The 62,239-nt window shown below is 35.6% G+C and overlaps 6 protein-coding genes and 1 long non-coding RNA gene across 14 annotated transcripts in view; 3 read left to right on the top strand and 4 right to left on the bottom strand.

Annotated features, from left to right (window-relative positions):
* LOC125213872 (actin-related protein 2/3 complex subunit 2A-like) overlaps positions 1-9,541 on the top strand; it is a 9,824-nt gene extending 283 nt beyond the window's left edge. Inside the window, exons 1-11 of one of the 3 annotated variants that reach the window (XM_048114642.1) lie at positions 129-197; positions 289-434; positions 3,166-3,232; positions 3,465-3,672; positions 6,623-6,792; positions 7,098-7,175; positions 7,700-7,832; positions 7,909-8,000; positions 8,186-8,242; positions 8,764-8,835; positions 8,923-9,541. In XM_048114642.1, coding sequence (XP_047970599.1) covers positions 373-434; positions 3,166-3,232; positions 3,465-3,672; positions 6,623-6,792; positions 7,098-7,175; positions 7,700-7,832; positions 7,909-8,000; positions 8,186-8,242; positions 8,764-8,835; positions 8,923-8,961 — 978 coding nt within the window. In that variant the 5' untranslated portion in view covers positions 129-197; positions 289-372 and the 3' untranslated portion in view covers positions 8,962-9,541. Of the gene's footprint in view, positions 1-128; positions 198-288; positions 435-3,165; positions 3,233-3,464; positions 3,673-6,622; positions 6,793-7,097; positions 7,176-7,699; positions 7,833-7,908; positions 8,001-8,185; positions 8,243-8,763; positions 8,836-8,922 lie in introns of those variants that run through there. The other 2 variants (XR_007175031.1, XM_048114641.1) reach the window with 2 other exon arrangements.
* Positions 9,542-9,581: 40 nt separating this feature from the next.
* On the bottom strand, positions 9,582-11,525 carry LOC125213871 (low affinity inorganic phosphate transporter 4-like). The gene has a single exon (XM_048114639.1). It carries the CDS (start codon positions 11,388-11,390, stop codon positions 9,798-9,800), a length of 1,593 nt encoding a protein of 530 aa, XP_047970596.1. The 5' UTR covers positions 11,391-11,525; the 3' UTR covers positions 9,582-9,797.
* Positions 11,526-26,501: 14,976 nt separating this feature from the next.
* LOC125212851 (phototropin-2-like) lies at positions 26,502-32,926 on the top strand. Of its 2 annotated transcripts, none has more exons than XM_048113126.1 (23): positions 26,502-27,122; positions 27,206-27,388; positions 27,565-27,656; positions 27,718-27,955; positions 28,052-28,268; positions 28,378-28,448; positions 28,585-28,691; positions 28,790-28,839; positions 28,920-29,024; positions 29,134-29,193; positions 29,327-29,416; positions 29,638-29,714; positions 29,911-29,995; positions 30,254-30,334; positions 30,525-30,628; positions 30,766-30,815; positions 31,104-31,210; positions 31,602-31,721; positions 31,833-31,884; positions 32,016-32,128; positions 32,206-32,346; positions 32,441-32,550; positions 32,646-32,926. In XM_048113126.1, the coding sequence occupies exons 1-22, from the start codon at positions 26,662-26,664 to the stop codon at positions 32,546-32,548; spliced, it is 2,712 nt and encodes a 903-aa protein (XP_047969083.1). In that variant the 5' UTR covers positions 26,502-26,661; the 3' UTR covers positions 32,549-32,550; positions 32,646-32,926. The 2 variants fall into 2 exon arrangements, with proteins under 2 accessions (XP_047969083.1, XP_047969084.1); XM_048113127.1 differs by having other exon boundaries at positions 28,055-28,268.
* Positions 32,927-33,008: 82 nt separating this feature from the next.
* Positions 33,009-38,190, bottom strand: LOC125212853 (ER membrane protein complex subunit 2-like). 2 transcript variants are annotated; one of them, XM_048113128.1, is made up of 9 exons: positions 37,874-38,181; positions 36,898-36,962; positions 36,464-36,512; positions 34,974-35,068; positions 34,743-34,828; positions 34,591-34,650; positions 34,394-34,475; positions 33,461-33,574; positions 33,009-33,343 (listed from the first exon to the last, which is right to left on the bottom strand). In XM_048113128.1, exons 1-9 carry the CDS (start codon positions 38,058-38,060, stop codon positions 33,173-33,175), a joined length of 909 nt encoding a protein of 302 aa, XP_047969085.1. In that variant the 5' UTR covers positions 38,061-38,181; the 3' UTR covers positions 33,009-33,172. The 2 variants fall into 2 exon arrangements, with proteins under 2 accessions (XP_047969085.1, XP_047969086.1); XM_048113129.1 differs by having other exon boundaries at positions 33,214-33,343; positions 33,422-33,574; positions 37,874-38,190.
* A 2,311-nt stretch (positions 38,191-40,501) lies between these two features.
* Positions 40,502-44,327, top strand: LOC125214102. Of its 2 annotated transcripts, XM_048114985.1 has the most exons (4): positions 40,502-40,952; positions 41,435-42,881; positions 43,010-43,231; positions 43,528-44,327. In XM_048114985.1, exons 1-3 carry the CDS (start codon positions 40,676-40,678, stop codon positions 43,197-43,199), a joined length of 1,914 nt encoding a protein of 637 aa, XP_047970942.1. In that variant the 5' UTR covers positions 40,502-40,675; the 3' UTR covers positions 43,200-43,231; positions 43,528-44,327. The 2 variants fall into 2 exon arrangements, with proteins under 2 accessions (XP_047970942.1, XP_047970940.1); XM_048114983.1 differs by having other exon boundaries at positions 43,010-44,327.
* Positions 44,328-51,696: 7,369 nt separating this feature from the next.
* Positions 51,697-52,860, bottom strand: LOC125211583. Its single transcript, XR_007174542.1, has 2 exons — positions 52,712-52,860; positions 51,697-51,961 (listed from the first exon to the last, which is right to left on the bottom strand). It is a non-coding gene; the product is annotated as an uncharacterized LOC125211583 (long non-coding RNA).
* Positions 52,861-52,981: 121 nt separating this feature from the next.
* Positions 52,982-59,005, bottom strand: LOC125214647. Of its 3 annotated transcripts, none has more exons than XM_048115761.1 (4): positions 58,744-59,005; positions 57,596-57,952; positions 55,479-57,519; positions 52,982-53,000 (listed from the first exon to the last, which is right to left on the bottom strand). In XM_048115761.1, the coding sequence occupies exons 2-3, from the start codon at positions 57,940-57,942 to the stop codon at positions 55,479-55,481; spliced, it is 2,388 nt and encodes a 795-aa protein (XP_047971718.1). In that variant the 5' UTR covers positions 57,943-57,952; positions 58,744-59,005; the 3' UTR covers positions 52,982-53,000. The 3 variants fall into 3 exon arrangements, with proteins under 3 accessions (XP_047971718.1, XP_047971717.1, XP_047971716.1); XM_048115760.1 differs by lacking the exon at positions 52,982-53,000 and adding an exon at positions 54,391-54,607; XM_048115759.1 differs by lacking the exon at positions 52,982-53,000 and adding an exon at positions 54,882-55,234.
* Between the last annotated feature and the right edge of the window lie 3,234 nt (positions 59,006-62,239).

A 62,239-nucleotide genomic window follows, 5' to 3' on the forward strand; every position in this document is an offset into this window, starting at 1 on the left:
TAACAATGATTTCTCGCCACTTTCGATCTCACTACTCGTTTCGCAATAAAGTTAGATAGCTCCACAATTGAATGCCTTCCACTCATAATTAGTTTTTCGTAGTTCAAAATTGATGATACCATAATATTTTTCGCAAAATAAAATATTCTCGCACGCTATCTATGATTCATTCAGCTCAGAGATTTGTTTAATTTCTCGTGGGATTGCGTGAATTAAAGTTTATTACGATGATTTCCTTTAGTGTTCATTTTAACATAATTTTACTTATTCGATTATTTATCATTTCAGCATAAATCTTCAAACAATTGAGATCCGTGAGTGTTTACAAACTGTCTAACCTCACAAAGGATTGAGACTAGCTGTTACAAATCAATGATACTGTTGCAGTCGCCCTGCAGATATCTCCTGCAAGTCTTGTCCACTCTGGTTCAGAAGTATGTTTTAATTCTTTCCCCATTAGTGTTAAGATCAATACTTTTGTTTTTCTCTTTTTTAATTTTATCTGTCCCATTTTTGAGTCAGCATCACATTTTATCCCCAGTTTTTAGCCAACCCCTACAATGGTTTCTCCCTTATTTCTCCCTTATTTCTCCCTAACTCAACATTTCATTTTTACATCATCACTAATTTAATTGTTTTATTTTTATATATAATAAAGCTAGCTTATTTAATTTATAAAGATAAATCAAATAAATAGTAATAAAGTTCGTTGTATTAAACACGGGTACACATTACAACGAAGAAAATTAAAAAAAAAAAAAGTACACGAATGGAAATAAAAAATCAAAAAAAAAATTCAAAGAAAAAAAATTCAAGGGCGGTGGGCGCGGTTTCTATTTGCCCACAATTCTTCGATGATATCGTGTTGTAGTGCTTGATGGGCCTCCTTCTGGTGTATGTCCATGAACGCCTGGAACCGTTCATGTTCGTTGTGCGGTACACCCTGGCGGGCGGACTCGGTTGAGACACCGTGACTCGATGATGCAACACTTGGGTCGTTGGTGACGTCGAGGACGCCTTCGTGTTCATCTTCGATGATCATGTTATGCATGATGATGCACGCATACATGATATCGGCAATATCCCCCTGGTAGAAAAAGCGCGTCGGACCCTTTACCAGTGCAAATCGCGATTGGAGCACCCCAAATGCCCTCTCCACATCCTTGCGCGCAGACTCTTGCGCTCGGGCAAAATACCTTCTTCTATCTCCGAGTGGGCATCTGATCGTCTTCAGAAACACGGGCCATTGCGGATAGATGCCGTCAGCCAGGTAGTACCCCATGTTATGCACATTGCCATTGGCCGTGAATTCGATGGAGGGGCCTAATCCGTTGATCCGCTCGTTGAAAAGGGGCGAGGAATTGAGAACATTTAGGTCGTTGTTCGACCCGGCTATACCAAAATAAGCATGCCAAATCCAAAGCCGTTGGTCGGCAACGGCTTCAAGAATGATGGTGGGATGCGTACCTTTGTAGCCGGTAGTAAACTGGCCTCGCCACGCGGTTGGCGGTTCTTCCATCACTTGGAGCGAAGGTAGTGCTCCCCAAATATCTCTCGCACGCCCCTGACAGAAATTCTTCAGGCACTCGTTGCCGGTCGTCTCGCCGCATTGCGGATACTCATCGAACATGTCGGCGGACCCTCCATATGCCAATTTGCCGGATGGCAACGGTGCATTTCTGTAGGGGCGATAGTCCGGGCTTCCTGCTGCGTCTCGGCTGGGCCGGAACTCGGGGTAACGCGCGGACAACGCATTAACAATGCGCAGGAAGAGGGAGCGGCGCATTCTCGAACCGGCGACGAAATACATCTGCCGGATAACGTGGTTCCTCCGCGAAATAATCGGCGAACAGCCGATCGTGCGCACCCGGTGTGGTTGCGAGGATGTATCGGCGCCGCCGGCCGTTGGCCGTTGGGGGGGTGGCTGCTGCATTCGAGCGATCTCGCTTTGTATGCAGCGGGAGATATAGTTGTTGATTGGGTTGTTGGCGAAACCCGCTACATCCCATCCGGTGGGAGCGGGAGGTACCTCTTCTTCGGAAGAAGAATGTGATATTTCCTCGTCGGACTGAGCACGAGACGATGAATCAGAACTCATTTAATAAAGATGGAGAGAAAAAAGATTGAAAATTTGTGTGAATGAAGTTTGTGGGTGATGAATGGAGGAAGAGGATGAAATATTTATAGGGGTGGGATAAAATAGCCGTTCGGCCAAAAAAAAAAAAAAAAAATTTTAAAAATCGCCGATTATCGCCGAGCGTCGCCCACAGTGGCCGGCGATCGCTCGGCGATAATCCGGCGATAAATCGCCACTCGGCGAAGCAACGGTAACATTATCGCCCTGCAGATATCTCCTGCAAGTCTTGTCCACTCTGGTTCAGAAGTATGTTTTAATTCTTTCCCCATTAGTGTTAAGATCAATACTTTTGTTTTTCTCTTTTTTAATTTTATCTGTCCCATTTTTGAGTTCCATCATTAGTCACCTATTCAGTTGTGGACTGGTTTATTACTTACTCTGGCACTTTATGATCGAATTTCCATATATATTTATATGTTAGTTAGTTTCCATTTTACTTGTAGCGATAGAATGCTATCTACTTCTATGATGAGATACTATTTTAGTGGTGTTGTAGGTATTGTCATATACACCCTCCGTCCCATTAAATATGAAACGTTTGCTTTTTGGCACGTGATTTTATGTATTGTCGTTTTTGTGAGTTAATAAAGAGAATAAAGTAGACAGAGGGAAAAAGTAGAGATGATGGTATTTCTGTTTTAGGAAACGTTTCATTTTTAATGAGACACACGAACAGGAAAACATATCAATGGGACAGAGGGAGTATTAATTTCTGATAAAATCTTAGACCTTTTAAAACTTATCCATTTTGGGTTACATGTGTATGTGGAACCATGGACAGTTATGCAATCTGGATCCATTTATTCTGGTTAATTTCCTACGGGTTATTTGGAACTAAACTAGCTCCCCTATTGATCGTGTGCATTATGAAGTCAATCTAATATCTTATTTACACTTCTTCACTACTTCAATGGTTGGTGATATTAATGTGCTAATGTTAATGTTGTTCTGGATTATTGTAGTACAAATTTAACTCGACTGCACTATCAAGATATTTATTTCTCGACTCTTGCTATACAATTTTTCAGTCTTGATAAAGGAGTTGAGTTAGACTGCCAGTGGGTTGAGTTTGACGATGTCCGCTACCATTTTCAGGTGATGAATATACTTAAAAGATTTTCTCTGAAAGTCATTGTCATTGTCTACACAATCTACTCATAGAAACTTTATCCATCACATTTAAGTTTTTGGATTGTTGATAACTACATTTCTTGCTTTGATAGCTATATCTCTTTATATAATGCATTATATATACCCGTAGTTTTTCCATATTTCTTTTCTTTTCTTTTCTTTTCTTATTTTATTTTATTATATTTTTTCTTTGCAGGCAAATGTAAAGAATCCAAATTTTCTCCTATTATCACTATCTTTACCCGCACCACCTCCAGAAACTGTATTTTTTGGAGGACTTCCTCAAGGAGCTATCGAAGCTATAAAAGCAGCATATGGTGTGTTCCTAGAAGTTCTTGATCCCCCAAGGGATGGTTATAATCTTACAGTGAAACTGAACCTGTCAAAGCTTCCTCCGGATGAAGGTCCAGTGAGTTTCCTTTTTTCTAAAATCATTTGTTATGAGCTTCCATATACCAGCCCTTACGTATTCGGAACCTTTTACTTGGTCTCTTCTGAGTTGTTTCCCTTGACATATACCTCTTGTTATTTCCATTTGCTTGTTTTTTCCATCTACAACTTTTTAACTTGTCTTACACTATAGTTTAAGCACTTCCCTATATGCGGCCCTTTATCTGTAGGTATTATTAAGATCACTTGTTTCTTGAAATTTGGTAGAAGCTGAAAACTTTGCTTGACTAGCTCACAATGTTGGATATGCGGCCCTTTATCTTTAGGTATTATTAAGAAGCAGTCTATACTTTTCTTGTATACTGAACTTATTAGGGTGAATACCTAAACATAAAGATTCAAGATAGTATTCCTAATATACCAACTATTACAGGACTCCCTAATAACTTAACAACTCAGAAGATAAAGGGTAAACATAAATGGATAAGCACCATCAACTTCTCAATGGTCATCTGCTTCTCCATGGTAATCGGTTGTTGCACGATCCCCATGCTTGTAGACCTTCCACGTGCGTAGATGCATATCAATTGCACCCTCCACCGGAACACCCTTGTCCTAAAGGCTGAACGAAGGAAGGAAACTGACTAAGGACATTCTTTAGATCCATCCACGACCCATCCACAACTTTTCATCATTGTCCAAACCTTACCGTTTGATGAGGACCAGGGAGATTGATTTTCAATTGCAGGATGATTTGTCTAGCGAGAACTTCTGCCAGTAAAATGGTGGGTCGACAGCCAATAGATCATTCGGCCAGTTGAGGTTGGCCACCATACCCTGATGTTCACACAATTCGCCTGCCAGCTTGAGCCTTGAGGTGATCGATATGTGATTTTTCCAACTCATGCGATAATCTCATACGTGTCATAATATCTGGGTGTGAATTTGCGATAACGAGTCTTATGCAAAGTCATTTCATTATATGTCCGAAACTTGAGATATACTAAATCGCCTAGGGCGGTCAAATTGGTACCCGATCTCGAAAACCCAAAAACTCAACACCCAAACCCGATGGCACCAATTACCCGTTCAGGTATCCGGTCCCGAAAATGGGTACCTAGAAGGCTAGAGTATGCACTTCCGTAAATTTTGAAACATTTTCAAGAAAAAAGATCACCATCCTTGCATTATTTTAGTTTTTTTTTCTCTCCCTAAATTTGGATATTTTGCTAACTAGTTAAAGTTTGAGCAGCAAGCAAATGCCTAATATGGAGATACATTCAAGGTTTAAGCAGAAATTGGAGATTGGAGATTCTTCCTTTGTGTTATAAATCAATATCAATACCTAGGGTTTCACCCCAAATCTCATCAGTAATAGCACCCCCAAATTCAAGTCTGTGTACCAAAGCAATACATTGGAACTGAACAGACGGAAAGAGTAGAGACATCAACAAATTTTATCACAAAAGGCGATGGAGAGAGGCAGTCCAGGCAGCGGTCCTCGGGTCGATGTGAGACGGCAATGTCGGGCTAGACGAGAGGTGACGTCGGCGGTGACTACACGCGACAAGGCGGAGGAGACGAGAGGGGTACAACTGTGGGTATGGGAGACGGGAGTGGAGTGACTGGAGTCTGGGATGGGTGTGGGAGTCTATGACTAGTTGAAGTTCTAATTTCTTTGAGTCACTTGTTGAAGCTACAATCTCGTAAATTCCGGCTAGATCATGCCCGCTCAGTTGGTTGCATCTACATGCTTCCGCAATGACAACCAACTATATTACCTTCCCATACTTTTTTTTGTTGAATTGTGTGTTTCTTTATCATAAAAACATTTTTGTCAGACAATTTAGGCTGGCATCTCTCAAAGAACTGAAAAAGTGATAAGTAAATTTGATGACAGGTGTAAGTTAGTTCAAATGAAAAAGAGAATTTTATCATCTTCTTAGTATGTCTGCATACTTTGCTGCATATATACTTCTACAGACTTTGGATTGCTGAGGAGAATTTCTGGAGCCTGAGTAAAATTTATTGTATCTTGTGTCCAACATCTAGTGCTTTCTTGGTGCATCTTAGGCAGGAGTTAACAACTACTTAAATCATACTACAAGAAAGGGCCATTATGTGTATATGTTAGTCTCAGTATGTAAATTCAAGTTTGGACATAAGTGAAACATATTATCAGTCAAATAATCAAATTCAAGCTTATATTAAGGTGGTGTTCGGTTTCCAGATAAAAAAATACCAAGATGCAATCTAGGATTGAGTTGTGAGATTATTTTAGTCATAGGGGGTTAGCTATGACTAATTATCCCATGATTATCCATCTAGGATTGAGTTGTGGGGTTGAATCTCATGAACCAAACACACTACACATTTAATCCGGAAACAGTCTTGCAAACCGAACACCCCCTAAATGTCAAGGATATGATTCCGGGGATGATAACATTTTGATAATTCTATTGAAATTTGAAACCAAATGACAATACTGTACTTATTTTGGATTTTATTTGAAATTTTCTATTGCTACATAGCCTACATTATTCTATCAGGCTTTACCTCTGCAGCTAAACCATAAAGTGCATACCTAGTTGGCTAATTTGAATTGTTCATTTAAAATGGAACTTGTGTTAAGCCACAATAATGAGACAGCAGAGCTTGAGACCCACATAAACATTGGTGAACTCGTAGAAACTTTTTGAAAGTGCATATGCAATTTAAGCAAAATAATTTTAAATTTTAATATCTCATCTAGAATTGATCCCTATACTGTTGAAGTTGGATTCTAATGACTAGTAATTTTTTAGTGTTTCATGTTTAAATTATTTTTAACTAACTCCTTATTTCCTTGAATTTTGGTTAAATTTGGTGATCACATATTCATAATTGCTAGTGTCTGCATATTTTCGTGTTTCTATTTTGCGTACACTGTTTTTTTTTCTGATGTGTCTGCTATATTTTCTGTAGGCCATAAGCAAGCATTCCTGGTAAAGATTGCTTCTATAAGAGAACTAGTTCAGGGTGCACCATTGAGAGCAGTATTTAAGCAACTAGTCTCGAGGGGTGTAAAATCTGACTTAAACAAGATTATTTCAATTGTGCATCGGCCGAACGAATCATATTTTATTTTTCCTCAGGTCAACTTTCTTAACCTCATTTGATTTAATTTTTTTGCTCAGTTGCAGAGCATATTTGATGATTATCTGTTTTAGCTCATTGTTATGGGAACTCTGCATATTTTGGTTTGACCTCAGCTGATATACTACTCCTTGTTTATCTGCACATGTTTCAGTACCAAAGATATTGATTACCAAAACATGCAGTTTAAGACCATTATTGTGCTATCATAGGAGCTGATTAACTCCTATTATATTTGGGTGCTTAAATGTAATGATACATATGTTAGAGGAAATGACCTGAGTAGCATGTGATTTTTTTGCAGGTGGATAAGGTGACGGTGATTTTCCCAATGCGATTCAAGGATTCCATAGATATTGTTCTTGCTACTTCTTTCCTTCAGGTATATGGTTTGAATAACCGAGACTATTTTCTTCCATGCATCTTTTTCCACTTTTTCCTTCTTTCCTTTCTTTTTACTATCAATGTGCTCCTTTTCCTCTGGCCTCTGGAATGATTGATGATCAGAATCGAACTGGTGCCATACAAACTCTTAATGTTAATCTAGAATCTTTTATCTTTGCCTTTTGTAGTTTTTCATTGGGTTGAAAGTTGTTGCAATTTTAAATAGAGTCTTGTGCCTAACTAATATTGTGGTTCAGTTAAAAGTAAGACATCTTCTGCTTTCGTATGCCTGAAAATTGATTGAAGTACTATGGAGTTCTCACTTTATGTTTATGTTACCACAATATAGTTTATTCCTTTTGGAGAGGAAAGGATTTATTGATGTACCTCTCCTATATTCTGTTTGGAATGTGTTAAATGCTTTGTTGCTTGATTGGATAATATCCCCTAAAGAAGGTTGTCATGCTAGCTACGTTACGACTTAAGTTATTTTCACTCTCCCATAATTTAGCAAACATTCAGGAATTTGTTGAAGCAAGGAGAACTGCTGGACTTAACAATGCCCCTCCATGTCTGTGGTCATCTTCCCCCCCTAAGGAGTTGGAAGGTTCTTCAGACGAGGCATTATCAGCAAATGCTGGATTTGTCAGTTTTGGTATTTTTTGAGTTGCGAATTATATATGTCCTAATTATCTGTCCATGGGGAACTCATATGTCTACCTTTTGAACAGTTATTTTCCCTCGCCATGTTGAAAGCAGAAAGCTGGATAGAACCGTTTGGAGTTTATCAACATTTCATGCTTATGTCAGCTATCATGTCAAGGTGAGAAGCTAGGCGTCACACAGTTTTAATTACTAATCCGTACTAATTATGAAGTCTCTTAGTTTCTTATGACTATCATGCTAGAGGAGTGCTGAGGGCGCAAAAGAGAAAATCTTACTTGGGATTTGAGAGAATTATCCTATGGAATGTGCTTTATACTTATGAATCAACTTGGTATCATGCAGTGTTCAGAAGGTTTCATGCACACAAGGATGAGGCGTCGGGTGGAGACATTGATAGAGGTTGGCAATGTTATTTTTGCTTCTTGATTTGTCGTAATTCAATAGAACGATTTCTCTGCTAGCTTTTCAATCAATGCCGGGCTTACTCTTTTGACTAAGACTGATTAGGATGTGAAGTTGGGAAGTTATGGTTGAATACTCGATCCACCTGGGCTATGGTAATTCTTACACAGAATGAAATTAAAAAAAGATAGAAACTTTGTGTCCAAAATGAAAAATCCAATTTCATCTGGCTGGGACGAGTTGTCCCCCTTCGTGAAGTTTTAGAGTCAGCTTAAAAATATTACAGCTTTCCAGAACAAAGGAAACATGTCTTAAAACTTGAGTGCAGTTGCATCTTGCATCAATTTTACAATGCTAAGGTCGTTAACCACGTTGGGGAACTAACATTGTTTTTTGTCGTTGCTTCTTGTTTGCTCTAATACATACTACTCGGTAGAGGAATGTTCTTTGTCATTCGTTGTTTTGCATCTCCAACTTTTGACCTGAAAAAGTGATGGCAGCCTCTCTTTGTGATTCAGGCTCTAGATCGTGCCAAACCAGATTCAGAAAAAGCCAACAATATCGACCAGACTAGATCCTTTAAACGACTAGTATGACATGGGGCATGCATACAGTCCACCCTTATCTTCTTGTGCGCTTACTGGATTCTTGCTCATATTTTGTTATAATCTATGCAGACTGTCAAGGATGGCAGAAGCAACTCCAATGCAAAGTGATATCTGCTCACCATGAGAGAAGGTGTATGTCACCGAATGGGGTTATTGGAAAGCGCAAGGTGATCTACACCGGTGATAATTCTTCCAAGTCATGAAGCACCTGTTGTTCATATATCATACTAGAAGTTTTGCCTTTTACAATAATCTTCGGGCACGGGATGATTAATTTCTCACCTGGATTGGTAAATCGAGTTCCCCCTTCCATGATGTTGTCAGCTATGACCATGAGCAGTAAATATGTTTCCTCCTTGGGGTGTCCGACCAGCAGGGCGCCAAACGTTATTTCTCTCGAGTTGCTTTCAAGCTCAAACCGCGAAAGAGTGTGTTTCTTCTTCTCTTTTCTTTATCGTTTGTATCTACAGATCAAGTTAAGATCGATGGATGATTTGTTACATTTTGGTCTACATATAGTCAAATTGTGAAAATTAGAGAAACTCTAAATTCATAGCAGCTTCATCTTTTCATTTTCTTTGTCGATTTATCAGCAGAATTAAAATTTTAGCTCGATGACGATTTGTATGTATAATACTTGCATGTATGAATAATGGTCTGAAATGACAAATTTTGCTCGGTTAATTTAGCCACACAACCCCAAATTTAGTCCAATGTTTTTATTGCCTTATACAACAGTATTGCCATAATCCAATAAACACATAGTAGTACATATTATTCAGTTATATGTAGCAAAATTACTAGTCTATCGATTTAGGGTGAGCCGAGAGATATGATAGTTTTGCATCATCTCGTATGGGCGCAACTTAATTTATTTGAAAGCAATATACTAATAATTTTGTTTAAGCTCAAGTGTCTGACTTGCCGGCAAATCCATCCCCAAATCAACCGTTCCTCGACGTTTCGTCCCAATTATCGCGCCGCTCCTCTCCAGCAGCCTGTGCATCACCGTAGCCAGCATCTTCGCCGGAGATCTCCTCCAGTGACCGTCCCTTGGTCTCTGTCAGCAGAAAGGTGAACCCGAATCCCATCAAATTCGTAATTGCCAAGATGATCATCGCCTTCCTGATCTCCTTCACTTTCCCGTCTTGTGTGTAGTTTTGTATCCCGAAGGCGCCGATCATGGCCCCGGCCTTCCCGGATGCGGCGCTGAGCGCGTGGCAGGTGGACCGCACCCGCGTCGGGAAGAGCTCCGCCGGCAGCACGAACGTCGTGCTGTTGGGGCCAAAGTTGGCGAAGAAGAAGGTGAGGCCGTAGAGGGCGGCGAAGGTCCACTTGTGGTCCTTATCCTTGAGGTAATCATACTTTACGCCGATGATGAACATGAACATCGACATCATGAAGAACCCAACTAGCTGAATGTAGAACCGGCCAATCTTCTCGATGAAGGCCACGGTGAACCAGTAACCGGGGAAGGTCCCGAATAGCGCGATCACGAACATCGCCCGCGACGTCTCGAACATCTCCCGCAGCGCGCTCACCTTTCCGGCATCACGTGTCAGCCCCATCACCGGGAAGATATCCTTCTGCGTCAGGTTTTGGCTGTAGAAAGCAATGTCGAGCAAAAACCACGTCGTCGCTGTTCCGATCAAGTGTTTCCCGTGGCGGGCGAAAAACTCGCTCGAGAAGATCTGGTATTCGTTGGCGGAGTTAAACTGAGCAACCTTCTCCTGCTCGGCATTGATCTCGATGTCGAGCACGCGCCCCATATCCGCCGCCGCCTGCTTCGCGTTCCCCTCGATCAGCGCCGTGTACCGCCCCGTCTCCGGCATCTTCATCCTCCAGTAGAACGTCAGCAGCGCCGGCAACGCACCAATCATGAGCACGATCCTCCAGACGTAGTCGGCCTCCGGCTCTGTCGAGAAGACGTGCTCGTCTTCGAATGCCGGGCCACCGTACATCCCGAGGAATACCCTAGATATGATCATGGAGACCAAGCCGGCGAAGATGATGCCGACGCCCTGCATCGCGAACACGGCCGCGATGAAGGCGCCGCGCGTCTTCTTATTAGCGTACTCCGACATAATAGTGGCGGAGAGCGGGTAGTCACCGCCGATGCCAAAGCCAAGCCAGAAGCGGAAAAAGCAGAGCGTCCCCAAGACGGCTTTCGGGCTGTACCCGAACGACAAGCCGGAGCAGATGGCGCAGGACGCCATGAGGATGAGGGTGATGCCGTACACTTTCTTCCTTCCAAACTTGTCTCCCAAGTACCCGAAGAAGAGCTGGCCGGATAGGGTTCCGACGAGGGCCACGCCGATGACCATGTTGTTGACGTTGTGGGGGAGCTTCCCCGGCTTGCCCAAGGCGGGGTCGTAGTAGTAGAGGCGGCCGAGGAGCTTGGAGACGGTGGAGATGCAGAAGAGGTCGTATGCGTCGGTGAAGAATCCCATTCCGGCGATGACGATCGCCGTCACGTGGTACCATTGAGTGCGGGCGTTGTCGAGGGCGTTGAGAACGGAGATGCTGTTTGAGGCCATTGCTGCTGATTGATTTTGTGTGATGAGCTTAAATTCCTTATATACTCAAATAAATGTCGTTTAAAACTATGTATTCCAACAAGAAATTGATGGCTGTCGCATCTCTCTAGTATATCCATTTGGATTTATAGTGCATGTCGATACATAGCTGAGCAGAAAAACGTATCTTATGCAAAGCTTGTTTGGTTTCACTCCACAACTAGTTATTTTAGGCTGTAAGGTACAAGTTACTTATAACTTTGGTTTTGTAAATAGAAAGACTATAAGTTTTGTTAATTATCTGAATTTTGTTTTATATATTTATGATGTTGTCATAATTTAGGGTGTGCAAGGGCTTAACCAATTACCATCTTTATTTTTTTCTTTTTTTCTGTTTTTGAATACTTGAATTTGTTGATATTGCTTAAAAGTTATCTTTAGCTTTTACTAAAGAACAAACTGCTTGAGATTGGATAATTAAGAAGAGATGAAATGACTATGTAATCTATATTTAATAAAATAATACTGCAATTAGACATCTTCGTTTCTTTATTTAACAAAATGTAGTAAGAAATTCTTTTCTTTCAGTCTTCAATTGGTTTTCCAATGATGAATATGTAACGGAAGAAGTATGAAAAAGGAAAGTCAGAGAGCCAAATTCAAGTCTTGGTCCCTCCATCTAATAAAGATGACGATTTTTTTTTGAGCGACACAAAATTTTATGCAATTTTATTTTGCGTGGGAGTGTAATTGCTCTTCTCCTCATATTGCACTTAGACCCTTGGATGACAAGATATTGCATTGCCACCCCCAATTACAACCAATTATCACGTAAACAGTTGTATTTCCATTATAAGATTTTTAAGTACTCTTTGTTTTCTAATTTCCTTGTTTATCGTATAAGCAATGGTGGTCCGAAAAAAGTTTTTTTTATAGATATTATATACTACGTACGTCCGGCATTATGATTTATGAGTCCCATTTGATTTCGGCACGGATTTTAAGAAATAGTATAAAAAAAAGTGGGTGAGAAAAAATAGTGGAACGTGAGACCTATTTTTATATATTAGTTTTATAATCGAATGTTAATGGAATGAGTTAGTGAAGTGAGGTGTAACTCCCATTTATAGTAAAAGTGAACCGAGACTCCTAATGGCGGACGGACTAAAATGATAAACCGGGACTCCTTTTTAGATTTATGAAGAAGGTGAAATTTTTTTCTATTTTGGCTCCACCTTGGAAAGAAGCCTACTTTACCTTTCAAATAACAATGCTAGAGATTTCAATTTCAGTCTGCAAGGTAGATTTCAATTTCAGGCCACTGGCAAAATCCGCCTGGAAAGAAGCCTGCTTTATCTAATACAACTATACAAGTAGATGCTGGCCGCTGCAAGGTAGAGGAGGCGAGTAAAAGTGAGGGAGACAGATTTATTTTAGAAGGATAAATATGTAAATATTTATTATTATCTTGTTATAATATATTTTTTATCAAACATAAGTGGCTGATTAGAATTATTAAATTAGCTTATCAAACAAGAGGAAGGAAAATCATTTTTGTTCCATAACTAGGATATAAATCTCTATCGGGCCCTATCTTGACAATATCTCACACCACTTATCAAACGAAATGGAAATACATTTTATCTCTACTTTATTCCCTCTTTTTTACTATACTCTCTCCACTAAACAATGAACATTTTTATGTATTAATATCGTTTCTTATTCTAATAATTTATTAAGAATGTGTAAATTGTATGAGAAAATTAATTGGCCCGTGCATTATACGGGTGATGACACTAGTAAAGTAAAAGTCTAGGTTTCTATCACAGTTCTATTATATTGAAAATTTTCAACTCCAACCTTTTAAATTTAGTAGGCTATTTAAATTAGTCCATGACTGTAAGTTGTATTGACATTCCTATTGAATAGAAGAAAGGAAAGTTGGTTGGTTTTTTCTAAATGGAAGATAATTACTGAAAATGAGAAAACAATAAATAAATTTAACCGACATAAATTTGGTGAAATAGGCCAATGCAGAGAATAGAAAGAGGTGACAAATCCAATGTATAAATGACCATAAATGAGCATATCCAAACAAGAGGTTGCAAGATAAATTGAAAACTTCCTACAAGTAATTTGCTACTTCTACCGAGATCAAGACTTAGTAGTACAAATTAATTTTAAGTACTTTAATTGTTGTAATTTGCTACTTTTACCGAGATCACAACTGTCTAGTTACAAATAAATATCGCCAAGTAATTTTTTTATATGTCTAACATATTATGAATCAGAAATTAAAATAGTGACATTCATCACTTTCATGAATATTTTATAATTAAAATTTGAAAGAGATGAAAAGTTTGGAAACTCAAAGAAAATAATCAAATACTGAGTAGTGTATGTATGTTTTGAATGAGGACGACGTTAAACACTTTTGCTGAACTATTACAATTAATCACGTAAAAACTCGTGTCAAAAAGCAAATGTTTCATTTCTAATAAAACGAATGATGTGTATTTTAAAATTATAATTATATGATTTATACCCTATAAAATTGATTATTTTCATCATTCCGTATTGGACTGACTACATGTTAATTTTATCGATAGCAATCTGATTAGTCTGTTGTGCTAGCCCGAAATCCAAACATTTAGGATTAGGGTTGAAAATTTATAATCCGACAAAATCATAACCCGATTAGCCCACACACGATTAATCTGCAGCTGAATAGGATTTGACCCAAATTTACTAAGTTTACCCGATTGACATCCTTATCTACTCGATAGAAATATGTCAGCGTGGCCAGCTGCTCTCTATTATGATGGTGCACATGTGAACAACTATTTTTCTTTTGGAACGTTCATTTTATAGAAAAAAGAAGATTACTAAATATAAGCCCAGGGTGTGACAGTTATTTAATTCTTAATAAAATCCTAGTCAATCACTATTTATTCACAATACAATAAAGAGAAATCCTCACACTGCTCTAACATCTGCCAATTAATGTTGTAGGATAGCGGCCATCAAATTTGAAATTTCATGACGTTTCCAAATTTGAGGCTCCCAGTAGCATTTCTTTTGGATATAAAATTTAATAATTTATTATGTTAGAGATTAAAGTAGGGTGAGTTAAATTAAGATAAAGCATAAAGTAAGAGAAATTAAGAGAGAATAATATGAAAGATAATAACGTTTTTGTTAAAAAAATAAATGACTAAACTACCTTTAAACACCTCAAAAAAAATAGGACTCAATTACTTTGAGACAGAAGAAATACTGCTTTTTGAAATTTCTATGAGATTATTCCTTATATGTTATCTGTCTTAAAAAACCAATCCAATCCTAATGATATTATGGATTTAATGATGATTGACTATTTTTGTAAAATATACGGAGTACTTTATATATATGATACCAATGTCAAATATCTACCTGGACCAACAAAATACCTCCATTCCATTATATCCAAAGGAAAATGTTTTAAAGACATAATGTCTCCAAGCCATAATGCCATAATAGGGATATAATAGTAAATTTCACCATATATTTAGTTTTTGATTATTTTTACATTTTGTATATATACCTTGTTGCCCCTAAACCATTAATAATGAGTATTAAATGAGGTCATGAATTAGAATACCTTAATCATGGAAAATATATGTTGACGGCATATTTAAGCAAAGTTGGGTGAATCTTATGATAATTAAATCTTTCATAAATTTATAAGAAAAAGTATATTGAATACCTAAAAATTTTCTAATGTGTAAGAATCAATAGTATGAAAACGTTTAATAATTTCACTATTATACAAATATAAAATTTATGGAGTACTACTTTTTCTTTTGGTCAAGTTTATTTTGGTTAATATCAATATTATTTTTATTTATAAAAATGTATTCTCAATTTTTTTTCCTCTCCTACTTTATCTATTAATATTTAGATCTCAAACCTCATAAAAAACAGATTTTTTTAACTAATTTGTTTAATACTAAAGCTATAAAGTTAATAATTTATTTTTCTTTCTAAAATATCAAAGTTCTTAGGTCAATTTAGGTATAGCATGGAAGAAGTTAAATTTTTATATATGCAATAATACTAATTGAGTTTACGGTTTGATTTTGTTTTAATTTAAATTATTTTCCTTTCAAAATATTAATTTCTATAAATTCTTAGATTTTGGAATGGTATGGTCACTTTAATAAAAATAATCTCATATTCTTAACTCATATATTTATTATTTAAGACTATATATCTAATACTTTCTCTTTTTATTTTTAGAATATTATAATAGCTTTTAACTCAATCCGTATATCATGCAATAAATTAAAATTTGATGCTTCTAATTAACAGTTTCTAATATTTTAATTCTTCACTTTCTAATATTAATTATTTAAATTCTTGATCTTTGAAACATTACATCGAATCTTATAAAAAATACTAATTATATATTTTAAACTCACCTATTTTATACATTAAAACTATAAAATTAATATGTTCTCTTTTTCTTTCTAAGATATTAGAGTTCCTATCTTAGTTCATTATAACATGCAACATATTAAAATATTAGTATTATATTGTAAATAAAAACTGTTAATTTACTGTTTTGAGTTTTAGGATTTCATAGTTTTTAATTTAATTCTTCACTTTCCAAAATTCTAATTTCTTTAAGTTCTTATTTTAGTACGTTATATTAAACTTCGTTCCAAAAAATAATCAATTGCTCATAATTCATGTATTTTATATCTTAAAGCTATATTGCAACTATTTTATTTGTTTCTTGTAAAATATTATAATTCTTAGCTCAATTCACTATAACATGCTACAAATTAAAATTTGATATATGATGAGTAGTTTATGAATACTGATGGGGTATACTGCTGATTTATGAATTTTAGACAAAAATTTAATTTATTTAATTTTTAATTCTTGGAATGTTATAGTCGAACCACGTTTTTAACATTTTAAAGCTATATAATTAATATTTTTTAATCTATTTGTAAAATATTAGAGTTCCTAGCTCAATTCACTATGTTATCTAACAAATTAAAATTTGATACTACATGATAATAGTAAATATGTTTAAGGTTTAATTTTAAGAATTTTATAATTTTAATTTGATTTTTTTACTTGAAAATTTTTTGATTTCTTTCATTTCTGAATTTTTGGAACATTATGTTGAACATCGATTACAAAATAATAACATGGTTTTTGACTCATCTGTTTAATAATACTCTATTTAAAAAGATTTTATAATTATTCACTGTATTATGGAATATATAATATATTAATGCAAATTGAGTTTACAGTTTTAATTTTAAGAATTTTTTAATTTTAATTTTAATTCTTACTTTCTAAAGTTTTAATTCTTATGTTTGTGAAGTTTAATGGAAACAATTTGAAATAATATTTAAACGATTGTGTTTTAGGAGAAAGTTGCAAAAAGAAACTAACTTTAAAATTAAAATTAGTTGATGTTTGTTTATTGAAAATTAAGATATGAATTTGGTATTCCTAACTCAAAACTAAAAATTAACACTACAATGTTCAAAACAAAACTTTTAAATAAAAGAAGACGTTTTGCACTTTTGCTTTCATAAGCTAAAAAAACCACTTTTATCTATACTTAGATTAAATATATAAACATGATGCTAGTTATTACTATTTATATCAGATCTTATAATCGGATCTTATATATCTGAGGGAGTACTAACTTTTGTTTTAATATCAGATCTTATAATCGGATTAATTTTTTAAAATCTATCTTGGTAATTTATAAATACAAATCTTGTTCAATATTCAAAGAAGTGAATATGTATAATGAGTAGTAGGCCTCAATGAAAAATCGGATAATTAAATACCCGAAACCCGATTTTTCGGGTATCGGATCGGGATCGGGTAGTGAGAATTTTGGATTATCGGGTATCGGGTTATCCGATATCCGATCGGGTATACCCGAATTATCCGATTTATCCGATTTATTTTCTAAAATTGATAAATTATATTTTTATTATAACTAAATGTAATTTAACTTCTTAACTATAATTTAATTAATACTTAATAGTTAGCATATAAGATATGTAATTTAAATTTTTTAATTAAATTTTAATTTCATTGACGTGTGATATTTATAATTTTGAATTTTTTGATGATATTATTGTTAGATCTTGATTCTTATGAATTATTGAATTGTGATATTTATAAAGGATGAATGTTTGAACTTATGAATTTTGATGGTTATTGACTTATTGTGGATGGATAAAAAAATTTAATATGTACTATAACTTATGAATTTTGTATTTTTCAAAGTTTGTAGTTAATTTCTTTTTAATTCGAACTACTACAAGAATTTTGTATTCCTAAAAGTTTGTAGTTATTTTCTCTTTAATTCGAGCTACTATAAGAATTTTGTATTTCTAAAAGTTTGTAGTTATTTTTACTTGGATATTAGTACTTCAACTTTGTATTAAATTTGAATTAAATAATATTAAATAAATTCTAAAAGTTTGTAGTTAATTTAAAAAAAAAAAAAAATCAAAATCACAATTGGGACTGGATACCCGATTTTTCGGGACTGGATACCCGAGTCGGGTATTTGGGTACCCGAAATCAAATTTGGGTCGGGTATCGGGTATTGAATTTTGGAAATTTCGGGATCGGGTACCCGAAAATTTCGGATCGGGTATCTGCGGGTACCCAATTTGACAGGCCTAATGAGTAGTATTCAATGGTACAAATCTATCTTTAAATAGCACTCCTAGGGTAAATTAGTCAAAGTAAGAATTATACTTATGGCATAGAGACATAGGGGTATTATGGCATAGAGACATTATATCTCTAAATCACTACTCATATCCAAAAACTAAAATTAAAAAAAGAGAGACATTCCCAATCTCAACAATGTGTGGTAGTACACCGACATCGTGTGTTCGTTTCGTCTCTCATCCAGACAAATGCCTTCCCAGGATATGTATTGAATTTATAATAGTCAGAGAAGAGGCCCAATTAGATTATCCACAATGGTGTGTTTTTCATCCGGGCAAGGGAATGGTCCCTTGTCCGGACGTTCGTCTGTCCTCATCCACCATTGCAGGTGGGCGGACAAGCGGGCGAACGATCCCCACGCCCAAACTTTTGTTGAAAATTTAGAAGGTTAATGTTGAAATTTTTTCAACCCGATAAAAGTATTATATGGATCTAGACATTTACTTTATTCAAAAAGTGACCTAATATACTCTCCGTATAATTATTTAGCGTATTTTAGGATTTATTGAGTAGTTGTTTGGATTTGATTTACTTTTCGTAATTGTTAGGATATTATTTGTTAGAATGACTTGAAATCCGCACGGTGCTTGGAAATCAAGTCAAGAAATCATTCTAACATCCATAGATATAAGGTTGAACTCTAATAATTGAATAATTTATGTGTATTTATTTCGCACAACATTTGTGAAAGAAACCGAAAATTCGCACGATGACTTGAAATTCGCACGACAACACTGGTTTAAGGTTAGATCCTAATAATTTTATAATTGAAAACACATGAGATGGGCTGAGCTCAATATCTTTTCCTTCACAACTCCAATAATCACCGTGCAAATTTCAGATAATTCTTCCACAGACGCAGTGCGAATTAAATACTCCCTCCATCCCAAAAAAAGGACATTTGGAACAGCACGAGAATTATGCATAATTGATAAAGTAAGAGAGATAGGGAGAAGGGTAGTTGAAATGAAGTTAGTGGAAAATGGGACTCACATTATTGTTAGTGTTCAATGGTGGGTCCTAGTAATATAAGTTGTAAATAAATTAATGTATATGAGTAATAAGTATAAGAGAACTTTCCATAAATGAAAATGAGATAACTTTAATAAGGGAAAATGTTCTTATTTTTATAGGACAGAGGGAGTACCCATAAATTATAGGACGGCGGGGGTCGACCTGTTGGGCGGTGGCGAGAGAGGGGGAGAGGTCGGCTGGGGGTGGCATCCCCAGCACAAGGAGGCTGGCGGGGATCGGGCATAGGAGAGGGAGAGGGGAAGGAGGGCGAGGAAGAGGAAGTGGAGAGCCATCTGGTATAGGGAAAGGTGAATAGTGGTGCCGGAAGTGACACCATATATAGAGGAAGGATGGAGAGATTAAGAGAGACACACAACGGAGTAATATATTCAAAATCAGGTTTAATTATTTTTTAGGGATACATTTTATTTTACTAATTAACAACATAATAATTCGAGCATACTCGTTTGTGAATAAACACTTCTTTTAATAGTATTTGTGAAAACGTGAGGCGCTCATTATTAATGGACACAAATAGGTTTGCATGGCGATGCCCAGCTGATCTCCAATTTTCATTTTATAGAAAACAACATTAAATATATGGGACCAACAATTAGGGCTGTCAAAATGGATATCGGATATTGGATACCCGATATCCAAACCCAAAAAAGTCGGATAATTGGATACTCGAAATCCGATTTTTCAGGTATCGGATCGGGATCGGGTAGTGAGAATTTTGGATTATCGGGTATCGTATTACCCGATATCCGATCAGGTATACCCGAATTATCCGATTTATCCGATTTATTTTCTAAAATTAATAAATTATATTTTTATTATAATTAAATGCTATTTAATTTCTTAACTACAATTTAATTAATACTTAATAGTTAGCATATAAGATATGTAATTTAATTTTTTAATTACATTTTAATTTCATTGACTTGTGATATTTATAATTTTGAATTTTTTGATGATATTATTGTTAGATCTTGATTCTTAAGAATTATTGAATTGTGATATTTATAAAGGAGTATAACATATGAATTTTGTATTTTTCAAAGTGTGTAGTTATTTTCTTTTAAATTCGAACAAGTACAAGAATTTTGTATTCCTAAAAGTTTGTAGTTATTTTCTCTTAAATTCGAGCTACTATAAAAATTTTGTATTTTTAAAAGTTTGTAGTTATTTTTACTTGGAATATTAGTACTTCAACTTTGTATTAAATTTGAATTAAATAATATTAAATAAATTCTAAAAGTTTGTAGTTAATTTTCAAAAAATCAAAATCAAAATTATAATTGGGACCGGATACCCGATTTTTCGGGACTGGATACCCGAGTCGGGTATCCGGGTACCCGAAATCAAATTCGGGTCGGGTATCGGGTATTGGATTTTGGGAATTTCGGGATCGGGTAACTGCGAGTACCCAATTTGACAAGCCTACCAATAATTATGAAATTTTCATTTTAATGATATTCGACTTTTTTTTGTTAAATACTCCTAAATATAAATATGATACCAGTCCCAAATATCTACCTAGACCAACAAATCACCAACATTACATTAAAAACTAAAATTAAAAAAACATAAAGAAATTCCGATGTCGTGTGTTTCTTTTTTCTCTCATCTAGACAAATGCCTTCCCAGCATGATATATGATCAAATCTTTTTATTTCTTTAATTGCATTCTCAACTAAAATTCATGATTTTATTTAGGGCTGACAAATCGTGCGGACTTGGTCGCTACCGGGTCGACCCAACCCAATAAGGTCAAACTCAACACAACCTGAAATCATCGTGTTCTTATTGGGTCGCAACCCAACAGATTCGTGTCGGATTCGTGCGGATTTCGTGTTATCCAAAAAAATATCGGTCCTCTTTTAATGATAGTAAGTTACTATACAATATAGCTTGACGCTACACGATAACGACCGAAACGTGATATTATATAATTAAATTTGATATTACATGGTAAAATAAAATATTATAAAATTAAAATAATTAATTTAAATAATTTTTAAATCCAAATAATAATTTTTAATTACAGCATGGGCTTTAAGTCCTTGGACCTTTCACCTTGTGCCAATAACAGGTAGCAAAGGTTGTCTTGGGATTCACCCCTCATTTTAAGGATCATTTAATTAAGTTTCTCCATAATAGTTAGGATAGTTAGGAGAATGATGAGGAAAGAAAGCATGAGTTGTTGTAAATGACAATATAGTTAGGTTTGAGGTGAGAACTTTTAGTAGAAGAAACATTCGGCAAAACAAGTTGAACTGAAATACAACTAGTAATAGTAATGTCGATACAAGAGAGAAATCAAAGTGCAACAAAAAAAAAACTCTGACATATTTGGCGGAGGGAGAGGGGGAGAGGTCGGCCGGGGGAAGAGGGAGAGGGGAAGGAGGGCGAGGAAGAGGAGAGCCATCTGGGGGAAAGGTGAATAGTGGTGCCATCTGTGATACCATATATATTTAGGAAGGATGGATAGATTGAGAGAGACACACAACGGAGTAATATATTTAAAATCAGGTTTAATTATTTTTTGGGCCTACTCGTTTGTCAATAAACACTTTTTTTAATAGTATTTATGAAAACGTGAGTCGCTCATTATTAATGGACACAAATAGGTCTGCATATGCCTAGCTCCTAGCTGATCTCCAATTTTCATTTTATAGAAAACAACATTAAATATATGGGACCAACAATTATGAAATTTTCATTTTAATGATATTCGACTCTTTTTGTTAAATATATATAAATATGATACCAGTCTCAAATATCTACATGGACAACAAATCACCTCCATTAAATCCAAAAACTAAAACTAAAAAACATAAAGAAATTCCCAATCTCAACACCGATGTCGTGTGTTTCTTTCGTCTCTCATCCAGGCAAATGCCTTCCCAGCATGATATATGATCAAATCCTTTTATTTCTTTAATTTCATTCTCAATTAAAATCTATGATTTTATTTAGGGCTGACAAATCGTGCGGACTGAGTTGCTACCGGGTCGACCCAACCCAACCAGAAATCATTGTGTTCTCGGTGGTTGCAACCCAACAGGTTCGCGTCGAATTCGTGCAAATTTCGTGTTATCAAAAAAATATCGGTCCTCTTTTAATAATAATAAGTTACTATACAATATAGCTTGACGCTACACGATAACGACCGAAACATTATATTATATAATTAAATTTGATATTACATGGTAAAATAAAATATTAAAAAATTAAAATAATTTTTAATCCAAATAATAAAATTAAAGTATATTAAAATTAAATCTAAATAATAAAGTTAAAATAATTAAAATAATTATTTTTAATAAAATTTAAGTATGTAGTAATATTTTTTTTATTATGAAAAATAATTAATAATAGTATTAATCATATTTTTACTAATAAAAGTAAAGAATAATATTTTTTAAATTAATAAAAATAATTAATATTAAATTTTAATATATTATTTTAATTAATAAAAAAACAAAACAATTATTTTTGTTCTTAACAGATAACCCAACCCAACTCAACCCAAAATTTTTAGATTTTTATTGGGTCGACCCTATAAGGACCCAAATCCTAAACGTGCGTGTTCGTGTCGGGTTAACTTCGCGCGGATTCGTGTCGTATTATCTTGTCAAATCAAAAATTGTCAACCTAATTTTACTTTTGTTATCTAATACATCATGATCATATGCATTAAATATAGTGAGCCTCTCATGCCATCCGCATTCATGTCTCAATACCGTCTCTTAACTGTCTCATCCCTTCACTATTCATGGGCCCCACTGCACTTTTTACCCCATCTCTTAACTAAGAGACAACACCTGCATCCCTCCATCTCTTAACCATCTCATCCCTTAACTATTCATTCAATTTCATTTTTTATTTTTATTTCCAACAAATTCAATTAATATTTCATTGAAATATTAAATTTGGGAGAAGAATTGGAGAGGAAAGAGAGATGATATGATAGTGATGAGAAGAAAAAAAAGATGAGAGATAGTGTGTTTGCATGTAAAATGAAAGAGGTTATAGGAGTATTTATAGAATAAAAAAAACAAAACAAAAAAAAAATTACAGTTAAAATTTTTTAAATTTTTTTAAATTTTTTTTTAAAAAGAAATATTTATCGCGTCAGCATGACGACGCCCACTCGCGTGCCGGCGAGTGGGCGTCGCGCTGCGCGCCAAAGCTCGCCACGTGGCGCTGGCGCGTGGCGAGACATCCCCCGGCTACGCGACGAGACGGAGCATCCGCATCGAGATGCCGATGCGGATGCTCTCAGGAATAATATCTTGTAATGTATCTACTCGATAGAAATAGGTCTACATAAAATAGAGCCAAGCCTTGGCGCCATTGACTTACTAGCATTGTTGGTGCCCGTTACATTTACTAGCACTGTGGTGCTCGCAAAAAATTAGTACTCCCTCCGTCCCATTGAAGATGACCCACTTTCCTTTTTGGTTTGTCCCAACTAAGATGACCCATTACTTAAAATGGAAGCACCTTTATCTCTACTTTATTTCATCTCTCTTACTGGACTCTCTCCTCTTAACACACAAAAATTAACTGCATAAAATCCCGTGCCGCCCAAGGAAGGGGTCATCTCTTCCTTGGGACGGAGGGAGTACTATTGTTTAGGAAAAAAAGTAGAGCACAATCTAGTTCTTGCGAGTACATGGGTTCTGGCAAAACTTTTTATTGAGAAAAATCCTGCCAAAGCAATGAAATTGAAAGGGAATTGACAAACATCATTAATAGTGCTCGCCATTTAAGCTCGTGGAGTATTTTGGTGGGGAAATTTCCTCCCAAGTTTGCAATTAAAAGGGGAAATGGCGAGTGCATGGTGCTCGTTAAAATAAAAAATTTATAATTTTCAATGTGTAAAAAGCAATCAAGTTAGATGTGTAATCCTTAAACTTAGAACTACTGCAAGTCTACAACCCTGATTTTAGTACTTGGGGTGTTGAATGTAAAGGTTGTTCAATTGAGCTAAAAATGGTAATTTTGATGATGATATATAGTAGTAGTATATAATTTTACAAAGCTAAAATCGAATGCAAATTATAGACTAAACACGAAAATAATTAAATCACACATGAAAGAACATTGCTCCTATTACTTTAAAGGGATCTAATTACATAAACTCTTTTGATTAATCCAATAGCCACAAGGAGAGTGTTACAATTTTACTTCAACAGTATTGAACATACTTTTGGAATTGAAGAATCATAGGTAGATAAACACTTAGCAAATACTAATTCCTAATCGGTAGATTAATTATCTTAAGTAAGCATAGTGATTATTAATCTACATCTAAACTCCAACAATACATATCCAAAATAATTAGACCGAAGATCCTACAACAGCATATTAATCGAATATATAAACCACAAAGGCATAGAACATTAATATCTATCAAAATTCATACTCTAAACAAGCAAGAATTCTAAATCCTCATCTTCTAAGCTAAAGAGATATTATAAAGCTGAAAATATGTATGCTATTAAAGATGTCTCTTAAATGGCACAAACATACATGATCAAAAGAAGGGAATTGAAGTCAAAGAAATTCCATAATTTAATAATGTATAATTTAAATTCCATAATATGAGGCATCAATTGATGGTCCGGCAATTTATTGATAATCGATGGATGTACCCATTTGCGAAGCAATTAATTTGTCTTTGTCTATATATTTTCATATCTACATTAATATTATATTCACGTTAAATTGAGTATTTTACGCATTTTCATGACGTTAAACCGCAGGGCATTTCAGGCATTACATATGGTGCGGGTGCATTGATTGCAGCGACAGTTATGGGTGAGAGAATAGGCACCAAAAAAAATGAATTTCATTTTTCAATTTTCATTTTTGTTTCTTGATTTTTATCTCGGTGTACATCAATAAATATAGTAAAAACACGATATATTAATATGAGGCTAAAAATGGTGAGCTAGTACAGATGAGGATAGATTTGGCCCCATGGATGATATTATGTCGTATTATGAACGACAATACTAATATGAAATAGCATATGCTTACCACAATTCACAAAGGCTACGACATTTTACGTCGTATTCTCCATGCTATCATTTTTTAGTACTTGTTTTATTATCATAAATCATTCAATAATTGCTCTATGTGAAATTGAATTACGGAATAAATTTATAAACAATTAATACAAAAAGTAAGATTTTATATAAAACTCATAATGACATTTTTTTTGTTGAATTTTGAAGGATTCCACTCTTCATATTGAGAAATGTAGTCCTTGCTAGTGATAATACTACTTGGTCATTCGAATGATCAAGAACTGGAAGCGGAGATTACATCGAATCCAAATAATCCAAATTAATTTTCGATTCAACAATTATTTTTGTTGAAATTTTTTGAATTTAAATACTAGTGGAAATTGGAACTGCACATTAATTTAAAATATTGGATGAAAAAGACAAGTAGTATTAGTATAAAATTGTGAAGAGTAGTTCAACAAAAGTTGGTGCATGAAAATGGAGAAACAAGATCATCTTTCTATTTCCATCCATTCACCAAAATTTGTCTCATACTAAAAATATTCCTTCGATTCCATTATAAGCGTCCGTTTTTATCATTTGGTTCGTCCTATAATAAAAGTCTACATTACTTTTACTATAAATAGTAATTAGTCTCATATTTCACTAACTCATTTCACCCGCATTTCAATATAAATAATACTCCACCCGTCCACCATTTAAAGAGTCATTTTGGTTCGACACGAATTTTAAGAAATTGTTTGACTTTGTGAAGAAAAGTAAGTAGAGTGTGAAACCTGTTTTTTATACTATTTTGTTTTATAAGGAATTGTCAGTGTAAAAAATTATTAAAATTTGAAAACCGTATACTAAAAATGTAAAAGAAAGTAAATGATTCTTTAAATCGGTAGATAAGACTTCTGTTCCACTAACTTTTTCTAATCCACTTGTCATTATAATGTCCAAATAAGACTATCTTTTTGTTACACTGATGGAGTATTAATGAAAAAGTGATAACCTGGGTGGATTGCGTGATTGACAGCAGTAGTTAATTAGTTATAGACCGTTATATTAATATATTCAGAAAATTGACCCTTTTTCGGCGACAGGGGCAATATCGTCAATTAAGAGGCGTTTTAACTGAATTGAATGGGGGGCGCCAAAGTCCCAACAGTTAGCAATAGCATGGTACGAACACAGCCACGCTCACAGAAACACACAGTCACAGGTGTGCAGACGGTGTCCACGTATATTCCCTTCCCCCCTTTGCTATTTATTCTGTGTACCATATCTTCCCCCTTATCTCTCTCTGCATTTCCACCTCCAGGTTCTCTCTCCTTCTCCAACTTCTTTCACTTCACTTCCACTTTCATAGATTAATTACATCAATTTAAATTCGGAATGGCATAATACAGCAACTGGTAATTGTTCAGTTGATTCGCAGGGGGAATAGAATCGATTCGTGTTTGGTTATGATCTCTGGCTAGTTGGAGATGGATCCTTCTACTAGGAGTAGTCAAGCAAGTGGTTTGCAGGTGATTGCATCTTCTGATAAGACTCATGATAAATGGATGGCGTTTCAGTCCAAGCCTCGTGATGGCGATGGCGATGGGGATTCCAAGCTGATAGCGGAGAGAACTGCCGAGTGGGGGCTTATGGTCAAGACAGGTGTCGGTGAAGGTAGCTTCCACGCCATCCCCATTGGCTCGGGAGAAGGAGATAAGGCTAGGAACTCGTCCGAGAGAGCGTCTGCATCAGCACGTTCATCCGGGGACTCTTCTTTCGGAACTGAACGTCCGAGGGCGTCTCAGGAGCTCAAGGATGCCTTGGCTACTTTGCAACAGACATTTGTCGTCTCGGATGCGACAAAGAAGGATTGCCCCATTATGTATGCTAGCAGCGGATTCTTCACAATGACTGGCTACTCTTCTAAGGAGGTTATCGGAAAGAATTGGTGAGAGCTCACTGCATTAGTTTCACTATCACTTCTAAGATTGTGTAAAAACGAATTATATTTGGTAAAGTTGTTTGTTTCAGCCGCTTCCTGCAGGGGCCGGATACAGACCAGAACGAGGTGTCTAAGATAAGGGATGCAGCTCGGAACGGAACAAGCTATTGTGGGAGGCTGCTGAACTACAAAAAGGATGGCACCCCATTCTGGAATCTGTTGACAATCACTCCAATCAAAGATGATAAAGGAAAAACTATCAAATTTATTGGGTAAACTTTAATTGTTACTATTACTTATATTTTGAACAATCAATGTGATGGAATTTCAATTGGCATTGTTATCTGGCTGTTGAACAATTTACAGAGCTTCTGATTATGTGTTCTTTTAAACTTGATCGTCTGATTAGTTCGTAATATGGCTAACAGGCTAACAATTTCTCGTGCAGAATGCAGGTTGAGGTCAGCAAGTACACAGAAGGAGTGAATGATAAGGCATTACGTCCAAATGGACTACCGAAGTCATTAATTCGTTATGATGGTAAGTGTTTTCATCACATAATAAATTTGTTTCTACGATCTTACTTTATCGGTTGCTTCAGTTCGTCAAAAGGAAGAGGCTTTAGGTTCCATCATAGAAGTTGTGCAAACCGTGAAGGATCCAAAATCGCAAATTTCATCAAATCCCAACTACATGCTTCCTGGACTAGCTGAAAGTGATACTAAAAGCACCCCAGGGAGACTTACCCCTCAACTGGATAGAAAGAGTGGCTTGAGTCGTTCTGGTTCTCATCAGGAGACGAACAAGTCCAGAAAGTCTACACGTCTTTCATTGCTGGGGTGAGCAAGTTTGCATCCATATGTCAGCTTCTTTCTTTCGGTTAAGCACTGGATTAGATTGCCATAATTTTGTTAAACGCTGCTGTTCACGTGCAGTAGTAAAGGGAGGACTTCTAGCAATGCAGGAATGTTAGAAAATCAGCAAGCTATTGAGCCAGAGATCCTAATGACGAATGATTTTGAACGTACACCAAGTTGGGAACGAGCTGAAAGAGAGAGAGATATACGTCAGGGGATTGACTTAGCAACAACATTAGAACGCATTGAGAAGAATTTTGTGATAACAGATCCTAGACTCCCTGATAATCCTATTGTAAGATAAATACACTCAAACTTGATTGATACTTTCATTTTTCCCCTTATGTTACGCGTGATCCATGTTACGCGTGAGAAAAACAATAATGAACCTGATCATCTTGCAGATATTTGCTTCAGACAGCTTTCTTGAACTAACAGAGTTTACCCGTGAAGAAATATTGGGGAGGAATTGCAGGTATAGTTCGAAACGCACCTCTTTATTGGAACTTTGATTCATACATGAATTTTATGAAAGTATTTTCTTATTCTATCGCATTTTAAGAAAGTAAAAATGGCTCTAGCAGAATTAAACATGGTTGAAACATATACAGGTTTCTTCAGGGACCGGAAACTGACCAAGCTACGGTGCAAAAGATAAGGGATGCCATCAAAGAACAAAGAGAAATCACTGTTCAGTTGATTAATTACACAAAGACTGGTAATTTATCGATTTTGATATCCTTTACGTACAAACCAATCAGAGGCTCTAATCTCTGTTAAAATCTTATCTCGAAACTGAATGCAAACAAACTTCAGGGAAAAAATTCTGGAACTTATTTCACTTGCAGCCTATGAAGGATCACAAGGTGGAAGCTTCTTATGTTTAACTTCTAAATCTATTTCAGTTGCTTGATTATGTTTATTTATCGGCATTCGCCTTTTTCAGGGTGAACTACAATACTTTATTGGTGTGCAACTAGATGGCAGCGACCATGTGGAACCGCTGAGGAACCGCCTCTCTGAAAGAACAGAACAACAGAGTGCTAAATTGGTATAGTTTGATGTGATTGTCTTTTTACTTTATTTTTTATTTAGTTTCGATAGTGTGTGCTGAGAGGGATTAGACAAGTAAACCTAACATGCTAAATCTTCTTCACCAGGTTAAAGCTACGGCAGAAAATGTCGATGAGGCTGTTCGGGAACTTCCTGATGCCAACTCGGTAAGGTATTCCTTCCTCTTTATAGAATTTGAAGAACTGCTTTTACATGTTATGATCATCTATGGCCATTCTTGTATTAATTTGAGGAATCAATCTCATTTTTCTGATGCAAATGAACGTGCTTCATGCTCAGAGACCAGAGGACCTGTGGGCTATACATTCTCAACCGGTACGGGCCAAACCACACAAAAGGGATGGTATTGCATGGACAGCAATAAAAAAGGTATTTATAATGCAAAATGGTAACATTTTCTATTAGTATTCTTTAATATAACAGCTTATCAAATGAAGTCTTTATAAGCAGAGAATCTAGGTTCGTTCCAAAATTTGAATGCATAACTTCATAATGTAGATGTTACTCTACAGATTTGACATGTCTTTTTTAGTTAAATCAGTATTTTATTATACCATCATCTTATAGGTCACTTCATTCTTTCGTAATAGGTTACTGAAACTGGTGAAAAGATCGGACTGGATCACTTCAAGCCCATACGTCCACTGGGATGTGGAGATACTGGCAGGTATGCTTCCTTCTCTTTTTATTTATTTTAACTTCCTACTCCTAATCGTAACATATAGCCATCTTCCGGTCGGAGCTAAATACTTGTTTCTTATGTACTATAACTTGTTTGTTGTTTGGCATTGCATTTTTGATTCATGCTCGCTATATGTTTCAAAATTGTATCTTACATACGCCCTCATGAGTGTTTCCTGCAGTGTTCATTTGGTGGAACTGATTGGTACTGGTCAACTGTTTGCCATGAAAGCTATGGATAAATCCATGATGCTAAATCGTAATAAGGTATACTGAACTTCTTCTCGTCTTTCAGGACATATTCGATCATGGGCCTGTTTAGTTATATCATTTGGTATTGAATACACTAGATTATCTTTCGCTTTTCATGTCATTTTTTTACGTATAAGTAACAAAATGATCAAAGTTCCTCAAAGCAGTTGAATAGGACCATAACTTACAGATTAAACAACTAAACATTTACATAATGTGTGCTAGTTCTTTCGATTTCTCAAAATTATATTGAGGAGTTAAGAAATTTTTCAGGTTCACCGTGCATGCATTGAAAGAGAAATAATCTCTCTCCTGGATCATCCGTTTCTTCCCACACTGTACTGCTCTTTTCAGGTTCTCATTTTTAACTCAGTCCACTAATATTTTATCGCTTTAAGGCAAAGTGACAAAGTTGTTGAAAGAGAATATAAATTTAAAACTGATTCCCACGTTCTTCAGTTTCATGGATTGGAGATCACCAATTCTAATTTTTTCAGTTCAGGTTGTTTTTTCGTGTTTTGACATGGTATTAATTTGTCTCCAGACCCCTACGCACGTTTGCTTGATAACAGATTTTTGTCCTGGAGGAGAGTTATTTGCATTGCTTGACAAACAGCCATTGAAAATGTTTAGAGAGGATTCCGCCAGGTGATTATGCTAAACCTAATCAAAGTTAATACGGAACATTAACGTTATTATCCTTCCATTTTTATATTTCACAGCTCCTGACATATTGATGCAGTATGTTCAGTTCTCTTACATAGCCAAAATAAATTATTTTGTAGGTTTTATGCTGCTGAAGTCGTCATTGGTTTGGAATATCTTCATTGTTTAGGTATTTCATGCTGTCTAAGTTATTAGGAGTATCCTACTTTTGATGTATTCACCTTCATGTAGATCCCTCTTATATCAGTTTCCACATTCAAGCTTCTCTATAATCTATCTCACTTCCTGTTAATATTCATAAAAGTTGTAAATTGCCGCGAGTTTACATTGCATTTCTATTTGGCGAACTGCATTCCGAATTTCAGTTGATGTCACTAGATCAGAACTTGTTCTTCCAGCTGCATATTATTTCCTATTCAATATTTTTCTTGATCTGTTCTGTTGTGTCTCATTACAGGAATAATCTACCGGGACTTGAAACCAGAAAATATTCTTCTTCAAAAGGATGGGCATGTTGTGTTAGCTGACTTTGATCTGTCACTTAAAACACCTTGTAGACCTCAAGTATGTGATACTTGCTTACCTGTTTTTTACTTTAATGGACACTTTAGTTTCTTTTACTATAAAATGCTTGATTTTATATTCACAAGAAACTAAAAAACATTTAAATTTTGATTGTTGAAGCACAAGTAAATATAGTTTCCAATTGATATTTAAAAATACTGTGTGTGAATCTACAATGGAATGGCATTGTTGGTTTATATATAGCTTATTTATTTAAACTTTTGTTGTAAGAAAAACCTGAAACATTCTGCCAATTTTTTCCAGCCTCTCAAATATATAATACACCAATCATTTAGTATCAATTTTGTAAATCTCATTTAACCCTGATGTTGTCAGATTCTAAGACAAATTCAAGTTTGATATGCTATTAATGGTCATATTTCTCTTTCAGATTATCAAGCCTCCTCCACTAAAGAAAAGAAGTTCAAGGAGTCAACCACCTCCAATTTTTTTCGCAGAACCAACTGCACAGTCAAATTCTTTTGTCGGAACTGAAGAATACATTGCACCGGTATGACAGTATTTATCGTTTGTAAACATGTATATTGCATGTAAACATCATTTTTAAAAGCGGTGCTCCTAATATACGTTTAAGACGTTTCTACTCGTGACTTGAATACAGGAAATCATTACTGGTGAAGGTCATAGTAGTGCCATTGATTGGTGGGCTCTTGGTAAGTTTCATGAATGTTTATCAGATTATTCACTGTTAACTTAAGTCTCTTTTTCTCCTGGCTCATCTGTCTTATTTCGTTCGAAATTATTTAGTTTCATGACTTCGATGTGTTTCAACCACAAAACTCAGGTATATTGGTGTATGAAATGCTTTATGGGCGTACACCGTTTAGGGGGAAGAACAGGCAGAAAACATTCGCCAATATCCTGCACAAAGACCTCACCTTCCCAAGCAGCATTCAGGTAAATCGAAAATCATGATAACCACAAACGTTGAATCATCGAGAAGACTAAAAATAGCCGTCTGTGATCAATTCCAGGTAACTCTCCCAGCAAAGCAATTGGTTCATGCACTGTTGAATCGTGATCCAGACAGTCGTCTAGGATCAAATGGCGGTGCAAATGAGATCAAGGAACACCCTTTCTTCAAAGGAATAAACTGGCCTCTCATCCGATGCATGGTATCCACTCCCTTTCTCTAAAATCAATATTGCACGAGGCTGGCTTGAAAAAGTCACAGCTAAACCCGACTTGTGCTGTGGCTTCTTTTTGCAGAGCCCCCCACCTCTCGATGCACCTCTTGAGATAATCGGGAAAGAAGATGCAAAAGATGTAAACTGGACAGACGAGGGAGTTCTCGTACATCCTATGGAAATGTTCTAGAGGTGTGCTCACAATTCCAAGCATTCAGCGATGTTGTTTCGATATCTATAAGCATTATGTGTTCACTACCTCTTTGTTTGTACCATTCTCTGGGCAGTATAGTATTGTGGCGAGATCTTCTTCATCTGGAGACGAGACAAAGGACAGAGGTAGCATGTTGTTGTACAGGAAAAACACACCAGAGAATCAGATCTCAGATAAGAAGTTTAATGTAGTAATTTCCTTTAGTTATCACTGTGTTTTGATTATTTTGTATCTAGTGAGTTTCAACTTTGTTTGTTTGTTTTGTATGATGATTATGCAACTCTTATCTTTGTATCTATCTGCACATATTTTACAGATTCATCAACTCAAGAATAAATTATAACTATTTTGTTAGCCCTGTCCATTTATTTCTCTTCTGGTTTCTGTTTCAGACATCAAATAACCCTACTCTGTTTTATTACCAAAAAAATATGAATATCCAAAACACAAAACCTTGATTTTTTATGAAAAACAATCACAGTGCAACATCTATTTGAAAAGTATAAATCTATTACAAGAAATTCTACTAAAAAATACCAATCCTGAGACACGGCATGGCCTTCCACTGAATCGAGCAATGAGCTATCGCTGAGTTGTTGATCATGATGAGACCTTCAAACTTCTCAGCGCAGAACTTAGGACCGAAACTTTGGTAGGGGATTCCTGCTTATAAGCTTTCTCTAATGCTGCTGCTGAGAGAGAATGCAGTTCCGAGTTCTCTTTGTCATCCTTGTTGCGACCTCTAGTCAACTGTGCAATAGCCGAAGCACACTGAAAAAATAATATTTCATCCGGTCAAATGGCAAGCTGAAGGAATAAGACGCGCATTCTTGATAACTATATGCTCACATTTCAAAAACCAAAACCAGATGAAGTTAAGAGAGAGACCAGGCATATGCCGAAAAGAGCCCGAGTGTTCTTGCCACCAGTCAAATCTATAGTTGCTGCATAATATTTCTTTGCCGCGTGAAGATTTTCAACTCCTCCTAGTGTGTAGAGCACCTAGAATCAGAAAGAAAGTGAGAAGTAAAAATTACCTGACTCTGTAGAGATTTTGTTGCAATTTCATATTTACATGAAAATTAAACATGAATCATGACTTCACATGTCATTCAGGTCTTCGAATAGAAAAGAGTAGAAAATGGTATTCTTGAGGGCCTAAAAGAAGAGCATTATGATACAAATATTATCCATGAAAGGTAGTTGGCAATGAAGGTAGAATCTTTGGGGGTAAAAAAACGAAATCTCCTCCGAAGACCTGCAACACATTTTCTGAACTCCAAATGATATTTCGAAAAGCTCAAACATAGGAAACGATAGCCTTATAAATAAGAAACTTACTAATCCATAATGAAAGCCTAAGCCAGTATACTTACGGGCTTCAATTAATAATAATATAACCCTCTTAATAACAAAAATAATAAAATATTCGAATAATAAAATTCAACTTAACAATGACTTAATAAATATTAAGAAACTAACTTATACTGCACAAATTTTATTTGAATGTATACACTATAGACTATACATTCAAATAAAACTAGAAACAGATGAGTATATTTTCAGTTCAAGGATACAACACCATGATAATTCGAACTCTTAGTTCCTAGAAACAAACTAGCCCAAGGTAGGTTCTTTAGATTAAAACCTCAAATGTCAATACAAGTAGATTGCTCACATACCATGAATTAACAAGATCTATGCATGTCAGCCTCAAAGAAAAAAAGATAACTAATGACAGCTTAAACCATGTATGTAAAAAACAGTTTTAGCCTTACACTTATATCAGCTCAATAAAAAAAGTTCATATAAGCTACTTACATCAGCATAGGAGAGGTGGTATAGTGGAATGGTAGGGTGTGATAATAGCAGCTCCTCGTAACAGAAGGCAGCTTGCTTATACCTAATCATTGACAGAGCAAAGAGCTAGTTAAGAAAATATACCAACCAAGTGTCCATGTACAACTGCATCCGGTTTCAGTTTGGTAAACAAATTGATAAAAAAAGAGATAACCCACATTTGTAAAGAGACATAAACTTCTGCTAGTTCTCTCCATGCATCATGATCAGCCATGAATCTGGATAACCAGCAACAAGATACAATAAATCATACTACCAGAAGAAAAAAAAAATTCAGTAATCAAGAAATTGTTATATTTAATTCTCTTACATTTCAAGATACTTGTTCAACCACTCAATTGCTCCTGCGAGATTTCCTTGTGCCTTAGCCATTGCCACTCTCCTTTTGTGTATCACCTGAGTATTTCATTTCAAGAAAAAGTTGATATACATGTAACTCTCCATTTTTCGATTAATACGAATTTAATTCATTGTCTGTATACCATTGAACTTAAGCAATAAATAAGTAAGCAATAATCAGAAAATAAATTTATCAATCTACCTGATCGAATTGACTTTCTTCTAAAAGGCTAGAGTAGGCTTTTTCAGCTTCTGCCCATAGACCTTTGGCTTCAAGCAACATAGCTTCCAGCCTTCCTGCATGTGCAAATGGTATTAAAGGTACATGATGCAAAGAACTTGACGAATATAAGTACCACCAAAAACAAGGGAAGAATATATAGATGACCACCACAAACTGCGAATATTAAACCTCAAGACGGTGGTCAATTAACCTCTTCCAATAGTCTTTCTAATTATCCTAAAAGTCACAAGACCAGGATAAGTTTTAAGAAAAACATGCATATCCTGATAATTTGAAGGAATTTTCCAAAAAACATGTTGACAAATCCCAAAGTTATTTCGTATAGCATCTCAAAGAGAAAAGGTTTACAGTTCTATCATATCAAAATCAAACTCATACTCAACATTGAAAGTGATGTGTGATAGACACCCAACAGTTCAATAGTTTTTAAAAAAAATTGGAGGATCTACTAACTAGTGAAATAATGCCAAAATTGTTTGAGATTGGAGGTTTCTATCAAACCGAGCTCTATTAAAACTGACATAACCTAAGGGGAGAGTAAAACATCGACGAATTTCAGCAGTACAGATTCAAATTAGAAATGTTGTCTCTATTTTCTAGCACCTACTTGTTTACATTTTCAGAGCTGAATGTTTTCTTTACCCTAATTTTATCATTAAGCAATAAGCCCTCGCATATCTTGTTCACCATTCAAAGATGTTCCCTACATTTTCCTCATATACTCTCCTCATGTTACTTCAATATCTTATGATAGATGTATGCCCCTGGTTATGGGGTTTTTACTTTTGTAATTGCCCAGCACCACTATTTGCTAATAAATAGAACAATTAACAATCTCGCAACTAAATACTCTTAACCAGCAATCAACAAGGGTAGGTTGCTTAAGATATGAGTATATGACTATGCTTTTGCTCCCAAATAAGGTTTTTCACAGTGCAAGAATAACTTTGTATACTGAACACGGTCAGGGACGGATGCAGGAAATGATCTTTGAAGAGGCAAAAATATATGTGGGGGTATATTTGAAGTATTTGAGTAGGGGCACTTAGTGAAGAAATTAATATTAATTTTTTTCTATAATAGGTTTTATAAATATAAATGAAAATTTTGAGGGAGGGCATTTACCCCTTCTGCTTACACATTAGATCCGTCCCTGAACACAGTCACACGAATACTTACCCTTACCAAACAGGTAAAACAAGAATCACTTACCTGTTTGTATCTAAATTCTAAAATGGTGTACATTCATGAAATTGATGTCAGAATCATAAGCGCATGAAAGGCTATATTTGCTGATAAATGTACAGATTCCTTAATATGATTTGGAAGTCACTAGAGCACTAAATCAACATGACAGTAAAACTAGCTGTAGATCCTCAAGTATAAAAAAAGTTGAGTTCTCATAGTTACACATAACACACATCACATTATCTTCTAGATTGACTCACCAACTCGTTTACTCTCATGGAACTTTCCCTGCAAGACCTTGATATACTCCTACAAAAAAAGAGTCATTCAAATAGTTGAAGGACACATCAAGTGAAGCTCACTCTACATATTCTTAGAGAAAGACGCAAGCAAAATGGAAAAACTGGGTGCAAGAAGCTCAAGAGAAGAGATGGAAGGTATTGGAGGAAAAGTATTTCCATTGACTGCAGACTATATAAAGTTGGAAACTCCAACCTTTTTGGTTTTAGATTTCCCATAACCCTTTCTATAAGCATAGGCAGATCACAGCTAGCATTATCATAAATGCACAACAACAATAGTTTGTGCATGAACTCAACAGTATAAGCAACCCAAAATCTCCTGAATAAGATTGATTCTCATGCATGTCTAGAGGAAATATAGTTGAAATTTTTTACTTCAGAAAAACACATACCTTTGCCACATCAAGACGCTGGCAGTCCATCGCAGCAATAGCAACTTGTTCATATAAAGTCCACTCTATATTAATCAGAAGGGAGGGAAATTGTCAATCTAACAATCAAAAGTAACAAAGCAAAAGGTCACAGTGTGAAACACAAGCAATATTCGTAGGAGTAAATAAGACATGTTAACTAGTCAGTTATTTGAGATCATAATGAAGTATGAAACACAATATCCAAAACAAGAAGTTAAGTTGCACAACAATATAAAAGCTGCAAAGTTACTAGCCTTTTAAAAAGGTTTGTGTTGCTTAATTACCTATCAGTCCACCAAGGACTATCTACCTAGGTGTGAAATAGTCACAAGAACAGTACTTACACATGGTGATCACTATCAGCAACAACGGAAGCAAGCTTACTTAATAATGTGACTGCCTTAACAAGTAACAGTTCAAACACAAATCTAATAAGCACACCACAAATAAAAAATAGAGATTTGTGCCTTGGTGAGCTTTCAACGGTCAAGTAAGTGTTCATCCACCCGAGACACACGCAAATGTGAGTCATATGACCAATGACATGATGCACTAAATCATGTAAGCAAGATGCTTTTTCTCAACCTTCAATCAATCTATCTATCTCGTCCTAACTAAGCACAACGAGATTTGGGATATACCAATCTCCTACATTATTTGTATTTCACATCCAACTGAAGTCCTTTGGCATCCTAAGTTTTTCATGTTCAAAACGATGATATAAAGAAAATCTTATGCAATCAGAGAGGAAAAGTATAAATTCTCCAGCTTAATTTAGAAAAAAAAAAACCCCAAAAATTGTAATTTTCGGAAATAGACAGATATGAATTTTCACCTCTAACAATCAAGAAAAACAAAAACAAGTTCTGAAACTAGAGACACAATCACAAATTTACAATCAAAATTAAAGATCTAACACAAAAACTCGATCTTTTAATGAGTGGGAGAAGATGACCTTCTGGGCCAAGCGCAGATCGCTTCTTAGGGTCGCTGAGAATGGCGGAGCCGTACTTGAAGACCTTGTCGGAGCGGCGGAGCTTGAGCTTCCTGGCAAGACAGAGGTACTCCCACGCGCCGCCGCCGCCGTTTTCCACTTGATTCTCCAACCGAATCAGTTGCTCTTCCTCTGTTTTGCTCACCATCTTCAACACTGTTAGAGCCTTGCTGAGTGTGTGTGGTCACAAGGAACGTAGGAGAAGCTGCCGGCGAAACCCAAAATCAAAATTTAACCTTTGCTTTTGGTATTAGATATTGGTTGATTGAGTATAATTATAATTCCGTCGCCGATGTGTCACTTTCTCTGTCCTATATCCTCGAAATCTAATTCATGAATCTCTAATTCAATTTAATTATTTCAAATATATAAATTAATAAAAATAAACTAAATTGGTAAAAATATTTTCAAGGCCACAAAGGGCAATTGTGTCTATTTACTCAGAGAGAACTTTTTTTTCCATGAACTATGCCAATATTTTTTATATAAGCATTAGTTCCTTGTGTGGTTTTATCCGTCTTTTATCCGTCTGTTAACCATCTCATCTTTTCACTATTCATGGGTCTTACTGTACTTTTCACCTTAAAAGACAACACCTGCATTCCTCTATCTCTTAATCATCTCATCCCTTAACTATTCATTCAATTTCATTTTTTATTTTTATTTTCAACAAATTCAATTAATATTTCATTGAAATATTAAATTAATACTAACAATTCATTAAATCATTAAAAACCACAAAAATTACAACATCCGAAAATACGAAAAATACATAATTGAAATCATGTGGAGTATTTTTAATTTTAATTTTAATTTTTATTACAATATTGAAAAATACAAAAATTAAATATTACAATATTTTAATTTATTTTATTTTCGTATTTTCCTGATTTTTAAAAAAAGCAAAAAAAAACATTTTAAACGGATATAAACGACGTCCACTCGCGGGCCGACGTGTGGGTGTCACGCACGAACCGGAGCACGCCACGTCGCCAAGGCGCGTGGCGAGCTGTCTCGAGGCCGGCCTCTTCCGCGCGCGACACGCGACGAGATGTCCCGTCTCGTCGAGACGAGATGGAGGCCGCATCGCCGTCTCGATGCGGTCGAGACGAGACCGAGCCCGCATCGAGACGCGATGTGGATGCTCTAATGAGGTTTTCTTGCTCATCTTCTCCCACTTTTCGACATAATAATAATCTCATTTACTCTCTCCCTGGCCAAGTTTAAATTCCTAATTCTTGATCATTATTCTTTAATGAGATTTGTTTTTCTCACGAAATTGGATTTGAGTTCAAACAAAATTAAAGGAAATATTGATGAATCTAACAATTAGTTGTCTTTAACGAGGATGAATCTGAATAGTTCATTCCAGATTGAATTCAAAAGTTCAAAATCTCGAAATCTAATTCATGAATATCTACTAGATGAAAGTTGATCTCATTATCTCTATAATTCAATTTAATTGTTGATCAAATATAAATTAACAAAAATGAAATGAATTGGTGAGAATACTTTCAAGGCTATAAAGGGCAACTATGTCTATTTACTCCGAGAAATCTTTTTTGGTCGATGAATTTTGCCAAAATATTATTTTTGATTTGAGTATTAGTTCCTTCTGTGGTTCGATTCCAATGAGCTTTTCTCCCTCATCTTATTTCGCTCTTCAACATAATGATCTCACTTCCTCTCTCCTGATTCATATCCAAGCTTAAATCCCTAACTCTTGATCACAATTCTCTCTCTTTAAAATGCCTCAATTCTTTAATGAGATTGGTTTTTCTACGATGTTGGATTTGAATTGCAACAAATTTTAAGTAAGTATTGATGATATTGGCAATTAGTTGTCTCTAATGGGGAAGAATCTTGATGGCTCGATTCAAGATTGAATTCAAAAACTTTTGAATTTCTATATTATAAACTTGGAACAACAACAGATTCTGCGGTGGAATCCCACAAATCATCGGAAACATCCTCTTGTTAAACTCTGATCTATACGAGAACAATTTCTTCGGATAAATCTTTACTTTCTCAAGTAAATAAAAAAATGAATAAAAATGATATTTTGGCAAAGTTAGCGGACCAAAAAAGATATTCACTCAATATTTTAATGAATATATAGGGTAAATAGACTAAAATACCCTTCATAAGCTTAAGGGTATTTTTACCCATAAAAGATTTAAATTAATGAAAAAGGAGCTCAAATAATATTAACTCGAACTTCATGAACCTAAAAAATATTTTAAAATGCTACGTTACAAAATTGATAGCTTTTGCGATCCGAATAAAATGTTTTTTCTAAAAATTCCATCCGACCAGAAAATCAGCAATCCGGATCACCTAATACATTCCCTAATTCATTTCTTACTCCACCTCTCACATACATGAGAGTGGACCCCACTATAATATAATATGTTTGTAAGGGATGGAGTAGGAAATGGATTAGAGAATGCACTAGGTGATCCGGACCGGAAAATCAGAGATCATTTGAAACATCTTGTAGTACATCTCCTACTACATTAAATAAATAGAGATATAAAATTCTTTTTAAGAGTAAAAAAAAAATTAAATTATAACTTTCCTAGTATAGTTACGTAGTAGCGAAGCGGAGTGCGAATAAGACAATCGAATTAGTTGAAGCCACCCATTTCTCCGTCCCCTATCATGCTATCGTGCGCCTCCCCTCCCAATCCCTGAGCCTCCGCCCCTCCTAGATCCCCTCTCCGAATCCACTCTGATTTTATTGGATTGAATCTGGCGCCAGCGATGGGCGGAGACGGAGCGCAGCCGCAGCATATGCCGCCGACGGCGGAGGAGCAGTACATCAAGGCCAAGACGTCGGTGTGGTGGGATATAGAGAACTGTCACGTGCCCAAGGTGTGCGATCCCCACGCCATAGCGCAGAATATAAGCTCCGCGCTCGTCAAAATGAACTACTGTGGCCCCGTCTCCGTCTCCGCTTACGGAGATACCACCAGAATCTCCCCCGCCGTCCAGCAGGCGCTCAATAGCACCGGCGTCGCGCTCAATCACGTCCCCGCCGGTAAATCTGCGATTTTCTTTTGGATCCACTCGTGTTTGTGTTGTTTTATCGGATTTGGTAAATTGGTTTCGTTGATGAGTAGATCGGGATATGCGGAATATAATGAGCCCTAAATTCATTTGGATATTGGTTTTTAATTAGTAGATCGGAAAATTGAGACTGAAATTTAAGGGTTTATGCACTTAGTAGTTAGTAGCAGTATTTTACTTTTTATAATAAACTTGTTAAATCATAATTTCGTCTTCTATCCTTGTGTGATTCGGTTTTGATGAGCAACCTCACTAGATCTGTCTGTGTATCTGCATGTGTATGTCACACGCGTGTGTGTGTGAAAGAGAGAAGCACGATTACGTTCCAAGAATTTCCACTCTAGTCATGGCGAGTAGCTTTGTTGGATCTGTCTGTGAATCTGCAATTAAACTGATTGAAATTTACCAAGAAATTGAAGATGCCAATTCAATCTTTCCTTGAAATGTGATCAGGTGCTAAAGATGCTAGTGACAAGAAGATTCTGGTGGATATGTTATTCTGGGCTGTTGACAATCCAGCACCTGCCAATTATTTATTGATTTCGGGAGACCGAGATTTCTCAAATGCTTTGCATCAACTCCGGATGCGTCGGTATAATATTCTTCTAGCTCAACCACAAAAAGCTTCTGCGCCACTTCTTGCTGCTGCAAAGAGTGTATGGCTCTGGACTAGTCTCGTAGCTGGAGGGCCGCCACTTACAACAGCTGAATCTGCTCAATTTGTTAGTAACAGCTATGGGCATATACCAGCCACTGACTCCTTACGTGCAGATACTATTATGGCTAACAAACCTGGGGATTTGGTTTTTGAAAGTTCTAATTTGGGAAACCAAAAATATGCATATATGGGAAGAGGAACGGATGTAAAATTTAGAGGGAAACAACCTCGCCGAAACTTCACTCAACCTGTTATGCCAAGAACCTCAAGTAACATGATTGGGTCTGAAGAAGATTATAAAAGTGGAAACTTCCATCCAGGATATGCACACCCTAAGCAGTTCAGCGAACACCAGGACTTACCTACAGCTTATAATCCGAAAGCTGCTAGTGGTGGAATAGGGAACTCTAATTTTCCTAGTAATCCTGATTCATCGTGGGGCGACAGTTCCCACCTTCATGTCTCCAATCAAAATCACAACCCTCAGCCATTAAGAACAAACAGCCTACCCACTGAAACTGCAACTCTGCCTGTTAGCTCGTCACTAACTAATCAGCATTGGCATCCTTCTAATGCATTAAATCGCAGACCTGATTCACCTAACTTGACCACAGCTCCTCCGACTTGCCTACCTGATATTCACAATTTAAACATTTCTGAGCAAACAAGAAATGATCAAAGTGCACCTGCTTCGCAACAACGAAACAGAGTAAACTCAAACGGCCAGCAAAAAGGATTTAATGCACAGAAGAAATCTTTTTATCAAGAAGGTCAAAACAATAGGTATTCACATGGTAATCAAGAGACATTAGTACCATTATCATCTGGATCAGGAACTGCTCCCATCTCTGTAAATGGTTTGAGGGTAACATCAGGATACCCTAAGCCTCCCGAATATTTACAAGGTCTTATTGGGATTGTCCTATTGGCTTTAAACACCCTTAGAAATGAGAAGATTATGCCAACAGAGGAAAATATTTCAGATTGCATCAGATATGGAGACATCCGACATCGCAATACCGATGTTAAGAAAGCTTTGGCCTGTGCACTTGACCAGCAATTGGTTGTACTACAACAAATAGGTTCCCTACAGTTGTATATTGGGAAAAATGAGAGACTATGGCAATGTGTGAACCCTATGGGTGGTGATGCAAACAAGTATTCAAAATCGATATGGGATGAAATCCAAAACTTTCTTTCGTCCTCTTCTGGAAGATCTGCTATACTTGGAACTAACTGCAGGTATATTTACTATCTTCACTGTATTACGTTTGATTGCTGCTTGCATGATTTCTAACAGCTTCTGAAGTGTTTTTCTTAGTTTTCTTACTTAAAGACTTGTTCCTAAATCTTTGTGATGTATTGTCTAGGTATGAGGCAGCTACTATTATGAAAAAGATGTGCTTAAAAGAGCTTCCATTGGGTGAAATTCTCCAGATCCTGCAAATGGTAATTAACATGAAAAAGTGGATTATATATAATTATCAGTCAGGATGGAAGCCAATTAAGGTTGCAGTTGCTGAGTTCAGCCCTGATTCAGGGTTGGCAGCTGCTACATAAGCTCAAAGTAATCGCGGTTGGATGGGGAGAAGGTATGGATATTTGTATTTGATTCATGACTTCATCGTGATGTGAAATGATTTGATTGAGAAGTAATTATATTTAGCCTTCTCCCCTTGGTATGGCTGCTAAATAAGTAGCCTTGAGTGATACAATAGCAATATTTAGATTCTTGTTGTAGTTTTCCTTTTAAGAAGACTTCGAAGGTCGCTCGAAAGCTGTGGTTAAATAACGATTGAGACTTCAGAGAGCTGTAGTTGGTCTTTATATGATCATTTAACTTGGGGTTAACATGACATATACGGAGAGACACTTCTATGATGATCAGGTACTTGTATGCATTGGATAATGGAAATTTGGGTCCGTGGATGGTTTTGAGATTCAACTACTTGGAGAATATGTTAGGAGCCTATTCATTTTTCTCAAATCGACATCTGAATTTCGAATAAGGCTGTTGGTGATCAAATTTGTCGAGGTATGTTGGGGGCTCAAATTACTTGCATGTCGTTGTTAATTGCTAATATTGAACAAACCATGGTGTTTAAAGTATTGCAATGTATCAGAGGGTACATATGATCTTGTTAGTTTATTGGGAATTCCAGTGGATGTAGATGTATGGTTTAAGGCCCGAGCTATGAGATGAAGATTATGAGAACAGGGAAATGAATCACTGGAGAATCACCCTTAATTGGAGAGCTTAGCTTGGCGATATTCTGTCAAAGCCACTGAAAATTTGTGAAGCATATCCCTCAGCTTAAAGATGGTCTGCCAAAGCAATTTTTTGGTGATTATGGTAATTTTTCAAAGCTTTGGTTGAGCGGAATTAATTGCGTTCTCTGATTTGTTTTGCATTGTGAGTGCTACATCAGCAGGATTTCAGACAGTAGACTTGGGAAAATATGGAACAAAATGGAGGGATGATGATATCTCAATTCTAAGCATGTATATGCGATCCAGTATGTCTTATAGCTGAAACTATATTACTCCTACTCTGCTCTTGGTTGTGAAGCTGTCTGCTTCCACTGTTTAAATTATGTAAATTAAATGTTCCAACGCTTTTATGATGAGATGTATTAGTACTCTTCGTGATTTTCTACTTTATAAAGAGTTATTTTCCTGGTTTTTGTCTTTTTATTTTGGTTGATAAAGTGTTAGTATTTTTGTTTAAATTATGGTATGGCCTGGTTATTGGGTATAAATAAAAAGAGTGTATATGCAGAGTATTGTAAGAAAGTGTACTTGGGCAAGGAGCAAACAAGATTTGCAGGGTACTGGGGAGTCGGATTCCTGGATTCCGCTCTTCGAACATTGCTTAACTCTGTGTCAGATAATGCACCGATTTTAATCTCCTTGGTAGACCGATCACCAGAGTACTGACCATTTAGATGCTTGGACGCGTGATATCTCCATTAGAAATGCCACACTTCTATTCAAATGGTGGTGGAAATTCACATACGACCAAAAACCATTTTAGAAGATAATTGTTAGCTCCAACCACAATATTAAACACATTGGAGACTTCCATACAATTAATGTGAACAATCCTTGTAACATTCCGTATGAAAGTGGGTAATGAGACCAAAATGAAATTCTTGGTGAATTAATGGATGAGTGCGTCAATGACCTCTTCCCTGGGCTCTATAGCATGTCCACCCAGAAAGAATATTACATTCAAGAACTGGGTTTTTCTATCAAAGCGAACGTAGTTGGAGATTGTCTTGGAGGAAGGGTCTTTTTGCTTGGCAAGAGTGTTTACTCGAGGACCTTTATCTAAGTGTTGAATCACATAGTCTTGAGAGAAAACACAAAGGATTCGGTTCGGGGATATGGGCTCTCGATAGGTCCTGCTTTTTCGTTGTTTTAAACTTTGTTTTGCAGTTAATCAGAGGCTGGACAATGAAAACTCCCACGATAATTTAGGACGCCTTGTTTGGAGAAATCTCGCCCCTTCTCGAGCATAACTTTATTTGTGGTTCATCTTAAAAGGAAATCGTTATGCCAACAAAATTTAACATGAAGAAAATATTTAGGACGAGCAAGTGTGTTATGTGCAATGAGGAACCATAGACCTTGGCCCACGTCATCTTCAGTTGCAGGTAGTGGCTTATGCTTTATTGTTGTAACTGATGGGGAATTTCGATGTGTCCTCATAATATGCTTCCTAGCATGGAAAGGGACCTTATACCGATGATTTGATAAAAAAAAACTTAATTTAGCTCTCTATGTTTTATGACATTACGTGGACCACAAGGAACATCTGAATAAAAGTGTCCGCCATGAGTTGAACCTACTAGAAATATTGAGAGGAATGACATTTTTGCCGACTTGGTACTTGGATTAGAAGGCAGTGTCCAATTCTCTCCCATTCACTCGGGAGCATATTAATGACGAGTGGAGCAACATTAGAGCTAGGACGGATAAATGAAATAAACAACACAACAACGCTGCTAATGGTATCTCTTTTGGTCGCAAGAGAATGTTAGTCTAACTGACATACCTCTTTCCTCTTTCCTGATTACACTCGATTTTTCCTTTTGGATGCTGTAAGTGTTTTGTTGCCTTGAGGTAGGTGGCTTTTTGTTAGGATCATGCAATATGCTTTATGCTTTTGTTTCGTCCGATCTCCCATCCACTAGTATTTTGGTATTGTCCCCAGCTCACCATCCATATATATCAATTTATTTACAGTTTTAATGCAAGATTGGTAAAGTAATAGAGAGGTAGAGAGAAAAAGTAATTAATATATTGTTAGTGCAGAATGGGTACTAACAATATATTATGCACTAACAATATATTAATTACTTTTTCTCTCTACCTCTCTATTACTTTACCAATCTTGCATTAAAACCCGTGTCAAACCCAAAATGCATATTCTTTTGGAACGAAGGTAGTGAGAGATGATCAAAGTATAACTAATATTAAGTGCATAACTAGAGAACAAATCTCAGCCTTTAGATCAAAACGATCTAGTTCACTATATGGGCGTTTTAAGTTCACAATATGAATTTAAAAACAACGAGTGAACCAAAATACCTTTACAGTGAAGTATTTACTCTGTCAACAATTTAGTTCACTGTAATGACATTTTGGTTCACTCCTTCGTGTGGTGAACTAAATCACTCTTATAGTGAACTAACTTGCTCTTATAGTTAACTAAATTCGTTCTAGTCATGTATTTAAGTAGTTGTTTCCCTTGATCAAGAAGGGGTAATAATAATGTGAGTTCCACCATTCACTAGCACTATTTTAATTATCCTTCTTCTCCTCTCTCTAACTTTATTAATGTGCATTAGTTCTTGTGTCATTTCAAATGCAAATATTTTTATGATACAGAAGGAGTATTAAATATTGTAGAGAAATGAGAATACATAAACTAAATTATGAAATTAAAAAACCAGAATAAATAATTACATAAAATCTATGAACAATCTTTTTGATGTATTCTTAGTAAAGTTCTACAAAATAATCATTTATAAATGTTATTCCCTGTCCGCCATTAAATGTCACTAGTTTCCTTTTTGGTCCGTCTATTAATACTTGTCACACGTATCCTTTACTACTTTTGGTAATGTACCCACATTTCACTAACACATTCTCACTCACATTTTATTATAAAAATAATACTCCCCACGTCCCACTTTAGGAGTCCCGGTCACTTTTGCATACCCGTTTCGTAAAAATCATAATAAATAGTTAAAGTGGAGAAATGGTAAGGTATGAGAGAGAATAATGTTGAGAAGAGTCTTAATAACATTATTATCTCTTTTACTCTATCATTTCTCCACTTTAACTATTTATTATGATTTTTACAAAACGGGTGTATAAAAGTGACCGAGGCTCCTAAAATGGGACGGAGGGAGTATATAAAAGTATGACTCACATTCTACTAACTTTTCCAACTCACTTTCCATTATATTTCTTAAAACCTGTGTTGTTCGACATCTAATGGCACGGAGGGAGTAAAAAGGAGAAATGATATGCTACATACCTTATGTGAGCATCACACTCGTTCGACACACATTCAACATTGTTTGTTTTAATTTATGTACTCTCACTGTCCGAAGGTAGTTGAGTCGTATTCCTTTTTGGATTGTTCCAAGGTAGTTGAGTCATTTCTTTTTTTGCAAAAAACTTTATCTTCTCTAATATTTTACTCTCTTTTCATGTATCTTACTTTACTCTGTTCATTTAACCTTTTAATATATCAATTTCATAAATATCGTACTCAAAAGAAATGTCCAAACTACCTTGGGACAGATGAGGTGTTTAGTTTAATTCTAATACATTAAAAAAATATCATTGAAAATTTTAATTTCACAAAATTCATTAAAACCTAAGCTTGATTTGTTTGTTTTTGTATAACTTCAAGTAAATGAATAAAATAACTAACCGAGCATTGATTTTTATGTATATGTGAAATTAAAATTTTCAATAATTAAAATTTTTTAATGTATACGAATCAAACTAGATATATAAATCAAAACAAACAATGCTAAGTGTGTGTCGAACGTGGGTGGTGCTCACATAAGGTTGTAGTGTACATTTCCCTACTAAAAAGAATGCTAAAGAATTTTATAGTAATTTAGCAAAGTTGGTTGAGTTCTAGTAAAAATGGAAATTTCTTCTATTTTTAGAAACAATTTTCTCTCTACTCAGCATTCATTTTTAACTAAAAATACTTTAAATTATTTTTTTTCTTTCTATATCTTTTTTATTTTATCAATTATACATTAAAATTTATGTCATATCATAAGTTCATATTTTTAATAAATGATAGGAGTATATTTTTTTGCTAATGATGACAATTCACAATACTCCAAAATTCAGAATAAAGGATAATTATAAGATACAGATTTGTTTTGCAACAAAATTCTCAAATGTGCTAGGTATACAAACTAATTAAATTTGGAGGTTTGGATTTTTATAAAATTTCTAACTTTGTGAGAGACATCGATTCCTTATGTGTGATTGATAGACCCTTGATCTATCGGACTAGAGCACCAACAATTTGTAGTGAAAAGAAGAGAGAAAGAGGCGTGAATTTGTAGAGAAAAAAGAAAACCCTAGTTGAAGTGCTAGGGGGCGTTTTCAATGCCAGAAGAGAGAATAAAATTAACAATTTAATTCTTCATTCTGCTTCATAATAATAAAAGACTCCACACATATTTATAATATGTGTGGTACAAAAAGATCTCTTATAAATTAGGGAAGTAAATCAAAAGCAAATCAAATCCTACAGCCCAAAAATCAATATTGTCATCATTGGTTATGTCACTGAAATCGCTGAAGAGATCTCATGCCCGAAGACGGGTTCTCCACCATTCATTGAGGTCACAGTCTATACAATTTTATTTGAAGATCTAAACAAAGACAACGAGATCCGACTTCCACCTTGAGGGCAAGGTGGTTTTCAACGGTGGGGGAGTTGATAGGGACCTGATATTCTCTCCGTATATTTATTTAGTTTATTTATGTTTTAGTATTATTTAGTTGCTATGATTTTATTTACGTTCCATAGTGGATTGTGGAGGACATTTGGTTTCCACCAAAGCCATTGCCTCATCCAACGCTTGAGGCGATTCGTCGTCATCTTTTTCCGTCTCGTTGATGACGGGATCAGACTTGACATTTGTTGTTGACACATCGTCATTTTTTGCAATAGTCTCGACGACATAATCAGATTTGGCCTCCTTTTTAGCCATGACCTCCTTTTTTGCTAAATATGCAACTGCCTCCGAAATTTTGTTGAGAAGCTTATTCGTCTCGGCGAAGTAAATGGCATCCTCATCAAAGTTATGATAAACAACATCTAGAAATTCTTGCCATGAGCAATTAGGATTCGAGCGTCGATACTTGTGGAGCCATACAAATGCTGGATGGTCAAAAAATAACCTCACAAAAAAACAAACGATCAGTATCAGAAAACAAATGATAGTCAAAATACTCCTAAACATCCAAAATCCATCTCACAGGGTTAACACCAGAAAACCGAGGAGGAGAGTCTGGAGGAGAGTTTGACAGCAAGACATACATGGTGGTAGAAATCAATAGGAGGATGAGAACCTAATGAAAGCACCAATTTGATAGACCCTTGATCTATCGGACTAGAGCACCAACGATTTGTAGTGAAAAGATGAGAGGAAGAGGTGTGAATTTGTAGAGAAAAAAGAGAACCCTAGTTGAAGTGCTGGGGGGCGTTTTCAACGCCAGAAGAGAGAATAAAATTAATAATTTCATTCTGCTTCATAATAATAAAAGACTCCACACATATTTATAATATGTGTAGTACAAAAAGATCTCCTATAAACTAGGGAAGTAAATCAAAAGCAAATCAAATCCTAACCACTAGGGAAAGTAAATAAAATCATAGCAACTAAATAATACTAAAACATAAATAAACTAAATAAATATACAGAGAGAATATCAGCTCCCTTCCGGAATAAAATAGAATATCAGGTCTCTATCAGTCACACATAACTCTACATCGTCAATCAAATCCATATCATCTCTAATTTTGGGTGGTTCACCGATATAGAAACTAGGGCTTCATTCCAATGAATCCGATGAACCCCAAATCGAATCTGACAAAATTCATGTCACGCCCGCCCGCATTTTCTAAGGACAGAAAACACGGTCAATCGCGACTAGGGAAGGATTATAGTAGCGGGAAAGAAAGGGGAAAACAACAAAACTCGACCAAAACAAGAGATTAACTAAGAAACTTAAAACAAATGTCGAATACTGTCTCTACAAAACTAATTTAAAAAAAATAAAATAAAACCCAACGATAAAGCAGTCTAAATGAATTTAGAATTTTAGCGGAAGCGTCAAGACATAGAAAATGCCGAGTATGAAGACCCGACAAATCCAACAACCAAACAAGACATAATTTTCCAACAACTTTGCTCAACATCCATCACGTCTATCGCCGCTCAATCTGCACATTAAGAAAACAATATGCATGGTTGAGTACTTGATGCACTCAGTGGACACGTGCCAAAATACAATTCTAATTGTTCGATTCATATATTTTTGGGCAGACTTTATTTCCAAGTATTGAATTGAAGTGAAGCAAAAGACAGTTTCTAACACATTAAAGATCGAAACTTTGGGAAAAGAGTGTCATTCAAACAATATGCTCTGACTGCGATCCGTGATCTAACGTGAATGTTTGGAATTGTAACATGGAATTAAAGAAAAGAAAATACTTTTGGGAGGAAGAAGATTTGCACAAGCAAAGGTATTAAAAAGAGTCACGGTTTCCTCTGCTCTTCTTCACACTGTGATATTGAGAGTTTTGGTTATGGAATCAACAAGTATGGAAATTTTCGTATTCAATGGAAGGAGAAATTACCTTGACGGAAGAGAAGAAAAACTGTAACGGCGGATGATATTGGATGTAGTTGCGGACAATGGCGTATCAAGGATTTTCAATTTGGGGGTGCAAAAATAATTACAACGACTTAAAATTTTAAAATGTGACTAATCTTTTTTGTTTTCTTTGTTGTGCTTTTTCAATTATTATTTTTAAATAAAATCTTTTTCTTTATTTTTTTATTAAAAACTTCATTTTAAATAAAAATAAATTATTTTATAGTATCACTTAAATTATACATTTGAAATACAATGTATTCATGTTTTGTTAATTAGCAATATATAATATAGATATGAAAGAGGTTAGTTTTATAAATATGGAGTACTTTAGTAATACTTATATCAATTTAGTAATTTACATTGAGTTTTTTATAAATTATAAATATATACTTTATATTAGTCATATAAGTATCTATTAAAAAATTAATTAATGAAAGTTAAATATGAAAGAATGCATAATTAAATTAAAAAAGAGCAAGTTAGTGGTTTAACTAGTAAACGTATTTGTTAAAAACAAAATAATTAATAAAACTTAAATATGAATTGAGAACAAAAATAAAATTGAATTAGATATGATATAGATAAAAAAGAAGAGTTAATTTGGAGAAGAGAAAGTTTAAATAAACGTTAAAAGTTAGAAATGTGCTCGGTAGATTTCAAACATGGGTCTCCTACTTCAAGGAAGAGCCATCTTACCACTGGGCCATTGACGAATTTAATGTAAATTTGGGGGTACAGTTATCCCCCTTTAACCAACGTGTATACGCCACTAGTTGCGGAGAGGATATAATGTAGAGATTTAGTTTGTTTGTTGGAGAGATTTTAATTTTAGGGAAGATGGAAATATGGGGGAACCGTGTGAGAGGAGTTTGGAGATATATTTGACTAATTATTTGACTGCAGGATTAGAATAAGAAATTGATTTTTTTTTTGGCTTCTCAAAATTGGTCCCAACTAAAAGAAATAAAAATCTAGAACAAGATAGATAAAAGTGATAGGCCAAATATTTGATTTAGAGCATTGATTAAATTGTGGTGTTTTATTTTACTATCTTGGTGTTATTCCAAGTACTTATAAACAATCGTCCAATATTTCCCATCAATTGACTATTTACACCACACAATTAACCAACAATTCATGCATTCACTACTTTCCTTCGCAACCAATCAAAACAAAGACAGTATTTTTATTTACGGTCTATCACTCGCTCGTTATCAAAACAATATTTTAACATAAAAAAAAAATAATAATAAAAGCGGGTATTACAATTCACAAGGAGCACAAATATGGTCGTCGCTGATGCAGAGCGTCTGGTAATTGGGATACTCCCCGCAGGGCCCAGAAGAGCCTTGTGCAGCGGTAGCTCATCAGGGAAAGAGAAGCTAATCCTGTTTATGGGTGAGATGCATACACTCACAAATTTGGAATTTAATAAAAATAACTTCAGTTAGGAAAGTTAGTTTTTATAGTTACCTGCCATTTTTTTTTTATGCATCTCTCACAAATTTGAAATATAATAAAAATAGCTTCTCAGTTAGGAAAATTAGTTTTATAGTTACCATTTGAGATTTTGGTCAAAGATGAGACTAGAAGGACCAATTGGTTCACCCCCAATATTAATCTATCCCTCGGTGTCCGCAAAGTGAAATGTCCAATTTTGAGAATAACGCCTAGTAAGACACAATTCTTTACAATTTTGAGACAAAAATTAAAACATGACAAGACTTTCGTTTGGATTAGAATTATCCGATCATCACATTGATGCAACCAATCAAAAATGGAATTAGTTAAAATACATTAAACCAATACACACCAAACACAAAAACAGACATATGTATACGAAGAGATAGAGAGGGAGAGGAGCCAGGGAAGAGGCAGTGCATGGAAAGGGCAACAAGACCGCGAATGGTGTTGAAAGGTCCATCCCATGCTCTGTCTCGTCCCCGTCTCCTCCCTTCATTTCCTCAATCAAACATCTCTATATTAACATACATATACTATTACGTCCCCGTCTCCTCCCTTCATTTCCTCAATCAAACATCTCTATATTAACATACATATACTATTACGTCCCCGTCTCCTCCCTTCATTTCCTCAATCAAACATCTCTATATTAACATACATATACTATTACATACCTTTTGCTCTTCAAATTATGTATGCATTGTTTTTGGAGATGACAAAAATGTCGTAGTCGAGTAAGAACAATGATTCACTTAGCCTACCTATTTATACAACGATGCTTCTTAATTTAATTTGGTGAGAGGAATGGGGATTTTCTGGTGAATGTACTAAACCAATTTTTGATGAAATACAATAAGTACTTCTTCTCTAATAGTACAACTGGCAAGCAGCATAGTACAACATCCCTCATCTTCACGTGTGATTGTACTTCATTATAGTATAGCTTGTACGTCTCCTCTTCTACTTCATAACGTAAACAACTCAATTGCATCAATTAGTACTAGTCAAAATTGCGTAACTCAATTACCACTAATTAATTCAAATTGGTAAGTACATTAATTCAAACTCTAAATACAATATTGTATTGTATACAAAATGCACGCTGCATCTAATTACTGAATTAGAGTTTATTAACCTTGAAATATGATTCTCCCTACGTTCCCAAAGAGTATAATTTTTTTTTTGTTCATCTCTGAAAAGTACTTCCTCTGTCTGTTAATAAGAGTCTCATTTTTTCATTTCGGTCCGTCCGAATAGGAGTCCTGTTTCACTTTTACTAAATGGTATATATGCCTCACATTCCACTAACTCATTCATCTCACATTTAATTTAAAACTAATATATATGTAAGTGGACTCATATTCCATTAACTTTTTTTTCACCCGCTTTTCTAACATTTATTAAAACCCGTGCCGAAAAGAAATGAGACTTCTATTCGCGGACAGAGTGGGTATGAACTTTCTAATTTTTGAAAATTCAAACAACATATTATCCTTACACATCATTTTATTTACAACTTATATCATTACCATTAACAACTTATATGGTTATACCATTACAATAGTATGAACCCCAGTATCCACTAACATTATTTCCACCTCTCTCTCTTGCTTTTCCCCGAACACATTGTTCATACTCTTTGGGACGGAAGAAGTATATTAATATCTAATCCATACATATTGTTCATAATTTAAGTTTAATTGGAATCTAAATATATCGAAATGTTCTTCTACTTAGAGATGCCCAAGGTTTTCGGTTTCGGCGGTTAATCGCGAAATCGTAACCGCCGGTTCCGGTACTGAACCGGAACCGTGACTTTTTTCTTGAACCGGAACCGCCATATTTTGAACCGTGGGCCGGTTCTGGTTTCAAATTTTACGAACCAAAACCGTGTCGGAACAGTCGATTCCAAACCGGAACCGTGAAAAACCGTGAAACCAAGCCGGAACCGTGAAAAACCGCCAGAAATCGGCAGTTTGGAACTGTGAAAAACCGTTAAAAACCGCCGAAAAACCGGCGGTTCCAAACCGGAACCGGAACCGTGAAATAGCGTCACAGTTCGGTTCTGGTTCCACATTTCCCGAAACCAGAACCGGCGGTTCCGAACCGGAACCGCCGGTTTACGAACCGTGGGCATGTCTACTTCTACTATCTCCTACTCCATTCGTCCCAAAAAAAATAAAGATGGAGAGAAGAGTTGTTAAAATTCATTGTGTTGGTGGATAGTAAGACCCACACTATTATCAGTGCTTAATGGTGGACCCTAGTTGTATAATTTGTAAATAAATTAATGTATATATGTTATGAGTTTGGTAGAACTTTCCATAAATGAAAATGAGATGTTTTTATGAGATGAGCAAAAAAGGAAAGTATCCTTATTTTTATGCGACAGATGGAGTATTATCGATTAACTAAAATCCATCAAACTATTTTTCAAAAGACACTATTGTACTGCAGAAGATACACATAGGAGGATAACTTTGTAATGATATCAAAGAGCAACTCAGTCGATAAGACTTTCTCTTCCATCTAATAGGTCGGCGATTTGAGTAGATGTGACCATTGTTATCCTGTTTTAAAGAATGAAAGGGAAAACTACACCAATTGATTACATTTAAACAATACCCCATCCGTCCCACAAAAATAAACACTTTTGATTTGACATGAGTTTTAATGCACGATTAATAAAGTAAGAAAGAGCTAGAAAGAAAAAAGGTAGTTTAAGTATTATTAGTGGAGAATAAGTCAGACTAAAAAGGAAAGACCGCATACTTTTATGAGAGGGATGGAGGGAGTACTAACTATTGATCACATGCCACAACACATCACTCTTCTCTAAACAGATGCTAAAATTAGCACGACAAAAATTCTAACAATGATGTCAATTGTGTGACTATAGCAATTTCACAACCATAAATGTTTGCCAAAAGTTGTAAAAACATGCTTATTCGGTAAAACAAGGTATGTTTCTTCTATATGTACATGTGATAACGATAGACACTTTCCATCAAAAGCAAAGGTGTGCCAACATAGAAGAATAAAACATGCTTGTTGACAGGATTTAGCCGGATGAAGATCCACTTATGATACCGAGATAAGCATGTTTTTTACTCATCTTACGACAGAGGGAGTGTGAAATAATAGTACGAAAAATAGCTGATTCTATCCATTATTTTCGATGTCGCAGCACTTTACCGCTGTAACATTAAAACGGTAAATCAAGAAGATGAAATGAGTCAGTTTCTTCAAAAACAGAAGGTGATGTTAATTATGCCAAATGAATGCAAAACCACATGTATCATGCTTATGAACTAACTCTTGAGATGCATGGAATCAATTCTTTTCCTCTTATTGAGATTTAGCAGGAAAACTAGTCATAGTATGATCATGAACAATAAAAAAGAAAATCTAGAGTGTGCTGCTGAAAGCAAGAAAATATACCTAACACTCCAACAAAAACTCTTTACAAGTCGACTTGTTGTGTCCAGTACCTTTGCACCGACTGCACTGGAGTTGGCGCCTCCCAACATCTTGGGCGCTAACTTGCTTAGTAGTAGGCCGGCCAGGTGGACGACGAGTTGGAGGAGGAGTTACTGTCACCGCCAATTCAGAGGTATCCTTCTGCCATGTATCATCTATGCTAGTAATAGGATTCACCGACTGTGAGTATGTTATTCTATAGCTGTCAATTGTGAAGTATCTAGAGCAATAATCCCTCAACTCCCGGTTAAGACAACCAATAACAGCGATTGCATGGAAACAAGGGAGCCCTGTTAGCCGCCAACCCCTGCAACTACAGTCACAGTTCTCGACATCAACAGTTTCAACGGTATCTCCACGAAACTCAAATCTGTTACTGGCTAATATTAATACTTGAGGAGGCGTCCTGATCTTGAGGCTTTCCTGCTCTAGCCTTTCCTCCATTGATGGAGTCAACCTTATCCTTTCATCCATTGATGGAGTCAACGTTGGTGTTAGCCATTCCAGAGATTGCGTATGCCGGGAATATATCAATTCCATAATCCTATTACGTATTGCATCAACCATCCGGGTTATGGGCAATTCATGTGCATCTGACACCCAACTGTAAAACTGCTCACCGAAGTCTGATGTCATATGGTTGTATCTGGCACCCTGGAAAAATGCATTCGCCCAGTGAACGGGCTCACTTTGCATCACCCAATTATATGCTTCGACTGATATACTTTTTATGCTTTCCATATGCCTCTGGAAGCCTTCAGGCATAGAGGCATGAGCTGCACTGCGAAGATCTTCAACCATAAGCTTCTTTACTTCATGAGAGTATTGCCCATTCAAATCTCTAAGAAGTTGTTCTGATAAATAGCGAAGACAATATGCATGATAAACATCCTCATTCTGAAAGATTTCAGCAATTGACTCTCTCAATCCTTTCTCCCTATCTGCTACAATAGTTAACCCACGACACATCGGTAGTGCAGTTTTTAGTTGTTGTAAGAACCAGTGCCAGTTATCATCCGATTCCATGTCTACAATAGCAAAAGCAACCGGAAAAAATCCATCATCCCCATCAGCAGCAGTCGCAGCCAACAAAGAACCTTGATATTTTGACTTCAGAAATATACTGTCCAGAAAAAGCAAAGGACGGCAACCTTGTTCAAAGCCATATAAACAAGAATGGAAAGAAACAAACAGACGATGAAAACTTGAATCTTCTTTAGTTGTGAAAGTGGCTAGACTTCCCGGATTTGTTTCCATTATCTTCTCACAGAAAAGTGGTAACTGACTATATGCCTCTTTATAAGAACCCTGAAGCTGTTCCTTAGCAATTTCCTTGCCTCTCCACGCCTGAAAGTAATTTAGCTGGACTCCATATTCCTGTTTGATGTCATTAACAATGTCCTTTGGTTTGTAGTTTGGGAAAACCTTCAGCTTCTCCTTAATGATACTAGCCACCCAACTTCTTGTCGCTTGATAACCAGTAGCTAGCACCGAGCCTTCACATGTATGTGTTGGATTCATTTTTTTAATACAAATAAGCGGGGTGGTTGACAATCTGGATGCATGTATCCTCCACTGACAGCCCTCAGCCTTGCACTTTACAGTCACACGATGGCTATCATTCTTCTTGTACTTAAAAGCAAATTGATGTGCGATGGCATATTTTCGCAAGGCCTCACGAAACTCATGAACACTGTTGAACCTTTGGCCAACACCGGTGATATTGTTCTGCCACTGTTGTGCAGCTTTAGTATGCTTTTCATCAAATGAAGCAGTGAAAGAAACTGGCATAGGCAAATCACTGGATATAGGCATCTCACTGGATATTGGCATTTCACTTGGTACCATGGTTTGGGCCTCATCATGGTTAGTATCACCAACCACATCAAAATCAGCACCAAGCAGGATATCAGGCTTGTTTACGTCACCCACAATATTTTCCACCAAACTTGGGGAAGCATCAACAGGAACATCAGCTTCCGACAAAGTTGTCCTACTAGACCTGCAGATACAATTTTTGTACATGTTTTTATTCTTACCTCATAGTGATTCTAATAATTATTTAATAAAATATCTACCTACTGCCCAGCATCTGGGATACATCAGGGGCAGCAATTTCTTCTGTCATAACATATATCTCGGCAGTGTCAGAGTCGTTATGGAACTTGAGCATGCACTTGAGGTCTTTGTCATTTGAAATGCTGATAAGGGTCTTCTTATTCCCAGGAAGGAAGTATTTGATTGCCAGGGTACCAAGATTGCAGCTAAACATCTCTGCTACCTCTACTTTGAAATCTTTAAACTTCATTTTATCATCGATCTCCATAGCATGGGCATCACCACCTCTATAAGACAATAAGCCTTCTGCGTTTGACTCAAATTCACCACCGGACTGACAGATGGCTATAATTCTCTTCCCAACCATGGCTACGCTACTGATTATTTATGGAACACGTATTAGATATCAGTAGAACCTCATAGACATTGATCAATACATGTAATCAAATTTCAAATGATAGAAACAGAAAAGCAATCCATCAGATGGTAATCTTGTGTCATTTATGAATACAAGGGGAAATTTTTCAATTTCAATCACTGGACCAATTCATCTAGTGAGGACCAAATTTTACCACCTGACTGACAGATGGATACAATGGTTACGCCAAGATTTAATAGCAGATATATTAGATATGACACAAACCTCGCAAGCAAATAACTACAATGTCGGGGTAAAAACAATAAATTTCAGAAGACAAAAAGCAGAAAGCAACCAAATTCAAAATCTGTAACCAAACAGTCACCTCATAAATTCGAATGCGCAGTGCCTATACTCCCTAACCTTCTCAGTATCAATGATAAATTCAGAAGCATTCAACAAGCTATAAATGATAAATTCCTTCAATCTTTTATCAACTTTTTTACTTGGTGACTAAAATCATTAAGGCAGAACTTACCATCAACCATCCATACCTTACAAAATGAACAACAACACAAAGCCACAGACCAATTAATATATACAAAAAATTAAAAAGCACAAAACCAAAATGATATGAATATATTGTTAATTGGTAACATCCCTTTACAACATAGCAAAAAAAGTTAACATCTACAATGCCAAACCGCTTAATGGTCCAAAGCAATTCCAAAAGCATTACACGAAAAAAAACAGTCGAAAAAAAAATTAAAAATGGCAAACCCTAGAATCCCAAAACGGTAAGTGAGTTACCTTTCACAAATACAGAGGGCCCGCTGCAAGATTGCTTTTTTTAAACGATATGGGGTGAGAAATTAATAAGGGTTTTGAAAAAATTGGGTGAATTAAATTAGGAAGTGAAACCACAAGGAAGCGGCGGTGGGGAGATGCGAATCTAGCAGTAACGAAGGTTGAGTGTGAAAAGGTACAGTTCTAAAAGGGGGGAAATTGGGGGAGAGGGTTTGAAGGAATTGGGATACAGAAAGAATTTGAAGAAAGAGTGAATGATAAAAAATGGTGTGGATAAATGAAATGTGTTACCAATTGTAGAAACATGACTATGTATTTCATGGACGACGTGTCCATCACCAAAATCCAATTGTGCTACTTCATTTATTTTTAATATTTTTTTACATAAAGAGATTTTTTAAATTATTTTTTCACATATTAATTCAAATGATAGCTTATGATGATTTTGTCTTAACGACAAAATAAACAAGTGAGGGGAGATAATACTAAATATAAAGAAAGAAAACTATATAATGATGAAAACAAAATTTATTTGAAAAATGTATAGTACCATATCAAATTATAAAAATATTTTACAATTAAATGTAATAATTTAATTACATAATGGAGTAGTTAATAATGCCATATTTAATTCATAGTACTAATTTAAATCAACGATTTTTTTTCCCTATATTTAGGTACGATTTTTTACCCTAAAATTATAGTGTTATAAAATTACCAAAATTATAAGTATACAAATTAGTCATGAAATTATATCTTAAAAATAGAACTAAGTTAACATACAATTTTTGTAAATTTATCTTTTCTCTAGGGATATCAATCGGGCCGGCCCACGGGGTTTCGGGCCAACACTGCTCGGGTTGCGGGTCAATCGAGTGCGGGCTAATTGGGTTGTGATTTTTTTTTCGGGTTATAAAAATTTAACCCTAACCCTAAAAGCTCGGGTTTCGGGCTAGCCCAACGGGTTAATCGAGTTGCTACAGATAAAATTAACATGCGATCAATCCAATAAATAATGAAAAAAATTCTATGTATAAAATATAAAATATTTAATTATGATAAATTTGAGATATATACTTAAACTCAAACACAAATATGATCAAATACTAATATTTGAGATTTGTGCAAAATAAAACATAAATTTAAATATTTTAAAGCATGTTTTAGAAATTTAAATACTCCGTACTTTTTAATGAATTTGAAATTTCTAAATTATTTATTTACTACTATTATATTAATAAAAACTTAATACTATATAATTTGTATAATTAATATAAAATTTAAAGTTATTTTATTTAGTTATTTATATTATAAAAATAATCAATGAATGTGTCCAATTAGGAGTCAAACAAATAGAACAATAAAAATTTATCGGGTTTTCGGGTCTGGCCCTAACGGGTTGCGGGTTAATCGGGTGTGGGCTAATCGGGTTATATATTTTCAACCATAACCCTATAAATTTTACGGGCTATTTGGGCCAGCCCACGGGTTGCAGGCTGCATTGACATCCCTATTTTTCTCTTTTAGTTTTAAGATAGACTTATTCTCGAAGCTGAAAATTGATAACATCGACAAGATTGGAGGCCAATCACCAATGTTAAAGTGAGGTTCATATTTGCATGATAGCATGATGTTTGCAGTTCATCCGAATTTGTAGTGATGCGATACCAGATTATAAAGAGGCCAGAATAACAATCCAATTGCTCAAACTCATGTAATTTAATTTCTACACATCATGCGATTGTAACGATTTGTTTAACATTTTTGCTTGGGTTTTTATAATCCCACAAATTGGCTTACCGAAATGTGTGTGATGATACCACGTTGAAATTGAAAATAAAATTGTAACTAGGAATTTTATGTATATATTAGGCATTTCTTTGTGTTTTCAATTAACTTTTTTGAAATGTATTCAGTAAAGAAAATTCTCCTCTTTTCTCACCACTCTCGTAATCGACAGTTTCTCCATCTTCATTGCAGTTTTTCCATCATCTTCTTCAATGGCAGTTTCTCCACTTTTTATTTCTCCAATTTTAGCATACCATAATTTATGTGTTTGTCGCTGACTCATAGATGTTTACAATCTTATACGCATCGTTCATATTGTTTTGAGTTTGCTTGTCTTTGTGCATGTGTTTTTTAGTGGTTAAGTTTTTTTAATATACATAAGGGCTCGTTTTGTAGTATGTTATAACATGATACTATGATAGTTAGCTAGGGATAAAATTTTCAGGCCGGAGAAAGGATAAGGTATGGATAAGATTTTTATGATACTGCTTTGTAGAGTAGACAATTTTTCAGATTATAGTATTTGTGTAACTTAAAATGACAAGATAACCCTTATTATACTTAGACTTTTGTATGTAATAATCTTTTCAAAAATAAACATATTTTAAAATATCAAAAAGTAACATGTTCGAACTTTGTTTGCAAAAAATTAGAAGCAACCTGTAATTTAGTTATGTATATTCTAGATCAACGTGAAACCAAAATCTAGGATGTTTTGAAATCCAAAAATCTAATATATTTTCTAGTAATTTAGAACATGCTTTGGCAAGAAATTAAATGTTACATAAAAAAATCAAAAAATCAAAAGAAATATTCCAAGTTTCAGAGCTCAAAAACACAATGATGCCGACATTTGATTCCAAATCAAGGAATTCAATATCAAAACACAGATCTAGAATCGAAAATCATCACTGTCTTGCATTAAATCGTCACCGAACTATCGCTGACATGCAGATGGTGACGGACATGGCGCGAACAATGACGACCTTGAAATAGATGGCCATTGTTACAAAGATAATCGATGAGGGCGATGAGTTTGCATTCTGTTGAAGATCGGCGACATTTCTAGTGAATTTGTGGAATGGCATGTCAGAGCAATTCCAGCGACTCTCTGGAAGGGTTACGCGATTCTCCAGAACGATTCCAGCGACCCTAAACCCTAAACGATTCCATCGACTCGCTGGAATTTGTAACGGTCCTTGTTCAGCCCTAGGTATAAAAAACCTAGGGCACGATTTTCAAGATGCTCTTTAGCCCCCATATTGTCATATTGTCAAATTTTCGTCCAGAGCCAAAAGAAGGCCAAAGAGAAATTTTGGATCACTAAGATGAAGAATTCTCACCGCTTGACTTATGTCTGAGACGTTTAGTATCATTTTATTAGGGCATCCACAATGGGACGCCCTAAGCGACGCCCTATGCACCGCCATGTCAGCATTTTATCCTCCTCCTATTCCACCTACAGTGGGGCGGACTATAGCCCGCCCTAAGCGACGCCCTAAGCATTTCACTATTTTGTATTTATATTTTTATTATTTTTGCAAATGTAAATAAAAATATTAAACAAATAAAAACAACAATTAAAGGGAAATTCTAATTTTACTTAATTAAAAAAAAAAGTTACAAAATAAGAAATAAAAAAAAAGCTAAAAATACAAAAAAAGGAGGCTAGTCTAAAGAAGTCCCAACTTGCGGCTGAGGCCATCGATCA

The sequence above is a fragment of the Salvia hispanica genome, chromosome 3 (assembly GCF_023119035.1).
Source record: "Salvia hispanica cultivar TCC Black 2014 chromosome 3, UniMelb_Shisp_WGS_1.0, whole genome shotgun sequence".
Lineage (NCBI taxonomy): Eukaryota > Viridiplantae > Streptophyta > Magnoliopsida > Lamiales > Lamiaceae > Salvia > Salvia hispanica.

What these genes read in the sequence shown, in the direction of transcription:
- LOC125213871 (XM_048114639.1), bottom strand. Translation starts at nt 11,390, where the DNA reads ATGGCCTCAAACAGCATCTCCGTTCTCAACGCCCTCGACAACGCCCGC.
- LOC125212851 (XM_048113126.1), top strand. Translation starts at nt 26,662, where the DNA reads ATGGATCCTTCTACTAGGAGTAGTCAAGCAAGTGGTTTGCAGGTGATT. An exon ending in AACTTCCTGATGCCAACTCG is followed by an intron (nt 29,194 to 29,326) that starts GTAAGGTATTCC and finishes CTTCATGCTCAG; the next exon opens with AGACCAGAGGACCTGTGGGC. An exon ending in CTGAAGAATACATTGCACCG is followed by an intron (nt 31,722 to 31,832) that starts GTATGACAGTAT and finishes ACTTGAATACAG; the next exon opens with GAAATCATTACTGGTGAAGG.
- LOC125212853 (XM_048113128.1), bottom strand. Translation starts at nt 38,060, where the DNA reads ATGGTGAGCAAAACAGAGGAAGAGCAACTGATTCGGTTGGAGAATCAA. An exon ending in ATCTGCGCTTGGCCCAGAAG is followed by an intron (nt 36,963 to 37,873) that starts GTCATCTTCTCC and finishes TGATTAATATAG; the next exon opens with AGTGGACTTTATATGAACAA. An exon ending in AAGAAAGTCAATTCGATCAG is followed by an intron (nt 34,829 to 34,973) that starts GTAGATTGATAA and finishes TGAAATACTCAG; the next exon opens with GTGATACACAAAAGGAGAGT.
- LOC125214102 (XM_048114983.1), top strand. Translation starts at nt 40,676, where the DNA reads ATGGGCGGAGACGGAGCGCAGCCGCAGCATATGCCGCCGACGGCGGAG. An exon ending in GCTCAATCACGTCCCCGCCG is followed by an intron (nt 40,953 to 41,434) that starts GTAAATCTGCGA and finishes AAATGTGATCAG; the next exon opens with GTGCTAAAGATGCTAGTGAC. An exon ending in ATACTTGGAACTAACTGCAG is followed by an intron (nt 42,882 to 43,009) that starts GTATATTTACTA and finishes TGTATTGTCTAG; the next exon opens with GTATGAGGCAGCTACTATTA.
- LOC125214647 (XM_048115761.1), bottom strand. Translation starts at nt 57,942, where the DNA reads ATGGTTGGGAAGAGAATTATAGCCATCTGTCAGTCCGGTGGTGAATTT. An exon ending in TCCCAGATGCTGGGCAGTAG is followed by an intron (nt 57,520 to 57,595) that starts GTAGATATTTTA and finishes TTGTATCTGCAG; the next exon opens with GTCTAGTAGGACAACTTTGT.